At 46.0% G+C, this 72,089-nt stretch overlaps 1 protein-coding gene and 1 long non-coding RNA gene across 3 annotated transcripts in view; both read right to left on the minus strand.

Moving 5' to 3' along the window:
- Positions 1-407: 407 nt before the first annotated feature.
- PRRG1 (proline rich and Gla domain 1) lies at positions 408-54,567 on the minus strand. The gene is made up of 4 exons (XM_029083413.1): positions 54,506-54,567; positions 31,032-31,080; positions 19,832-19,992; positions 408-3,867 (listed from the first exon to the last, which is right to left on the minus strand). Exons 2-4 carry the CDS (start codon positions 31,039-31,041, stop codon positions 3,343-3,345), a joined length of 696 nt encoding a protein of 231 aa, XP_028939246.1. The 5' UTR covers positions 31,042-31,080; positions 54,506-54,567; the 3' UTR covers positions 408-3,342.
- A 14,238-nt stretch (positions 54,568-68,805) lies between these two features.
- Positions 68,806-72,089, minus strand: part of LOC114818264 — a 4,340-nt gene continuing 1,056 nt past the window's right edge. Inside the window, exons 2-3 of one of the 2 annotated variants that reach the window (XR_003766117.1) lie at positions 70,923-71,084; positions 68,806-69,138 (exon numbers count right to left, since the gene is read on the minus strand). This is a non-coding gene — a long non-coding RNA (uncharacterized LOC114818264). Of the gene's footprint in view, positions 69,139-70,922; positions 71,711-72,089 lie in introns of both variants that reach the window. The other variant, XR_003766116.1, reaches the window with a different exon arrangement.

Here is a 72,089-nt window from a genome sequence, read left to right on the forward strand (position 1 = left end):
GAAACTTTCTCGAGAAAAGACTGTAAGGAGGGGGTGGTGCTTCTCGGCTACTCGCAGAAGCAGCGTGGCTCAGGGGAAAGAGCACGGGCTTGGGAGCCAGAGATCACGTGTTCGAATCCCGGCTCTGTTAGCCGCGTGACTGTGGGCAAGTCACTTTGCTGCTCTGTGCCTCAGTTCCCTCATCTGTAAAATGGGGATGAAGACTGTGAGCCTCATGTGGGGCAACCTGATTACCCTATATCTACCCCAGCGCTTAGAACGGTGCTCTGCACATAGTAAGCGCTTAACAAGTACCGACATTATTACCCTAATAGAACTGAGCCAGTTCTGACGTGTGGTGGGAAATAGTTCTGGAGCTCGAAGATGGGTTTTGAATATCACAAAAAAATACAACACACACACAATAGTTGTATTTTATAAATATCAGCAAAATGTTTAAATATGATAATTTAATGTAAACCAAATCTTCAAACATCACTTAACGTTGTAACGCAATACAGGTCATTTCTGCAATGGACACGGCTACCCTCACAGGTATCGAGTTATTCATCACGCCTTAATAAAGGGCACTACCTCTATTCACACTGGTTATCAGCAAATTAATCATTTTATTGGTTTGCACAAGACACGATTCATTATTACATTCAAAGCAGGCAGCTTGGAAATCTGCCCATTCTGTAGTCCCCAAAAGTTATGGTAAACACGTTCAGAGGTAAGGCTGTTAATCCTACTTTCATATTTACCGCAAAACAATTCATTCAATTTAGATACAGTTGTTTTAAAAAAGGAAGTGAATATATCCTGCAAAAATAAATCTTTATAAAAACCACTAAAAGGCAAATGGAATATCAATTAGATTGCAAAGGCAGAAACATTAAACATATCGCAAGTTGAAGACACGCCTTAATTTCAGTAAACGTTAGGAAACTCCAGTCTACAAAACTGCACCTCCATTTCCAAATAGGACGGGTAATACCTTTTTGAAAAAGAAAATAATTGCATTCATTTTTACATCAAGCAGGGATTCTTTTATTTTCCTGTTGCCAATTTCCACTTTTCTTCTCTGAGTTCTCTGACTAATCATAGAATGAAAGGCTCTCTGACAACAGAATGGTCAGTGTAAACAGAGGGCAAACATTAATTGTGCCTGCAAACAAGTGAAAGGGAAAAAGTAGATTCCCACTCAGGAATCTAAAATGCTTAAAATGCATTAACAGATTTAATTGGACATGAATTTAGTGATCCAATATTGAATGTCTCATCACTCGTCTCTTGGACCTGCTTTGGTTCAAATAAGGTCCCGCCAGTCATTAAGTTCAAATCCAAAAGGCGCGTTGCCCTTCTACCCAAAGAGCGGTCATTAGATTGGACATTTTGATTGCTGCCCATTCCAAGAAGTCCAAATCGGAGGGAATAAACTGACTGGGCCAATCTCTCGTTCACTGACCACGCTCAGTCAGCAGGAAAATGCTCGATGACCATCCAAGTTAAGGTAACAAGCCTTAACCTTGTTCTTCTAGGCCTTGTGATAAAGCAGCATGGCCCTTCTAGAAAATGTCTTCCCAAACTCCAAAGCAGTCTGTTCCCCTTTTCAAACATTTTCTTTAAGAATCCCCAGCCATGTGGAGAAAAACCATTAGAATGGGTTCTCGTGAGTCCGGTTGGATCCAGGAATACACCGGACATTTCTCAGAGTGGAGCACATTAATAACAACTCTCTTTTCCTCAGAGCATGCAGATTCTCTCTGCTACCTTTGTACTGTGCTCTCCCAAGCGCTTACTACAGTACTCTGGACACAGTAAGCGCTCAATAAATATGACTGACTGAATGAATGAACCTACATTTCAGTTACTGGGACAATCTACCAATTTGGCAAGTTTTCATTAGAGACAGACATATCTTCAGTCCTGATAAATCATTCCTTGTGACACCAAGTCGGGGAGGTGGGATGGGAAGACAACTGGAATTCCTGACAGCAGGGTGTAAAAAGCTTCCAGTCAGCACATCGTGGAAACGCAATCCCATCCATCGGTAAAGAACCCAGCTGCCGGGGGTGGGGGTGGGACACGGGGGGAGTTGGCAATTGTTTTCCCTTTATCTGCTATCCTGGGGAGAGGTGGGGGAGAATGGATGGGAACAAACCCCCCCCCCCCCCGATAGACTATGAGCCCTTATTTTATATTTATCCTCCACCCTATGTAAAACATAACAAAACCCAGTAAAGCCCCGATCGTGAGCCACACGAGAGCTATTAGTGGGATTTTAGTTTACTCCTGGCATTCAGGATTTTGCAACCATTAGAAAAATTCTAGTGCTCTAATTCCTTAACATTTAGCTAAGCAGGTAACCGACAGGAATCTTGAGGGGGAAAACATCCTACCCAAACCTGTTTTAAAGGTAATTTTCTTCCAGAATTCCTGCTAGTTTTTTTTTTTTAAGGGTAGGAAGGAAAAAGAACGAGTGGCAAAGGGAAGAGGGGGGAAAAGATGGAAAATACGAGTCGAGCAGTGAATCAGCAATGTTTCTGTGTGACTCGTTTCTCTCTAAGTCCATTTCGGGACATTAGACCTCTGCAAAAGCCCAAAAATGAACATAAGTCATAAAAGAATACTCAACAACACTGTTTGGTTCTTAACCACAGAAGTCTGAAATGTGATCAATGACTGTTTTGCTTTCTAGGTCAAAAGGGTTAGCACTTTATCATGCATTGCTCTCTGTACAAAACCTTTCCAGATACCCACGTGCATTTTTCCTTAAAAAAGTTAGGACAGAGTAGAAGAGTGTGAGTAAGACAGCCACCTTGGGAAGTTCTGCTGCTTAACCGATTTGGTTACTCACTGCTTTTTATTTTGCCAACACCGTTAAGGCTACGTTCTGAACCTCCTGAACTCTAGGCTGAGTATACCACAGAAGATGATCACTTCTCAAGCCGGTCACAAGTTCTCTGTTAATCACTCAGTGGTATTTGAGTGCTTACTGTGTGCAGAGCACTGAGCTAAGCGCTTAGAAGAGAGTTGGAAGACATATTCCCTGCCCAGAGCGAGCTTCCAGTCTAGAGGACGAGCATCCGGTCCAGTATTCCGCTGGTACTTTTCTAGCCGCACTTAAGCTTTCCGTGTTGGCACCCCCTTAGACGTCGACCAGCAAAACATACGCCTAGGAGATGGTACTTAAAACGAAAACAAAAACCCAAGAAGACGACGAGGGCCCCCCAAAGGGGAAGTGGTGTGTCGATAAAGAGTCCAATAAAATATGGAAATGCACGAATAAGCAACGATAAAGTGCGGCAAAATTCGTTAGTGTTTGAAAAGTAGCTAGAGACGTGGAGATTCTTCCCGCCTTCATTTGGCACCGGGTCCCAGGGGCACCATGGGAATGGAGTTGGCCGAGCTGGAGTTCATGATGTCCTCGTACTGGGGCGGCGGGTCTAAATGGTGTTCCGTTTCGCTGCGCCGGAGACCCAACTCCCCGGTGGCTTCCTCGTACGAGGGCGGTGGGTCGCAGTTGGAGAGGCGGGTGGAGACGGAATCTGAGCGCCCAACTACGTATCCCAGAAATCCCGGCGACAACCCGCTGCCGTCGAACAGGTCTTCCTGCGGGGAGTGAACGATGCCGAGGTGCTGAGGGAGGGGTCCTCGGCTATCGGTCAGGGCCGCCTCCCCCACGGCTTCGAGGCCATCCCGACGCCTGTACACCGTCTGTCTGCGGGTTTTCTTTTTTAAGAGGTACCTCCAGGTTACGAATATGACAATGAGGATGACGAAGAGGCCGATGATTAATGGAAATGCCAGGTAAAATGGATACCAGTTACTTCCTCTGTTACTCTCTCCCTGATGTCCTTTTGTGTAGGCATTCCAGAACTCCTTCTACAAACAGCAAGACAGAATAAATCAGAAACTAAGAGGGTAACGGGGACAGATGAAGGAGACCTACCTTTCGTCTTCACCGGGAAGACAAAACCGAGGTCTTCCGGATTTAATCTCTCTGGGGAGGAATCAGAAACGTGTATCTACTCCGGCGCCTGGTGTACATACGGCTTGGCACGTACTGAGCGCTTAACAAATATATTATTATTCTTGTTGATCTCCTTGCATTTCCCTTACTGTTTGGGAAGGACCCATTAGTTAGGGAAATCTTTGCACTGCAAAACTGAACTGGGAGGATAAAAGGGACCTCCATCAAAAAGAGTGGTTTTAATACATTCGCTTCTATTTACCATAACCCCTACGCAAATCTCTGATCTGAACTGCTTCCTTTAAAATGCCCGAATAATCACCACAAACCACTGCTTAGCAAGCAGTTCTACTGTCTTTTCACTTAGTTGAGATTATTTTCTCAAATGGTAGATGCACGTTTGTGCCCTATTAGTGAGAATTATAGGATCCTATCCTATATACTTGCTCCCCAGCTGAGGAAAAAATGGCATCGATGATGGAAAAGTGAGGAAATGGAAAGTGGAAGGATGAAAGCCGCTTAAGAGTTATTTGGGATCCTGGTGCCTGACAGTAGGGCAAAACTGAATTAAGCCGTATGTACGTGTCTGGCAAACTTGGAAAGTGCACACTGAAAAGGCACACAAGCCCCTTTCATAGGTTTCAAAAAGAAAGGAACAAAAAGTAGCACAGGCATGCATCTGAAGTACAGCTTTCATTTTACAAATATTCATCCAAAATACCAACATCATGTGATAATATTGGCTGTTCAATTAATAAAAAGTCACCAATAGTGGATTTTTTTTATAATGAGGCTTCATTGTGCAAATACAAGTTTGGGAATACTATATATTAATGTACAAAATATCTAGGTAGGCACAATGTAAAAACAATTGAAGAAAACATAATAGGGGATTCTTATAAATTCTCTTTTTTTAAAGTAGTAAAAAATACGGTAAGCTTGGTATCATTTTACCAGTCTCTTTTAGTAAGTAAACACTAGATATCATTAGGTTTATCTTTCGTGCTAGTAATACACCTCAATTCTTGCAGGCAGGTTAGTTCACTGAACTAAATGTAATTTACAATGACTTCTGTCAGAAAAAGGCACAAGTTAGGATGACACCACAAGTTGTTGAAAATTAAGTATCTTAATGAGTCAGACCTGGGTAAAATTGTTAAATTTGTTGGACACGTCCAAGCACTATCACTCAATATGTTAAGGATCGCTTCTGTGGATTTTACTTTAAACCATCCGCAAGTGTGTACTTCTGCATTTTTTACTGATATGTGTTATCAGATAAGAGCTCCAGAAACATGGTATCTTTATCAATCAATCAAACAATGGTATTTATTGAGCGCCTCTTATGTGCAGAATTCTTTGCCAAGTGTTTGGGAGAATACAACACAACAGAGTTAGCAGACATGAAATATTATTTTGCATCGAACTGTCCTTTCAGAAAAGCCCCTTCCACTGATTCTGTATGCTCAATATTCTGCCCGGATCATTTTTCTAAAAAAAACCTTTCAGTCCACATCTCCCCATTCCTCAAGAACCTCCAGTGGTTGCTCTTCCACCTCTGCATCAAACAGAAACTCCTCACCATCAGTTTTAAAGAACTCAATCAGCTTACTCTCTCCTACCTTCCAGCGCTTAGTACAGTGCCTGGCACACAGTAAGCACTCAACAAATACCATTATTATTATTTTTATTACCTTACCTCACCGATTTCCTACTTTAACCCAGTCTGCACACTTCACTCCTCTAACGCTAACCTACTTTCGCTGAACCCTGAACTCGTCTCTCTCTCCCCCAACCCCTTGGCCACATCTTCCTCTGGCCTGGAACTCCCTCCCACTTCATATAATAATAATAATGATGGTATTTAAGCACTTACTCTGTGCCAAGCACTATTGTGACCGCTGGGGAAGATACAAGGTAAACGGCTTTTCCCACTTGGAGCTCAAAATCTTAATCCCCATTTTACAGATGTGATGACTGAGGCACAGAGAGGTTAAGTAACTTGCCCAAGGTCACACGGCAGACAAGTGGCGGAGCCAGGATTAGAACCCACATCCTCTGACTTCCAAGCCTGTGCTCTTGCCACTAAGCCAGGCTGCTTCTCTTCATATATGTCAGACCACCACTCTCCCCACTTTCATAGCCTTATTAAAATAATAAATCTTCCCAAGAGGCCCTCCCTGATTAAGCCCTCTATTCCTAATAATAATAATAATAATACTTATGGTATTTGTTAAGCATATAACAACGCTTAACATTTATTATAACATGGTATTATATTGTTATATTAAATGTTATATTGTTATAACATGGTATTTGTTACTCTGTGCCAGGCACTGTACTAAGTGCTGGGGTCGACAGAAGCAGATCGAGTTGGAGACCATCCTTGTCCCTTGTAGGGCTCACAGTCTCAATCCCCATTTTACAGATAAGGTAACTGAGGCACAGAGGAAGTGAAGTGACTTGCCCAAGGTCACAAAGCAGACAAGTGGCAGAGCTGGGATTAGGACCCAGGTCATTCTGACTCCCAGACCTCACTGTGTCAGGTTAATGCAAGAATATTTTGAATTGCAGGACCACAGTCATGTACAAGGGAAAGAAAAAATTCTCTGCTAATAGGTTGGGAGCTGGGAAGAAAGGGAAGAGTTTATGGCCAAATCAATTCCTTCCAAGCGAATTATCCCTTTGCTCTGGCACGAGTTCCTGTGATTCACAATAATTAATAATAATTATGGCACTTATTAAGCACTTACTATATGCCAAGCACTGTGCTAAGCACTGGGGTAGATCCAAGTTAATCAGGTTGGGCACAGTCTTTGCCCTACATGGGGCTCATACCCTTATCCCCATTTTACAGATGAGGTAACTGAGGCAAAGAGAAGTTAAGTGATTTACCCAAGGTCACATTTACCCACAGTGGAGCCAAGACTAGAACCCAAGTTCTTGTGATTCATTCATTCATTCATTCATTCAATCGTATTTATTGAGCGCTTACTGTGTGCAGAGCACTGTACTAAGTGCTTGGAAAGTACAATTCAGCAACAAATAGAGACAATTCCTAACCAGCAACGGGCTCACAGTCTAGAAGGGGGGAGATAGACATCATAACAAGTAAACAGGCATCAATAGCATCAATATAAATAAATGGAATTATAGATATATTCACAACATTAATAAAATATATAGAATAATGAATATATACATATATACACAAGTGCTTCTGGGCTGGGGGGTAGAGCAGAGGGAGGGGGTTGGGGTGATGGGGAGGGAAAGGGAGCAGAGGAAAGGGAGGGCTTAGTCTAGGAAGGCCTCCTGGAGGAGGTGAGCTCTCAGTGGGGCTTCGATGCGGGGGAAGTGTACTAGTTTGGTGGATGTGAGGGAGGGCATTTTGACTCCCAGGGCCGGGCTCTGTCCACTAAGCCACGCTGCTTCTATGAAGAACCTATTTCTTCTTTTGGGCTACATACTCCCCATGAACAAAACTGTCCCGGAGGGGTATCACATAGGGATCTGTTGGAGAAATTTTGTCTCCAAAAATGCATCACTTACTCCCAAAGCGGGCGATGTCATGTTTTGCACGTCGACATTTCGTTAGTCACAACCAACAACGCCCTCCTCCCCCACAACCAAAGCCCACTTTATTTTTATATCATTTCTCTTCCCAGAAGCCCACGGAGATTCACAAGCATCCTTTTAATTTTCCCCCAAAACGCCCTGAAGTGTGTGGCGGGGTAAGATGAAAAATTTGTCATGGACGCGGTCAGTAGCAAGAACACACAAATGGGCCTAAAAGCTTTTCCCTTTTGTTTCTTACGATGCTTCGGTTCATCTGAGGGAGAAGGACATAAATTCTGAATGTGGGCTTTCCATCTACAAAGGCTTCACTTGAGACTGAACTACGGCAATTCAAAATATCTTTGAACCAGTGCGACCCCGGCTTCACGTCACTGGGACAATGAATTTTTGAAGGGCTCTCGCTTTTTGCATAAGGCCAACGCAGTGGACCTCAGCCCTTTCAAAGAACAGGGCCGTGCTTTCAATCCAGGCCTGTAAAACTATCCTAGGCTTTCACAACTGAAGTGCAGCGTTGTCTAGTGGGAAGAACCAGGAGACCGGGAGTTGAGAGACCTGGGTTCTAGCCGGGCATGTCATATAAACTTCCCAGTGCCTCATTTTCCTCATCGGTCAAATGGGGGTAAAATACCCGCTTGCCCTCCTTCAGAGCGATGGGTCCAGTGTTACCCATTCATTCTTCATTCATATTGAGTGCTTACTGTGTGCAGAGCACTGTACTAGCACTTGGGAGAGTACAATGTAACAAAAAACGGACACATTCCTGGCCCAGAATGAGCTTACAGTCTAAAGGAAGAGACAGACATCAATAGAAATTACAGATATGTACCCCAGTCCTTTAGCACAGTGCTTGCTTGGCATCTAGGAAGGACTTAACAAAGACCATGATAATCGTTCATAATGATCATCATTATATGAGAAAAGGTCCTGAAGCCAGCGTCAGAAAATGCTACAGATCCACTGCGGAGCTTCCAACTCAACGGGCTCTAAACATTACTGAAAGTCCTTCGTAAATATTCTACTTCACAGTTAGAGCTATGTGACAAAAGCAGAAACTTTTTAAGCAATCCTGTCAGCTTTACCTTCATGACAATTCTAGAATCCACCCTTTCCTTCCCCTCCAAACTGCTGAATGTGTCTCTTTCTTGCTGTATTACACTCTCCCAACCACTCAGTACAGTGCTCTGCCTAGAGTAAGAGCTCAGTAAATACAACTGACTGACTGACTCCAAACTGCAACCAAGCTGATCTAAGCACTCGCCATCGCCTGCCTTAATTCTGGACTGTGAGCTCGTTGTGGGCAGGGCACGTGTCTACCAAAGCACCTGGTACGGTGCTATGCATCCAGTAAGTGCTCAAAAAATACCACTGATTATCTACTGCATCAGTCTCCTCACCATCCTACCTGCATCCCATCTCTCTCTTCTCCCGTAAGTACTTCCCTCTGTTGCCTGGACCATTCTGCTGAAAAACCATTCTCTCCACTTCTCAAAAACCTCCGATGGTAATCCAACCCGCACACTACACTTCTCTAATACCAACTGATTCTGTAACTTGACCTCATCTATCCCGCCATCCACCACTTGCCCTCAAGCCTGGAGCTCCTTACCCCTTCATATCTGACAGTCCACAACTCGCCCCCCCCCCCCCCTTCAATACCCTCTTAAAATCACATCTCCTCCAAGAGGTCCTCCCAGATTAAGCCCTTGATTTCCCCTAGCCACCCTTCCTTCCGTGCTGAGTATGAACTTGACTGCGTAATCCTTAAGCACTTGGATGCTCATCCCAGCCCCACTTACATAAATATTCTTCTACTCGACTATTTCCCCCTTCCTTATTTCACTGTACTGTCCGTCTCCCTCCGGCAGACTGTAAGCTTGTTATGGACAGGGATCGTGTGCCTACCAACTCTGTTGTACTGTACTTTCCCAAGCACTCGGTACAGAGCTCTGCACTCGGTAAATGGCTTATAAATTGCATTGATGGATTGATAATCATTATGAGAGAGTGCTCATTATATGCCAATGCCTGTACTAAAGTGCTACAATCACCTTGCTCCTTCCTACCTCACCTCACTGTTCTCCTGCTTCTACTGTTTAGTACAGTGCTTTGCACACAGTAAGTGCTCAATAAATATGATTAATAATAATGACCCAGCCTGCACATTTCACTCTTCTAATGCCAACCTTCTCACCGTACCGCGATCTCGTCCGTCTCGCCACCGACCTCTTGCCCACATCCTGCCACTGGCCTGAAACATCCTCCCTTTTCATATCCAACGGACCGTGACTCTCTCCACCTTCAAAGCCTTACTGAAGGCCCACCTCCTCCAAGAGGTCTTTCCTGATTAAGCCCCCCTTTCCTCTTCTCCCACTCCCTCCTGCATCGCCCTCGCATCCGGATTTGCTTCTTTTTTCCTCCCCTCCTTCAGCCCCAAAGCATTTATGCTCACAACCGTAATTTGCATATTTCTATTAATGTCTATATATAATATATATATATAATGTCTCCCCTCTATATTGTAAGCTCGTTGTGGACAGGGAACATGTACACCGACTCTATTATATTGTACTCTCCCAATAAGTTCGTACAGTACTCTACACACAACTTTTATTGCTATTGTTCTTGTCTGTCCGTCTCCCCCGATTAGACCGTAAGCCCGTCAAAGAGCAGGGACTGTCTCTATCTGTTACCGATCTGTCCATTCCAAGTGCTTAGTCCAGTGCTCTGCACATAGTAAGCGCTCAATAAATACTATTGAATGAATGAACGAACAAGAAGTGCTCAATAAACAAGACTGATTGGGTAGATATAAGATAATCATACGAGACCTCATTCTTGCCCCACACAAGGCTCACAATCTAAGAACAAGGGAACGACTGTTTATCCCTAGGATGGTCTAGCAGAAGTGTCTCTGGGTTGCTGTCTGGACTCTCTGGGCAAACACACAGGCAACTCTGCAGGTGAGACTTTGTTGAGTCACTATGAACTGACAGCCAACCAGCCTGGAAGCCGCATGTCCTAGTGGAAAGAGCAGGGGCCCGAGAGACAGGGGACCTGGGTTCTAATCCCAGCTCCGCCACTCGCCTGCTGTGTGACCAAGGACAAGCCACTTCACTTCTCTGTGCCTCAGTTTCATCAACTGTAAAATGGGGATTCAGTACCCATTCTCCCTCCTACTTAGATTCTGAGCCCCATGCGGGACAGGGACTATGTCTGATCTGATTAAGTTGTATCTATCCCAGTACATAGTAAGCGGTGAACAAATACCATTAAAAATAAAAATAGAAAAAAACAACAAGTCATGTGCCAATCTGGGAACCCAGAGCTTAATACTGTCAGCGATGTCTATTACATGCCCAGACAAAATACATGGAAAACCCAATCAACGAGACCACTATCTTTTTTTGAGGTTGTTAAAAACAACCGTGACCAGGCGCTTATAACCTTCATATCGAACTGACACCTAGACCCAGCACGGAAAGCCTAGAATTATTTACTCCTCCTTTCCGAGTACTATATATGATCTTGAATATTATTTTCACAATTACATTTGACAGTTTATAATCTGCATTCTATGAAGCTGGCAAGGCAGCAGAGATAAACAAAATTCACAGCTGTTCCTCTGCAGAGAGACAACATTTAAACCAGAACAATGAAACCTCACAAATCCAAAGAGGGGAAAATGAGATTTACAGATTCAGTGAAGAATAAATCGCTTAAGTACTCTTTATAATGCAGCCTCATGGCTGTAATATTTGTGTGAAAATGTTCTACAGGGCAGTGGGTGACAAGAAGTAGTCTGTTCCACTCCGAATCCCCCTACCTCTATATATATACTTGATGGGCTTGTGAGCTCATTGTGGGCAAGAAATGATCTGTTAATTGTTGCACTGCACTCTCCCAAGCACTCAGTACAGTACTCTGCACACAGTAAGCGCTCAATAAGTACTACTGAATGATTGAAGGAATAAATGAATTTTGTTGGAACCATGGTCTGATGAAAAGAACACGGGCCTGGGAGTCAGGCGGCCTGGGTTCTAATCCCAGCCTTCCTACTTGCCAGCGGGGTGACTTGCCCAAGGTCACTTCTCTGTGCCTGTTATCTCATCTGAAAAATGGGGACTACATACCAGTTCTGCCTCCTGCTGTGAGTTCAGCGTGGGAGAGGGGTTATGTCCAGTTACATTGTATTCACTACAGTGCTTCACACATTGTAAACACTTAAATACTACAGTTACTATTATTATTACATCATTTACTACAGTGAAGATCTTTGGATCATAATCAGCTTCTTTTTTGGCTGCAATAAAGAGGGATAAAAGAAGTAGGAGGAAAAACCATGACTGAAATACAATGAATTTCAGGTTAATGGAGCTCATTTAATTCTTCCATAACTGAAGCCTCCGCTTTCTCCTTAAACAAAGTCTTTGATCAGATCTACTCCTGAGCACCAAAACTGATGAGTGTTTTCCTTTGATTTCTTTTCCTTCACCAGCAGATATATGAGGAAAATGTTTTGAGCCACAGGATGGGGAAAACACCAAGTAAGAAGTGTGAAGAGACCATACTCTTGGCTCTTAATAAAAATAATAATGACTTTGGTACTTGTTAAGCACTTACTATGGCAGATACAAGTTGATCAGGTTGGACACAGGCCCAGGTCCTTCTGACTCCCAGGCCCGTGCGCTATCCACTAAACCATGCTACTTCGTTGCCCTTGGGGTGGGAAAAAGCTGGGTGATCTAGAGAAGATTAGGTTCTGTTTTCTTGTTTGTTTTTTCGAAGGGCATTTTTTTAAGCCAGGCTCTTTACTAAGCACTGGTGTAGATACAAACCAATCAAGTTGGCCACAGTCTACATCCTAGCTGGGGCTCACAGTCTTAATCCCCATTTCACAGATGAGGTAACTGAGGCATAGAGAAGCCAAGTGACTTCCCCACGGTCACATGGCAGACAAGCGGCAGAGCCAGGATTAGAACCCAGTTCCTTCTGACTCCCAGGCCCATGCTCTATCCACTAGACCACGCTGCTTCTCTCGTTCAGTCCTATTCCCAGCAATCAGTGATATGTTGGAACCAGATGCTAACCTTTCTGTCTCTTAGTTTCTCTAAGTGCTTACTTTATACGAACTCATAGGAATTCTGAGAGATTTTTGGATTAAAAAGTGAGAAGCACTTTGACTTTATCTAGAGGATTCTACGTTAATTGAAAGGGGTTACGATTTTAACAGTTTCTGAGATGGATGGAGGGGATTTGTGGTCTTCCTGTTGCCTAACAAACCCCAAAAGGTTGAGGAGTCTCTGACAAATGGCTCTGGACTCTTTTCTGAGTCAGCCTTCATATCACTTAATTATAATAACTGCTGATAACAATAATAATAATAGTAATTGTGGTACTGTGTAGTGGATAGAGCACAAGCCTGACAGTCAGAAGGTCACGGATTCTAATCCCAACTCTGCTACTTATCTATGAGATCTTGGGCAAGTCGCTTAACTTCTCTGGGCCTCAGTTACCTCATCTGTAAAATGGGGATTGAGGCTGTGAGCCCCACATGGGACAGGGACTATGTCCAACCCGATTTGCTTGCCTCCACCCCAGTGCTTAGCACAGTGCTTGGAAAATAGTAAGCACTCAACAAATACCACAATTATTATTATTACTATGTGCCAAACACTGAACTAAATTCTGGGGTAGATACAAGATAATCAGGTCCCCCATGGGGCTCACAGTCTAAATAGGAGGGAGAACAGATATTGCATCCCCATTCTGCAGATGAGGGAACTGAGGCACAGAGAAGTGAAGTGACTTTCCCAAGGTAACAGAGCAGGCACCACCTGGCAGAACTGGGATTAGAACCCAGATTCATACTCTTTCCACTAGGCCACTCTGTTTCCCAAAATGAAGCAAGCAAGTATACTCCTTGGGAGGTTACAATGTCTTTAATTGGGATAAATAAGGTCAGAGCTCAAGCAATTATGATATTTTTATTGGATAAAAAAGTGGTGACAGCCTCATTTTTCAAGAACCATGACTATTTTCTGTTTTAGAAAACCAATCAAATAGAGCACATCTAAAAGCAAAATATGTCCTGGCTTTTAATCAGTTAAGTAGGGTATACCCAAAATGTACCCAATTTCATGGTTTCCTCTTAGACATCAACGATTCTAGAGTCGGCCATGTCACAGCAGTGCTTCCAGAGCGTGAAAAGATCTACAACAATTATGCTAGAGTGTGACAAACATATAAATTCATAATTAAGCTTTTAGAGCAATTTAGACATTTTACAGAAGTCTTAAACACTTCATAAAATATGTAACAGAATGCAGCATCACTCTAAGAGCTCAGTAGTTTAAGATCCCATTAAAATTACCCCCCTCCCCAAAACGAATGTCTACTGAATGAATTTCAAGCTGGGAGAAAGTTGACAACCATTTCTTGGGGAAAAGACTATCTCTGCTAGAATTTCCCGAGGCAGGATTATAGCTAGGAAAATGAAATGCTCCGTAGAATACGAAAAACCGATTCGGAAGAATTTCTGATCTTCAGGTCTCTTTTGCTTTGATTCTTTACCTTAATCTGAAACCGAGGCCACAACATTTCTGAGACCCGAGGAACTCCATTTCTCTCAGAAAAAGGAATTGAGCACAGTATTAACCCTCACCCCAATCACTAGGGGAAAACAGTATCTCAAAACTGGCCAAATGAAGTTGGTTGAAAAAATGATTCGACCAGTGACCTCCTGGATTCTGTTAAGAGGCCAGTAGCTAAATCACTCCCTTCTGCATCGCCGTCTCACTCCCTTTGTTTTCCCCCAGTCCCAGCCCTACTGCACTTATGTACCCATCTGTAATTTATTTGTATTAATATGTCTCCCCCCTCTAGACTGTAAGCTCGTTGTGGGCAGGGAATGTGTCTGTTTATTGTTGCCTTGTACTTTCCCGAGGGCTCAGTACAGTTCTCTGCACACAGTAAGTGCTCAATAAATATGATTGAATGAATCTGAGAACTTCCTGTAGAGAGGACGGTGGATTAGACACTTCAGGAAGGGTTACAATCCAAGATGGATAAAGAGAAGTTAGGCTGGGACACACTCTGCTGACTCATTTAATGGAATTCTCCTCAACAATTAGCTACCAATGTCTCCTAAGCCGAAGGTCTCGATGGTCACGCTCAGACGGTTCCGGTCGCTCCCTCAGACATGTTAGGTATGCCATCTAATAATAACTGGGGTATTTTTTAAATGCTTGCTCTGTGCCAAGCACTCTATTAAGCGCTGGGGTGGATTCGATGCAATTAGATCGGGACACAATCCCTGTCCCACGGTGATCACGGTAAGCAGCAGGGAAGTCAGGTATTTCATCCTCATTTTTCAGATGAGGAAACCGAGGCCCAGGGAAGTTAATTGACTTGTCCAAGGTCACACAACAGGCAAGAGGAGGAGCTGGATTAGAACCCAGGACTCCGGCATCCGGGCCTGCGCTCTTTCCACTAGGCCACGCTGAATCCGTCTCGGGATGCCGGGAGGGGAACGTGTCTGTTAGACTGTTCTCTCCCAAGCGCTTAGAACGGTGCCCTGCACACAGTAAGCACCCAATAAATACGACTGACTGCTTGGAAGTATCAGTGACTGACAGTTTCCCGGGGTGAGCAACTTACAGTACACTCCATCCTCGGGCAGTGGCTTCATTTCCTGTGGTTTGAGAGGGTCTGAGAAGGACACGGGGCAAGTGGAGAGGCCGCCGTCACCTCTGACCTCTCTGACTCATCGAAACCTCAGGAAGCTGGGCTTTCCCGGCCAGCTCCGGGGAAGCTGGGCTTTCTCGGCCAGCTCGGGGACTAATTTGTCCCAGAGGCAGCTGGAGTCATAATGCGCACAATGGGAGTCTGGGGACCTGGAAGATTTAATCCATCAGAAACACGCGGCCTTAGCAGGACCTTGGCGGGGAATGTGTCTGTTCACTGCTAGACTGTACTCTCCCAAGTGTTTAGTACAGTGCTCTGCATAGAGTAAGCGCTCAATAAATACGATTGACTGATTGGTCAAGCCAGGAGGGGAGGCGGGGAAAAGGGGCCATTCGGGAGTGAGGCGTGAGTGGGAGAGGTACGAAAAAGAGAAACCAGAAACTAGAGATCTCTTAAGGAAAGCTGCCAGGAAAGGGAGAGTACTGTATTTTTTTCCTTGAGGCTCCAGATGGCTGAAAACTCCCATTTCTTCTGCAGGGACAGGAATTAAGCTCTTCACCATTGTTTTTTTAGTTGCCATTGTTTTTATTAGTTGCCATTGTTTTTACGAGATGTTCTTCCCCTTGACTCTATTTATTGCCATTGTTCTTGTCTGTCCGTCTCCCCCGATTAGACCGTAAGCCCGTCAAACGGCAGGGACCGTCTCTATCTGTTGCCGACTTGTTCATTCCAAGCGCTTAGTACAGTGCTCTGCACATAGTAAGCGCTCAATAAATACTATTGAATGAATGAACTTTTCTTAAATACGTGAAAAGGAAGTTGGCCGTGGCCATGGCTCGATCTCCGCTAATGCTCTCCAGACTGGTTTTACTCGTATTAATGTCTGTCTCCCCTCCTCTAGATTGTAAGCTTGTTGTGGGCAGGGGATGTGTCTGTTCTATTGTACTCTCCCAAGCGCTTAGTACAGTGCTCTGCACAGAGTAAGCGCTCAGTAAATAAGACTGACTGGCTGATTGACTGTAAGCTCATTACGGGCAGGGAACGGATCTGCTAATTCTGTTGCATTGTACTCTCCCAATCGCTTAATACAGTGCTCTGCATATCGTAAGCGCTCGATAAATATGATTGATTGATTTACTGATTATGTACGGCCTCCAACCTCACTCTGTTTCCCTGTGCCAACTTCCTGTTCCATCCAATAGCTCTTTGGACTTAATGGAGAGAGGAAGCAGGACACGCTCTATGAAGCAGTGTGGTTTAGTGGATAGAGTACAGGCCCAAGAGTCAGAAAGACCTGGGTTCTAATCCCAGTTCCCCCTCTTGTCTGCTATGTGACCTCGGGCAAGTCACTTCACTTCTCTGGGCCTCAACTGCCTCATCTGTAAAATGGGGATCGAGACTTGAGCCCCACATGGGACAGGGCCTGTGTCCAACCCGATTTGCTTGTATCCATCCCAGAGCTTACTACAATGAGTGGCACATAGTAAGCGCTTAACAAATACCATATTTATTATTATTATCATCATGTGAGGCAGGGACCAAATCCAACCTGATTAGCTTGCATCCACCCCGACTCTAATTACAGTGCCTGGTACGTAGTAAACACTTAAATACCACTGGAAATATGTGTATTTACACTGGACACTCCCTGTGTTGCCACAAAGATAGAAAACAAATCAGTGACTGTTGCTGTGATCAGCTCTTTTTGATACTGATTGATTACTGCAGTGAGTAGTACTTTTGGCAAATGATTTATTTTGGAACATGAGCATTAATGGCTTTCACATTCACAGTTGTGAAGTATAGTATTGGTTTTACTTTCCTTTAAAACAACCAAGCAGAAAAATAGTTCTCGGTTACTGGATTCTGTGGGTTCAAAAACTGCAGAATGAAATAACATGTATTTGGTAGATGACAACTCTATGAAACATTATTCACTGAATCGAAGCAGGTCTAAAATGGGCTAAATCAGTTGAGAGAAATTGGATCATTTCTCAAGGGCACCCTTGAGAAGACTAAAAATAATAATTGTGGTATTTGTTAAGCGCTTACTATGTGCCAGACACTGTAGTAAGTGCTGGGGTGGATACAAGCAAATCCTTTCTAGTTCTGCCACTGAGAAGCAGCATGGCCTAGCGGAAAGAGTAAGGGCCTGGGAGTCAGAGGACCTGGGTTCTAATCCCAGCTCCAGTACTCAGCTGCTGGGTCAACTTGGGCAAGGCACATGATTTCTCTGGGCCTCAGTTCCCTCATCTCTAAAATGGGGATAAGACTGTGAGCCCCATGTGGGACAGGGACTTTGTCCAACTTGATTTGCTTATATCTACCCCAGCACTTAGTACAGTGCCAGGCACATAATAAGCACTTAAATACCACAATTATCAGTTATTAATATTCTAAATAAGCTATGTTTTGGCAATCAATCATGGTAGTGCGTGAGGGGTTGCAATGAGAAAGAATCCCCAAGGTCTAAAAAATTCAGAAACAAAAATGATTTGGGGAAGAATTTCCATACATTTTTCAGTAACGAAAGGACAAAAACGGTTACACTGCTGTTATATTCCTGCAGACAGTTCCAAATATCCTTGTCTAGACAGCTAATCTGGGACTGCACAAGTCTCCTCTGAAATTCCCAAACACCCAGTGCTTTTTTAAGAAGTCATTACACACGAAGGCATTACAATAGAGGCACTGACATTCAATTTTGTCTCACTTTTACCCTCTCACTTTACCAAGCAACATTACTTACATACCACAAAGTAAACTGTCCTTTCGGCTCAATTATGGACAAACAGAAAGTTTATTTGGGGACACTCTGGACATGACTGAAAAGAGAACCAAAGTGATCATTTATACTCAAAAGCACATAAAATGAAGTTCAGCCACAGTTTGAAATTCATAGGCATTTTTAAATTGTGCCCCTTTTTTCCCCAGAAAGGGATGAGGGACAAAATCAATAGAATCTTTCGGTCTAGAACTCCCTACTGAAGCTTGGGTTGGTAGTTTAATTCAACTCATTACTGCTTCAGAGGAAAAGGCTGAACAAACCAAACTTTGGACCCCTCTCCCCTTTTAAATAATAGTCGCTAATCTACTCTAGGAAGAGTCTGCCTTTCTATCAAAGGCTTTGAAATGCATTTGGCAATCAGGCAACACCTCAGAGGAAACTCCCCAGAGTGATCTAATCTCTTTTCCACTAAGTGCATAAATCTTGAAAAAGAACCGCGAAAAGCTAAACTTCGCTCCACTACAGAGTTTTGGTGAACCCACCAGATGCAACCTTATTATAGGACCATATGATTTCCTAACCCCTTAACAGGCATCCTTATGCCTCCACAACTCTTAATAATAATAATGATGATGATGATATTTGTTAAGCGCTTACTATGTGCCAAGCACTGTTCTAAGCACTGGGGTGGATACAAGGTAATGAGGTTGTTCCACATGGGGGTCACAGTCTTCATCCCCATTTTCCAGATGGGGTAACTGAGATACAGAGAAGTCAAGTGACTAGCCCAAAGTCACACAGCTGATAAGTGGCAGAGCCAGGATTAGAACCCAAGACCTCAGACTCTCAAACCTGTGCTCTTTCCACTAAGCCCTGCTGCTTCGCTTATTAAAAGCTTCCATACATGCTGCTCTATGAAGGTGGAAGGGGCTGAAGAGACTAGGTTTTCTGACTGGCACAAATAGCTATGCTTTCAAATTCTTTTTTACAAAACTCACTCTTCCAAGTTTCTGGCCTTTCGAAGCTTCAGAGGTGATGGCGGGACAGAATAATCTCCCAAAGAGACTGAGCCACAGTCCAGCCTCAGCGATCTGAAAAGCAGTAGATTCAATTCACTTGTACTGAGCACCTACTGTGAGCAAAGCACTGTACTGAGTGCTTGGGAGAGTATAATGTAACAAGAAACAAATGCATTCCCTGCCCACAATAAGCTCACAGTCCAAAGGGAGAGGCAGATATTAATATACATAAATCAAGCAGAGCAAGACTAACTGTATAGCTGCCTATGCAGCGTGGCTCAGTGGAAAGAGCCCGGGCTTGGGAGTCCGAGGTCATGGGTTTGAATCCCGGATCTGCCACTTTTCAGCTGTGTGACTGTGGGCAAGTCACTTAACTTCTCTGTGCTTCAGTTACTGTAAAATGGGGATTAAGACTGTGAGCCTCACGTGGGACAATCTGATTACCCTGTATCTACCCCAGTGCTTAGAACAGGGCTCTGCACATAGAAGCGCTTAAATACCAACATTATTATTATTATTATTATTGGTGAGTAGGTTGGTTTCTTTCCACAGCTCTCCCTGCCTCCGCATTATAGCTTTAGACCCTGTAGGAACAAAGACTTCTTTTTCCCCCCTACTTTCCCGTTCTGAGGTAAGGAAGAGGAGCAAAAGATAAGCTAGAGCGAGTCAAACAAGAAAGTTCACTGCAGATTCGCCCCACTTACATAGAGTGGTGAGTGATGGCTTCTGCATCCCTCTTTTCCCTCACGTTTCAAAATGGAGGAAGTCCTTTAAAGGAGGATGTCACGATTATCACGGCAGAACACAGAATTTGAGGAATCACGGAATTGCCGCTGGGGAATCCCGAATTTGCTTTCCTACAACACTTACTGTCTTTGCATCGTTTTCAAAAGCTTCCCTGGCCTCTTCGTAGTTACAGACTTCTTCTCTGCATTCACGTTCAATGTTCCCCTGCCTTATTTCTTCTAAAAAAGTGTTAGCTCTCGGATATCGCTTCAATACATTGTTGGCTCTCTTTTCGCTGAGGAAAACTAAAAATATAAAGGAAGAGAGAGGGACATTAAAAACAAATGACATGGATTGATAGTTTTTTGTAATATTCAAAATATAAACTGGTGTTTGCTTTTAAAGATTTAATAATAATCGCGGCATCTGTTAAGTGCTTACTCTGTGCCAGGCACTGGACTAAGCGCTGGGGTGGATACAAGCACATTGGGTTGGACATCGTTCTTGTCCCACATGGGGCTCACAGTCTAAATCTCCATTTTACAGATAAGGTAACTGAGGTACAGAAGTGAAGTGACTCACCCAAGGTCACACAGCAGACAAGTGGCGGAGCCAGGATTAGAACTCATGACCTTCTGACAACCAGGCCCATGCTCTCTCCACTATGCCACGCTGATATTTATCGAAACATTACTGAGGGCAAAGCAGTCAAGTACTCAGTATCAGAAAAGCAACACAAACATTCTCTACCTCCTAGCAGCTCTTTACAAGAGCTAAAGACAGTACTATGGTATTCACTGTTACTAATATTTATTTAGCACCCACAATAGCTATAATAAGGTACTAGACTATCAATCAATGGCATTTATTAAGCACTTACTGTGTGCATAGCACTGTGCTAAGTGCTTGGGAGAGTACGTGTTCCCTGCCCACAGTGAGAGGGGGAATATAAAGCGAATTAAAGGCAGTCCTTGTTGTTAAGGAGTTCCCAATCTAGGATGGGGAGGAAAGGCTGGGAGAGATAAATGCAGAGAAAATGAGCAATTTTATATTTGAAAAGGGGCTATTTGGCAGGAATGTGATGATCTGTAGTTTCTCCTAGTCCCCAACATTCTTGCTGGAAACCAACTGCAGGCCTGGATATGTTTAGGAAAAAAAATATATATTTCTACAACACAAAAGCTTGAGGAAAGACCCTCTCGGTCTTTGAAGGTATTTTGTGTCTCGTCTCAATTATGAGTCTACCGGGCAGGGGCTGCGCCATAACTATGTTCGGTCCAGCTGGAAGTTTCAACACAGTAGTCAAAATGACTATAGCCATTAATATGTGCAGGTACACAAGCCCAGGAAATTATCTATCACATAGTCAGAAATCTTCAAAGCCCTTCTAAAATCACACCAAATCCTCTTCCTCAAGTTAATTTCTCACCTCCCCACTAGTGCCTCTTCAGCACTTTTGGTTTAAGACATTACTAGAATTGCACGAGATGAATCTCAGTATGAGAAGAACAGCACTTAAGAATGCATAAACAATGTATGGAAATTTTGTATTTTATTTTATTGAACGTTTACTGTGTGCACAGCACTGTACTAAATGTCCAGGAGAGTGCAATATAAGAGTAGGAAGATATGTTCCCTGGAGCTTATAGTCTAGATGGGGAGAAAGAGGTTACTATAAATAAATTTACAGATAAGTACTCATTCCAACGAATTTATCGAGCACTTATTTTGTGCAGAACCCTGTACTAAGCATTTGGGAGAATACAATACAACGGTAAACAGACACATTCCCTGTCCACAGCGAGCTTACAGTTTAGACCCTCATAAATGCTGTGGGACTGAGGGAATAAACGGAGCAAATCCTTTTGAAGAACATTAAACTGTTTCTGAGCTATGTATTTTATACCTACCCAGCATTTAGCATAGTATAGCTAATTGGAGGGCTTGTCTGCTTCTGCTTTTGTATCCTGAAACTCTTCTTCACAAAGAAAACAAGGTTTGCCTTCCCTCTCCATCCTTATCTCGCAGAGGTGTTACTAGGATATGTTACAAAAACTAAATGTGATTTTAAATTTGGGGGAGGGAAACCACTAAATACCAGCTGATAGCCGTGAAACGTACAATTAATAGCATAGATCAGGGGCTATTAACTCAACGGTCTGGAATCTTAAAAATCGACAGAACATTGTCAAATGATTATCTTTCACAATTTCTCTCTTTCAGCTGCCGATTTACCCATGTAGAGTACTGTATTAGCACTGGCCAGCTGTATTCTGATTGTTTTGTTTTTGATGTCTCGCTATGCTTTGACAGTGCTTTCCTTGTGAAATGCTGCTGTTGATCTTGGACTGGAACTTGCCTTAAACGGGTGGAGAAATAATGAAGCTAGCTAGGCCACCTGATCCATCCAGAACAAAGAGGAGAAAAAGCCATTTCCTCATCCTGTTATTTAACCAGCACGGTTGGGTTAAACATATTTCTAATAAATACATTCACTGGCTGGCGATAATGTGGGGAGAAAGAAGGTATTTTTCTAGCCTAGAAACTTGCATTTGGAAAGTAGGGCCAAAGAAAGGGATGGGAGAGAGGAAAATATTGAGAAAATTGTATCACGAATTAGGTCTCAAAGAGTCCAGTCCAGGGGCTTTACTGTTGTAATTGCACCAGGCTTTCTGGAATGATGCAAAATGAATCCTTTGTTTTCTATTTCAAGGGTTTTTTTTGTTTGTTTACTGCAAATTCCCAGGTTTTTCTTTCCTATTTTCACTTTAATTTTAAAGGAATCCAGTTCAGTACGTTTGCTGAAATCCTCAATTTACAGGACCACCTTCTGTTGCATGAATACTTCGGAGACCCAAGAAGAGTGGGCTTCTGGATCTTATTTCTGATCATTGGGAGTCAGAATTCCCTCCCCTTCACACTCCTCTCCCACTCACTTTCCGAAAAGGATATTTTTAGCCTATCACCTCGCCCAGAAAAAATTGATACGGTAGAGTAAAAATTGAAAACAATATCCTTAACCATAATGTATGGACTCACAACAAAATCTGAAGTGTCAACCTTAAAAAAATGTGTTCATGTACAAAAGATTAGCGTTGTGAAGATGAGGAGAAAAGTTTGGAGGGGGCTATGAAGCCTAGGGCCCATTATGTAAGACTTTCAAAATATCCCAGCTCTTAGCAGGAGAGAAATAGCCAAGCCAAATGATGTGTTAACAGCAAAAGGGTTTCTTGGAATAAGAGTGAGTAAAATGCTATTAAGTCACAGCCTAAAGGAAGCAGTGTATATCTGAAAGTCAATAGTCTTAAAAAATAAAATCCACAAGGCAACAGGTCTTTGGCCACTTCTCTGAGTTACTGAAAGCTAAACCCCTGACTTTTCAACAGCCCTTAAATTTTCAACAGAAGACTTTTTCTACACCTGGAGGAGTTTTTAAACCAAGTGGATCCATTTACTACCAGGCATCACAAGTGAGCTAATTTCACTACGGAAAAACTGGGGGGATAGCATTTAGTTCTGATACTGATGAAAATCTTTGGTTATGGTTTCTCAGGTGCACTCTCGTTCAATAGCTCCATTTTCTCTAGGTATGTTGCTCGTCCACAGTGCGTTGCCAGCACTAAAAATGACTCAAAATCATCTGCATGCCTTCTCCTTTTGGTGCCTCAATGATAATAATAATAACGATAATAATGATATTTGTTAAGCGCTTACTACGTGCAAGGCACTGTACAAAGCGCAGGGGTGAATACGAGCAAATCGGGTTGGATGCAGTCCCTTTCCCACAGGGAGCTCACAGTCTTAATCCCCATTTTCCAGAGGAGGTAACATGCCCAGAGAAATGAAGTGACTTCCCCAAGGTCACACAGCAGACAAGCAGCAGAGCCAGGATTAGAACCCCGGACCTTCTGACTCCCAGACCTGTACTTTATTCACTAAGCCATGCGGCTTTCTCTGTGCCCTTAAGACCAAAGGCTATCGACACTCTACAGTTCCTGGGTGACTACTCAAAGAGTTCTGATGATGCTCGTGGCTTTGTTGAATTAGAAATGTATCCGATGGATCTGAAGCATAGCCCTACTCCACCTTTCAGGTCCCTCATCAAACATGGCAACAGAGAATCTAACAGACAGCCCTAAGTTACACTCTAGGTGAGGAGGACCAGAAGCCTTTGACTGGATCAAACATGGTGCTGAGGAGTAGCTTTCCTCCATTAGCCTCTACGGCAGCCAAATTTGCTCAGCGGTTGACAGAATTCTGGTCTGCTGGTGATGTCAGAAGCTTTTGTATAAACAGTAGAGGTACCTTGTTGTACCTGACGCTTTTCTGATATCTGTTGACCCTTCAGAACCCACTTCCTCGCCCTCCCTCGAATTGTACATTCCAAGCGTTTAGTACAGTGCTCTGCCCATAATAAGCGCTCAATAATTATGACTGAATTGAATGAATTCATTCAATTGCATTTACTGAGCGCTTACTGTGGGCAGAGCACTGTAATGAGCACTTGGGAGAGTACAATACAACAATAAATAGGCACATTCCCTGACCACAATGAGATTACAGCCTAGAGGGAGCTTATCCAAAGATCACTCTCCCCACCTTCAAAGTCTTATCAAAGGAACATCTCCTCCAAGAGGGCTTCCCCGACTAAGCCCTCATTTCCTCTTCTCCCATTCTCTTCTGTGTTGCCTTCCTATTGGGATTTGCACCCTTTATTCACCCCTCCCTTAGACTCAATGCAACTATGTACACATCCACAATTTTTAAAATTTATATTAATGCCTGTGACCCCCTCTAGACTGTGAACTCATCGTGGGCAGGGAATGTACCTCTTTATCCTTGTATTGTACTCCCCAAGAGCTCAGTACAGTGCTCTGCACAGAGTAAGTGCTCTATAAATACAATTGACTGAATGAAAGCAAAACTAAAGATGGCTGCCATAGGGTAGGGTGAGGGGGTGAAGGGGCAACAGCCAGCAGGGATTCTTAGCTTGTTCAGTGGTCTATTTACCTCGCTTGCTCTCTGAAGCTGGCCCCGCTCCTATTTGAAATCGTCAAATATCAGCAACAATAACTGAGTCAATTTTGAAGATGTCAACACTCAAGACAAACACTCATCCCTGAAAGTGAGCACCATTAACCTCCTACCCTATGCCACTAACAATGCAGTTATTTTGAAGTCAAGTCAAGATGCTTGACAGAAAACGAAACAAAGAGGCAAAGGACATCAAAATTGATCTCTCTGGCACTGCTTCACAAGCAAACCAGAAATCATAAAACCAAACTGCCTATCCCCGGAATCTTTCAGCAAAGAAAACCTGACAACACCTTCAGGTGGTTTGAGAAAACATTCTAGGGGCATATTTCATCATTTTATCAAGTTCCAGAAGGGAGGAATAAAAATCAATAATATTTCTTGAGCATCTACTTTGTATGGACCACTGTACTAAGGGCTAGGGCGAGTACAATAGAATTAGCTAACTTGGTCTCTGCCTTACAATCTAGAAGTGGGGTCAGCCAAATAAATGGCAGAACACGGCTAACATTATCTGTAGATAATTTTTACAAAATTTTTACAAGACCCAATATATAACCTTTAAGATTGGTTTATCCCTTTCTTTGTTAATTAGAAAACACTGCTAACTTCATTTCTCGTAATTAAGACCTTTCCATAGTTCCCTTCTTAAGGTGATATTTTACTCTACAGAAGTTTTAAAAAGTAGATCAAAAACACACCAGTGCTTCTAAATTAGAAATGACAATAGAATATTGAAGGAAATTGAAAATAGGGAAAGCTACTTTTTCCTAATGTTAATGAATGTTTTTAAGGGAGAGGATTGTGAGAGGAGCTACTATGCAGAAAGAGTTAAAAGAGAAAGTGAAAATAATAGTAAAAGGCATGAAGTACCACATTTAAAAAATAAAGCCCACTGCCAAAAATCTCAGGGACTGGAAATCCAGAAAAAGGGCAGAAGAATCTACGCCAATACTGTATCACTTTATAATCTCCTAGAAGGCAGGTATTTGCCCAACATAGAGCCAAGAATACATAGGCTCTCATATGAAATCTGATGGTATGGCTAGTAGAAGTTAGACCACTAGAAGCAATATGGCCTAATGGATAGAGCACAGGACTGGGCCTGGGTTCTAATTCCAGCTATGCCACTTGTCTGCTTTGTGACTCTGGACATATCACTTCACTTCCCTGTACCTCAGTTACCTCATCAGAAAATGGTGATTAAGACTGTGAGTCCCATGTAGGACATGGACTGTGTCCAAACTGATGAGCTTTTATCTATCCCAGCACTTAGTACAGTGCCTGGAACATAATAAATGTTTAACAAATACCATAAATTAAAAAAAACCCTTATTTAAATGCCATCCATTTGGTTCCTGGGTATTCCCGGTGTCATGCAGACCCTAGGTCCTTTTGACCTCTCCCAAGTGCTTAGCATACAGTGTTTGGCACGTGGCAGGCACTCAATAAACAGCTCTATCTCACCTCACTACTCTCCTACTATAATCCAGCCCTCAAACTTTGCTTCTCCAATGCTAACCTTCTCATTGTACCTCCATTTCGTCTATCTTGCCCCCAACCTCTGGCCCACATCCTACCTCTGGCCTGGAATGCCCTTCCTCCTCACATTCGACAGACAATGACTCTCCCCGGCTTCAAAGCCTTAAGGAAGGCACATTTCCTCCAAGAGGCCTTCCCCGACTGAGTCGTCCTTTGCTTTCTTTCCTCTCCCCTCTGTGTAGCCCTGACTTTCTCCCTTCATTCATTCCCCCCTCCTAGGCCCACAGCCAAGACTCCTTCTGCTATAATAATAACAGAAAGAGACAACTTCGCCAATGGAATGGATCATTGTGTCCTTCAACCTTAACAAAACAAAGAAAATGCACTCTGTCATCAACTAAAAAGATCAAGGCCATTTTTCAGAGAACGCATTTTGTCTGATTAGTAACAAACGTAGCTCAGTGGTGACACAAGCATTTATTCATGTCCTCAGGGACCCAAGGAAGTGTGTGTTGTTATTTCCAGTCAGGCAAGGTTGAGGGGAGGAAGAGCAGACAATTCAGCACTGCCAAAGAGGCACTGTAATAATGTTTTGCCCTGCATACATCACAAGTATTAGTGGGGAGTTGCCTCTAATTCATTCATTCAATCGTATTTTTGAGCGCTTACCGTGTGCAGAGCACCGTACTAAGCTCTTGGTAGAGTACGCTACAAAAATAGACAAATTCTCTGCCCACAACAAACTTAGAGTCTGGAGGGGGAGAGACAGACATCAATACAAATAAATTACAGAGATATACATAAGTGTTGTAGGGATGGGAGAAGGGAAGGTCCAAGGGAGCAAGTCAGGACGATGCAGAAGGGAGTGGCAGAGGAGGAAAGGGGGGTTTAGTCTGGGAAGGCCTCTTGGAGGAGATGGGCCTGCAATAAAGCTCTGAAGAGGGGGAGAGTCTGTCTAATTTGAGGAGGGAGGGCGTCCCAGGCCAGAGGCAGGATGTGGGCGAGGGGTCGGCAGCGAGATAGGCGAGATGGAGGCAAGGTGAAAAGGTTAGCATTATAGGAGCAAAGTGTATGGGCTGGATTGTAGATGGACATTAGTGAGGTGAGGTAAGAGGGAGTGAGGTGGTGGAGGGCTTTAAAACCAATAGTGAAGAGTTTTTGTCTGATGCAGAGGTGGGTGGGCAAACACCTCGAAAACCAACCGAGGTGTGAGTGTGTGTGTGTTGGGGGAGAGCGGGGGAGGCTTCTTGGGGACACTGTATTGCGGTACATTGCGTCCCATCATGTGTTTTCCTGTAGACCATCTGCAGATCAAGAGAGTTAAGTAATAATAATAATTGTATTAAGTGCTTACTCTGTGCCAGGCACTGTACTAAGCGCCGGGGTGGATACAAGAGAATTAGATCAGACATAGTTCCTGTCCCACATGGGGCTCCCAGTCTTAATCCCCATTTTCCAGATGGGGTCACTGAGGCACAGAGAGACCAGGTGACTCGCCCAAGGTCTCACAGCAGATGTGTGGCGGAGCCGGGTTTAGATTCCAAGTCCTTCTGACTCTGTGGGCCGTACTTTATCCACTCGGCCACGTTGCTTCCCTGTAGAAAATGGAATATTTTCCCAACTGTGGGTCTGATTACTTTTAAATAATGTTGAATGTGTGTGGGGCTGGGTGTTTATTATATTCCCAGCTGTTGGCCTGACCATGAAATAAAGCCAACTCTGTGATGGTCTTTTCCAGATTGCTCATTGTGGGATGCAAGAAAACCCTCTCCCCACGTGGAAAAAAAGTCTGTGTAGGAGGATACAAGTGAAAAGTGGTTAACTCCTTCTAAAACTAACAAGAATCAGAAGCAGTGTCATCTAGTGGATAGACCACGGGTCTAGAGGTCAGAAGGACCTAGGTTCTCATCCCGGGTCTGCCACGTGCTTGCTGTGTGACCCTGGACAAGTCATTTCACTTCTCTGTGCCTCAGTTACCTCATCTGTATAATGAGGATTAAGCCCTAGAGCCCCATATGGGACAGGGGCAGTGTCCAACCTGAGAAGCAGCATGACCCGGTGGCAAGAGCATGGGTTTAGGAGTCAGAGGATGTGGGTTCTAATGCCGACTCCACCACTTGTCTGCTGTGTGACCTTGGGCAAGTCGCTTTAACTTCTCTGTGCCTCAGTTTCTCATCTGTAAAATGTAGATTAAGACTGTGAACCCCACGTGGGACAACCTGATTATCTTGTATCTAACCCAAGGCTTAACAAATACCATAATTATCATTATTTTTAGCTTCTATCTACCCCAGTGCTTAGTACGGTGCCTGGCCTGTAGTAAGCACTTCAATACCATTTTTTTAAAAAAAGTATTATGGTAAAATGTATATAAAAACTTGGAAAGTACATGAGAAAGTTTCCCTTGGGATCAAGTTCTTAAAGGAAATAGGTTCTATGGGGAACTTTAAAAGACAAAACAAAGAGCTCAAAATGCCCTAATTAACAGCCAAGGATTAACAAAGACCTCTACTCTTTGGACATCACCTTCACCAAGCAGAACAGTGGAAATTGAATCATTTGGCACCTAACCCTAGCTTCAGGTTTCTTTAAACATTTGAATCCTCTCTAATGTAAAGGCTTATAAAGACTGGTTATAAACATTTTGAGTGTTTAAGTGATTGATTTTACACAAACAATAAGACCGTACCTTACCTAAGGGCTAAATATTTTCTCATTTAAATCTTTTTAAAAATCTAATGAACACTTTAATATAATCTTCCCCCAGCACTGGTTAATGGCTCACAAACCCCTCCCCCCCCCCCAAGAAGAACAGAGATTTTGGCTGGCTATCACCCTTTCCCAACTTTTCAGCGGAATGGCTGAGAGAACTAGTTTGTGGAAACAAATAATACACTGTAGAACAAGTAATAATAATGATTGTATTTGTTAAGCGCTTACTATGTGCAGAGCACTGTTCTAAGCGCTGGGGTAGACACAAGGGAATCAGGTTGTCCCAGATGGGGCTCACAGTCTTCATCCCCACTTTACAGATGAGGTAACTGAGGCACAGAGAAGTTCAGTGACTTGCCCAAAGTCACGCAGCTGACAAGTGGCAGAGCAGGGATTCGAACCCATGATCTCTGACTTCAAAGCCCGCGCTCTTTCCACTGTGCCACGCTGCTTCTCTGTATCCAGAATCCAGATTTGCCTTAATGAATACTTCACCTATTTCTCTCATTCTAGGGTGAAAATGATTCCTCCTTGCTCACTTTGAGGTAATTTCCATAATCTCCTTTCTTACTTTACTTAATGGTTTTCAATTTAACAATCAACAGTACTTACTGAGTGTTCCGAGCACTACTGTACTGAGTGCTTGAGAGAGTACAATAGGGTTGGAAAATATAACCCCTGCCCTCAGTAGATCTGATGGTCAAAAATCTCTCTCCAAGTCACTTCCACCCACCGCCTTGGCCCTGCTCTCTTCTATAAGAGCAGTGAGAAGCGAGCCTGTCCGCCGTCGACCCCTGGCCCACGTCCTCCCGCTGTCCTGGAATGCCCTCCCTCCTCACCTCTGCCAAACTAACTCTCTTCCCCTCTTCAAAGCCCTACTGAGAGCTCACCTCCTCCAAAAGGCCTTCCCAGACTGAGCTTCCCCTTTTCCCTCTGCTCCCTCTCTGCCCCCCTTCACCTCCCCTCAGCTAAGCCCCCTTTTCCCCCACTTCCCCTCTGCTCCTCCCCCTCTCCCTTCCCCTCCCCTCAGCACTGTGCTCGTCTGCTCATTTGTATATATTTTTATTACCCTATTTATTTTGTTAATGATATGTCCATCCCCTTGATTCTATTTATTGCTATTGTTTTTGTCTATCTTCCCCAATTAGACTGTAAGCCCATCAATGGGCAGGGATTGTCTCTATCTGTTGCCAAATTGTCCAGTCCAAGCGCTTAGTACAGCGCTCTGCACATAGTAAGCTCTCAATAAATACTATTGAATGAATGAATGGTGCAGGGAATGTCTCTTGTCCGTTGTTGTATTGCAATCTCTCAAGTGCTTAATACAGTGCCTTGCACTCAGTAGGAGCTCAATAAATAGGATTGAATGAATGAATGAGGGCGGTTTTATTTGAACCTGCTCAACAGATTAGGAGGGAAGAGGTGAGAGAGCAAAGGGCAGGCTGGAGGTCAGTAATGATAACAGCAATAGACATTTGCTGTTCTTTGAGGTAAACTCTTTGCTGCCATTAACCTAGGTCAAGAGGGCAACCGCCACGTAGTTCCTCCGGTGCTCTCAATAGAGACACATAGGAAACTCGTAAGAAACACCACGGTGATCATGATTATTTTTACTATCTAGCACAGTATGCAGCTGGCTAAGAGAGGAAGGCGAGCGGGAAGTGGACACGGCCGGGGATTAGCAGGAACTGGCCATGGGGAATGGAAAGAAAGGCAGGAAGGGGAAGAAAGAAAGAGAAAGGAAGAAAGAGAGGATGAGAGAAAAAAGAAAGAAGCAAAGAAAGGATGAAACAAAGAAAGAAAGGGTGAAAGAAGGGGTGAAAGAAATGACGAAAGAACAAAATGATGAAAGAAATAAAGGAAGAGTGAAATAAAGGAAAAATGAAAGGAAGAAAGAGTAAGGGGGGGAGGGAGGAAGAATGGTTCGTTTGCCAGTGAGAGGGGTCTAGTTATGAGGGGTAGTTTAGCTTCCAAGTGATAACGATTTCCTAGGTGAGGACTCCTATTGTAACTCAGACCTCTGAGAACAAGGCTGTCTTGCACAAACATCCCCATGTCTTTGAATTCCTAAATAAGCTATCTTGTCAATTCCACACCAAAGCCAAGAGTCACTTACCTCTTCCCATGGTTTTCTTCCGTCACGGTTGGGGCTGTTTGGTAATTTCCTGTACAATAAACCACAGATATGAAATGATTATCGATCTGTGATGATATGTGTTGATTAGCGGAGTTAGTTCTACGGAACCTATTTTACCCTTTGTCTCCCCTGTTAAGAGTGTAAGCTGTGGAGAAGCAGCGTGGCTTAGTGGAAAGAGCCCGGGCTTGGGAGTCAGAGGTCATGGGTTCTAATCCTGGCTCCGCCACTTAGCTGTGTGACTTTGGACAAGCCACTTATCTTCTCTGGGCCTCAGTTACCTCATCTGGAAAATGGGGATTAAGACTGTGAGCCCCACGTGGGACAATCTGATTACTCTGTACCTATCACTGCGCTTAGAATAGTGCTTGGCACATAGTAAGTGCTTAACAAATACCATTATTATTATTACCTACCAAGCATCTAGTACAGGGCGCTGTCCCAAGTGGACCCTCAACAAATCCTACTATCGTCACCCCCATCACACTACAGCATGTTTGCCCTTCCTTGCAGACGGTGACGACTGGATGGAAGTTTGGGGGCGGGGGAGAGGGAGAAAGGGGAGGCAGCCTGGTCCAATTATCCTGTATCCATTCATTCAATCGTATTTATTGAGCGCTTACTCTGTGTGAAGCACTGTACCAAATGCTTGGGAGAACACGACACAACAATAAACAGACATATTCCCTGCCCAATACGAGCTTACAGTCTACCTGCCCCAGAATGGAGCATAGTGCTTGGCCCATATATATCCATTTATTGAATATAAACTTCTTAATGTAATAAACAAATACCGAATCCTTGGTTTTGGCATATTCTCCATGATCTGGGCTCATCACAGTAGGCAAACAAGTAAAGACTTGGCGAGCTGAACTGGGAAGTCTAGGATTACTTCCTAGTTCTGCCTCTGAGAAGCAGCGTGGCCTAGCAGAAAGAGCAAGGGCCCGGGAGTCAGATGAGCTGGGTTCTAATCCCGGCTCCACCACTTAGCTGCTTTGTGAACTTGGGCAAATCACTTCACTTCTCTGGGCCTCAGTTATCTCATCTGTAAAATGGGGATAAGACTGTGAACCCCTTGTGGGACAGGGATTGGGTCCAACCCGATTTGCTTGTATCCACCCCAGCATTTTGAACAGTGCCTGGCACATAGTAAGTGCTTAACAAATAGCAAAATTATTATTTTTATTATTCTCTGTGCCTCAGTGACCTCACCTGTAAAACGGCGATTAAGACTGTGAGCCCGATGTGGGCCGGGGACCGTGTCCAACCCGATTTGCACGTATTCCCATCCAGTGCTTAGTACAGTGCCTGACACATAATAAGCGCTTAACAAATACCACAATTACTGGTCTACTGGTCTGGAGAAGCAGCGTGGCTCAGTGGAAGGAGCCCGGGCTTTGGAGTCGGAGGTCGTGGGTTCAAATCCCAGCTCTGCCACTTGTCAGCTGTGGGACTGTGGGCAAGTCACTTCACTTCTCTGTGCCTCAGTTACCTCGTCTGTAAAATGGGGATTAAGACTGTGAGCCCTACGTGGGACAACCTGATTCCCCTGTGTCTACCCCAGCGCTTAGAACAGTGCTCTGCACATAGTAAGCGCTTAACAAATACCAACATTATTATTACGGCTGCATCGGCACTATGCTCTGGTCGCTTTGACTACAGATGGGTTTTGTTCAGGAAGTTTTTCCGGGTGCTTCACACTGCGTTGCACCCCTGCCCACCTATTTGCTCAGCCGGACTCTGTGCCCTTGTGGGAAGATGACCGACAGGGACGAGAGGATTCGAGGGGCACTGCACACAAAACCAGGGCTATAGCTGTGGGTGGGGAAAGCGTGTGTTATATAATTATATTGTACTCTTCCAAGCACTTAGCACACTGCTCCACACACAGTAAGTGTCCATCAACTTCGCCCCTTAAAAGCTTTCATCTCCGGAGCAGGCTTTTAACTGCACTTCATCATTTTGGATTTTACAAGCATCACACAGTCTTCCTTAATATGCTACCAAAATCAGATGCTTCCCCTTTTTATTTCCTCACGATCTATTCTCAAGCAATATGCATCTATTTATTTATATTAATGTCCATCTCCCCCTCTAGATTGTAAGCTCACTGTGGGCAGGGAATGCGTCTACCAACTCTGTCATATCGGACTCTCCCAAGCGCTCAGTACAGTGTTCTGCACACAGGAAGAGCTCAATAAAGATGACTGATTAAAGCACCATTAATCAACACTGCCCCAAACCTCCATATTTATTTTTACTCTTAGTTTTTCATTTATTCAAGCAATACCACATCCATCTAGGTTAGCATTTTGTTCAAATTTTTTAAAAGAAGTTTCTTTGGTTTCTTCTGCAGGACACGTCTTCCACTGGACCTGACCTGTCTTGAAAATGCCTTTATAGCCTTTCAATCAATCAGTCAAATCAATCTTTCAAGAAAAATCAGCCTTATCTGTTTCTTTGGACAAGTCTTTGAGTGACTTCCCATCATTTTCCCAACCGCAGATGTTGTCCTAAAACCTCCACCCCCATTCCATTTTCACTGCCACTCTCGAAAAGTTCCAATGGGCAAAACTGGAATCTCTTTGCCATTACTTCTTTCCAAAAGCCAGATACCCCAAAAAGATCATTATCCAACTTAATTTACGGAGCAAGTCTTGAAAAACCATGGAAAGATGAAGTCTACTATATAACGATATTCATGGTGTTTTCTTAAACGGTTACTATGTACCAAGCATTTGGGTCTGAGCATTGGAGAAGATACACAGCACATATGTATATATCTGTAATTTATTTATGTATATTAATGCCTGTCTCCCCCTCTAGACTGAGAGTTCATTGTGGGCAGGGAATGTGTCTGCTTGTTGTTGCATCATACTCTCCTAAGCGATTAGAACAGTGCTTTGCACAAAGTTAGTGCTCAATAAATACCACTGTATACAATTCTGGCACAATCAAAATGTTTAATATTCATTACAAAGAATCAGTCTTTTCTAGGCAATAGCTAAGCTACTGATGATTGCCTGCCACCCAACCAGAGATGCATAAATCTTTCTGTAAAGACATTAACTTTTTTTTTCAAGCAGGCAATATTCTCGATACGTTCATTCCAGAATAGCCGACAGAAGCAGATACTCAGTACAAGCTTTAATCATCAGGACCTAGAATTAATGAAGTCCTATGTACCAGTGGACTCTGCCGGCACTATTCTTTACCTGATGAAACAGGTAAACATGAAACATCTTGTATTTCAAACAAATATAAATTTAGACTTCATGTAAGACATCAGGGATTCACTTTTTTAAATGCACTACTGAATCTCACAGTAATTCTTCAAGTAGTCCATTGTATGAACTTCCCATTCAATTCCAGGAAGTTTCTAATTTTAAAAAGTGGGATTCGATCGTTTAGAAACAAACAAGTGGAAACACATTGGTAAAGTATTTTCGAGACGTGGTGAATCACTCTTTATGCTCCAAAGAAAAACTCAGAGAAAACGATGTTTTTATGAATTATTAAAAAGGAAGAAAAATTGATTTAAAGTTCCTCTCAGAGTTTTTGCAACCCAAGCTATTACTGTCAGATAGCAGCCAAGTTGATTTTTCTTTGTTACAATGTCTCTAAACAAAGAGATGGTCTTCAAATCACACCACAGAAGGCTTAAGAGTAGCTTGAGAAACAGCGTGGTCTACTGGTTAAAGCACAGGCCTAGGAGTCAGAAGGACCTGGGTTCTAATCTCGGATGTGCCACCTGTCTTCTGCGTGACCTTGGGCAAGTCACTTAACTTCTCTAGGCCTCAATTACCTCTTATGAAAGTCCTCTAGGACTTAGGTCCCTCTTCCATAAAATGGGGTGAAAAATACCGTGCCCTCCCCACCTGGGACCGTGAGCCTCGGAGGACAGAGATTATCTAATCGGAATTATATCTCTACCCCATAGAGACACATAGTAACATGCATGACAATTATCATTATCATTACCAGTATTATAATATATTATAGAATTATTATATATTATTATAATAATAATTGAAGGATTAAGGCACAGCATCAAAAGAAACAGCTTATGCCCATGCACGTGATTTAACAAAGGAAGTATCCACAAACAAGACTTCCTCAACTAACTGGATGAAATTCAACCTAATTATACTGTAAAACTAATAATTGTGGTATGTGTTAAGCACTTACTATGTGCCAACCACGGTACTAAGTGCTGGTACAGGCAATCAGATCCTATTTGGAGCTCACAGTCTAAGCAGAAAGAACACCACATATTGAATCCCCATTCTGCAGATGAGGCAACTGAGGCCAGTGAAGGCGGGTGACTTGCCCACGGTCACATAGCAAAGGCGGAGCCGCGATTAGAACCCCGTGTTTTTTCCACTAGACCATACTGTGTATCCACCCCAGAGCTCAGCACAGAGTAAGCGCTTAAAAACCACCATTAACATCACTAGTCACACTATAAATATTACTATCACAAGAACGCAGTATAGGGGAACTGGAAGTCTTAAAGGAAGTTAGAAAACCCAAATTACACACACTCCTAGCATTTGGACTCAACCTTCGATACCACAGTGAGGTCCGATGGGGTAATTCAGAAGGCAGAATGGAATCCAACACATTACCATCCTGACCGAGAGAATTTTAAAACTTCAGCCTGAGACATTAAAATGGTTTTTGGCTCCCTGTCTAATACACTGCATCACCGCTTTAAAATTAATGAGCTTCCTTCCAGTGTCCAGACTGTACGCAACCACAAGCTTCTGGGCCTGTGTTCAAGGCCGGGAAGGAACACACCCAGATAAAGCCAACGATGACTCTGGTGCAGTTAGAATCTGGGCTTTTCCATTTAATACATTTCCTTGGCCTAAAAGGCAAAAGAAGAGAGGCCTGATTTTCTGGACTTTAAAGGGGGATGAGTTTGGGACCGGGGGGAAAGAAAAAGACAGAAGGAGAGGAGTCCTCCCTCCCCTCCTATGCCCCCCACCTCCCACATTCTCTCTCTTTCTCGGTCCTTCGGTCTTTCTGTGCCTGTCCATCTCTGTCTCTCTGCCTGTCTCTCTCCTTCTCTGATTACCTCTCTGTCTCTTTCTGTCTGCCTCTCTTTGTTGTTATATTGTTCTTCTTGTCATAATGTGTTATACTGTACTCTCCCAAGTACTTGGTACAGTGCTCTGCACACCGTACGCACTCAATAAATATGACTGAATGAATGAATCTCTTTCTGACTGGCTCTCTGCCTCCCTCCCTGTCTCTCTCTCTCCCTCTTTCTCTCTAACAGAAGTTGTCACCCAGTTGAAACGGCCTCCTCGGAGCTGGAGCACAAAGAGCAGGAAGGAGGTGGGAAGGTGGGAAGAGAGGGAAAAACGCTCTGGGATTGACAGGCAGGTCCCCCCGACAACCCTTCCCACAGACGCTCGGAGACACGCCGACCCACAAGAAGGAAGAGACCAAGCCAGACCTGCTCCTTCTGTGCTGCTGCTCCAGTCACGAGTTGCTGCTACGGGATGCTCCCTAGGGGTTTCCAGCAGGTAGCCTGGGGCTGTATCAGACACCTCTGGAACAAACCCCCCCGACAAACCACCAAAGCTGCTGCTGCTTCTCTCTTCCCGCCTGTGGCCGGGAAGCTGTCCTGCTTTTTCGAGCGCCCTGCTGCCAATCCCCAGACTATCAACTCTCTTATAGTGTTGCACTGTGGTCTCCCAAGAGCTTAGTTCAGTGTTCTACACAGAGTAATCGCTAAATAAATACCACTGATGGATCCTCTAGACTGTCAGCTTGTTGTGGGAAGGGGCTGTGTCTACCGACTCTTTTATATTGTCGCACTGCACTCTCCCAAGTGCTTAGTTCAGTGCTCTGCACACGGTAAGCGCTGTGAGCCCCATGTGGGACAGGGACTGTGTCCAACCTATCTAAACTGTATCCGCCCCAGATCTTAGAACAGAAGCAGTGTGGCTTAGCGGATAGACCACGGGCCCCGGGGAGTCGGAAGGACCTGGGTTCTAATCCCGCTTCCGCCACATGTCTGCATTGTGACCTCGGGCAAATCACTTTACTTCTCTGGGCCTGTCACCTCATCTGGAAAATGGGGATTAAGACTGAGAGCCCCTTGTGGGACCGGCACCGTGTCCAACCTGATTAACTTCTATCTACCCCAGTGCTTACAACAGCGCTTGGCACATAGTAAGCACTTAGCAAGTACCATAACTGTTACTGTTATTATTATTAATATCAGTATCTTCCAAGCACTAAATACACTGCTCTGCCCACAGCAGGCAATAAATACTATCAAATATTTGAGTGGGAAGAGCAGGGTAAGAGCTCTTCCCTCTAGACTGTGAGCTCATTGTGGGCAGGAATGCATCTACAAACTCTCTCATATTGCTGTTGTCCTCTCCCAAGAGCTTAGCACAGTGCTTGGCACCCAGTAAGCCCTCAATAAATACGACTGATTCAGAGGCAGAGCATAGTCTAGTGGAAAGAGCAGAATGCTAATCCCGGCTCTGCCCCTTATCTGCTGCGTGACCTTGGGCAAGTCACTTGGCTTCTCTGTGCCTCAGTTTCCTCCTGTGCAAATCCCTGTTCTCCCTCCTACTTGGACTGCGAGCCCCATGTGGGAACTGATTAACTTGTGTTTACCCCAGCGCTTAGCACCGGGCTTGGAGTATAGCTCCAACTTAACAAATACCACAAACACTAACTGCTGGCTCTGTATTTGGAGAGAGCATGAATGTGAAAACAGGTGTCAGGGAGGGAATTTTCATTGTGTGAGCCTTGCGTGACCTATTTGGTCCATTCCCTAACAGCATTCTACCCAAAACTCACAGTGAGGAGATGCAATGTAGAAGGATTGGACAAATCTTACTTAGTAGGCGGCTAGGACTATATGTGCTAAAAAATAATCGACCTTTAATTCAGAATCATCGTGAAACCTGCACTATTCAATCTTTCCTACCTTATTCTGCTATGAAAGCGCTTCATGAATTTTCACAGATATGTAGAGAAAATAAATACATTACCAGCAATAGCACGGCGTGAAATAAAATACAGATAAAGAACCAAAGATTCAATATGGCTAATGCTATCAGATAGAAACCCATCGTCTCACTAATAACTCCCAGCCATAAGTATTAATTTTATATGACTGTGGAGATATTTCAAGTGTTCACTAAAATATTAAGGATAATGGTGAAACTCTCCAAATAAATTACGCTCAAGGCAGAGAAGAATCTTTCATTCAATGAACTATGTTAGTTGCCATTAACTACTACTGCCAGAATCATTTTAGAATCCTTATCAATTACTCTCTGAATAAGAGAATCCAATTTAAAAAGCAAATTCGGGTGGATTCTAAAGGACACGTAGGGAAAGTCTCTATGATTCCATGGAAAGTTCCTGCTTAGACTGTGAGCTCCACATGGAATAGGGACTGTGTCTGACCTGATTAATTTGTATCTAGCCTAGCACTCAGAACAGTGCTTGGCAGAGAATGAGCACTTAAATATTGAGAAGCAGCGTGGCTCAGTGGAAAGAGCATGGGCTTTGGAGTCAGGGCTCATGAGTTCGAATCCCAGCTCTGCCACTTGTCGGCTGTGTGACTGTGGGCAAGTCACTTCACTTCTCTGTGCCTCAGTTCCCTCATCTGTAAAATGGGGATTAAGACTGTGAGCCCCACGTGGGACAACCTGATTCCCCTATGTCTACCCCCGCGCTTAGAACAGTGCTCGGCACATAGTAAGCGCTTAACAAATACCAACATTATTATTATTATTATTGTTTAAAAAGGTATAGTCGAGGATAGGGTCAAGGCCGGGTCGAAAGATTTCAATTGTGCCTGGCTCCTTCTTCAGAAGAGAAAACCAGAAACCAAAGAAAGATTTCTGAGGAAGGGGGATAACGACAATAATTCAAAATAGCTGTGGTGCTCTGTTAAGCGCTTGCTATGCACCAGGCTAGAGGGTTGATACAAACTGATCGGGTTGGACACAGTTCCTGTCCCACTTGGGGCTCGCAGTCTTAATCCCCATTTTACAGATGAGGAAACTGAGGCACAGAGCAGTTAATTGACTTGCTCAAGGTGACACTCCAGTATCCCCAATACATCTCCACCAGAGGACTTTACAGAATCACATAACTGTAAGATTCTAAGGGGTGTTAAAGGGTCAGATTCTGTTTCCTCCCAGATGAAGAATAAAACCATCATGTCTCCTTCCCTCCACAGTGCACCTGTTTGCCTTTATCCTGGAAAACCCACACCACGTCTTGCCGTTTTTCTGAGTTTCACAAATACACTACGGCATGAGCTGTTTATTTTTAGTCACTGTGTTAAACTTTAATAAGCTTGTACAAAAAGGCTACACCATTACTCAACAGGAGCTGAAACTGGACAAGATCAATGCAAAATGGGCAGCAAGAGTGGGGCGAAAGAAAGAAAAAGGTTAGGCCCTGAAGACTTGCTTGGGTTTTTTGTTCTTTTTCATGGTATTTGATAAGTGCTTACTGTGTGTCAAACACTTTTCTAAAAGCTGGGGTGGATACAACTTAAGATAGGTTGGACGCAGTCCCTATCCCTCATGGGGCTCACACTTAAGCAGAAGGGCGAACAGGGGAACTGAGGCATGGAGAAGTGAAGTGACTTGCCCAAGGTCCCACGGCAAACATTTGACAGAACTGTCAGTAAAACCCAGGTCCTCTAACTCTCAGGCCTGTGCTCTACCCACTAGGTCATGCTGCTTCTCAGTTGTTTCTAAAATGTATTTATTTATTCATGTTTATTAGTGTCTTCCTCTTCCTCTAGATCCTGAGCTCGCTGTGGGCAGGGAATGTGTCGATTTGTTGTTGTACTCTCCCAAGTGCTTAGTACAGTGCTCTGCATACAGTAAGCGCCCAATAAATACAATCGAGTGAATGAATAAAGAGTCTCTCATTATAAGAGCCTCTTGAAAATTCACAGTGCTTTCATTTCCCAAAGCTCTTTCCCAAGCCCGCTGTGAGGACGGAGAGGCGACGATTGCTATCTCCATTCTCCCGATGAGGAAACTGAGCCTCGGACAGTTGAAAAGATCCAGGCCCAGCTGCAAAAGAGCAGCAAGCAGGATTACCATTTCTCTTTTTTGGGGGTTGTGCTCCCGGCCGGATCCAGGAAAGGGGGGCTTCTGTGATAGTCCCTTGTGTCTGACTGGCCCTGGTGAAGAATGCGGGATTTTTCTCTTTTAACTTGTTCTTCTCTGCGATTGAGTAGAATGCTATTTTCTGACCACGGCGCTCGGTCACAATGACAACCCGTCAGTGTGCAAATAGGACCGTGTGACCCGTAGCCCTCGGGCCAGCTGGCTGGGAGCTAGGCTTCCGCAGCGGGTGCGGACTGGCTACCGGAGACGGGTGCTGGCGGCCTCCTGGTTTTGGAGCTGTCTCTCTTCATAATAATGATGATAATAATTGTGTCATTTGGTGAGCGCTTATTAGACAGGCACTGTACTAAGCGCTGGGGTGGATACAAGCAAATCAGGTTGGATACAGTCCACGTCCCAATAATAATTGTGCCATTTGTTAAGTGTTTACTATGGGCCAGGCACTGTACTAAGGACTGGGGTGGATACAAGCAAATTGGCTTGAACATAGTCCCTGTCCCACATAATAATAATAATAATGGTATGTGTTGAATGCTTGCTATGTGCCAAGCACTGTACAAAGCACTAGGGTAGAATCAAGCTAATTGGGTTGGACACAATCCCTGTCCAACCTAGGTCTCACAGTCTTAACCCCCATTTTACAGCTGAGGTACCTGAGTCACAGAGAAGAAAATGACTAGCCCAAAGTCACACAGCAGACATGGGCCTCAGTCTCAATCCTCATTTGACAGATGAGGGAACTGAGGTCCAGAGAAGTGAAGTGACTCGCCCGAGGTGGCCCAGCAGACAAGTGGCGGAGCTGGGATTAGAACCCAGATCCTTCTCTGACTCCCAGGCTCCGTCCACTAGGGCTGATGGCGAGTTGTTTCCCGGTCAGACATGGGCTGAGAACAGAGCCTTCCAAATCTGCTCAAAGTTAAAACTGGTGCAAGGGCGACGCAGACGGGAGTGTGAGTAGGGAAGTGTGGACTCAGTTGGAGACGGCCTCTTGGAGAAGCAGCGTGGATTAGGGGAAAGAGCCCGGGCTTGGGAGTCAGAGGTCGTGGGTTCCAATCCCGCCTCTGCCACTTGTCAGCTGCGTCGCTGTGGGCAAGTCATTTAACTTCTCTGGGCCTCAGTTACCTCATCTATAAAACGGAGACGAAGCCTGTGAGCGCCATATGGGACAACCTGATTGCCTTGTATCTACCCCAGCGCTTAGAACAGTGCTTGGCACACAGTAAGCGCTTAACAAATGCCATCATTAATTAATTAATATCCCAAGCGCTTAGTACAGTGCTCTGCACATAGTAAGCGCTCAATAAATACTATTGAATGAATGAATGGATAGAGCACGGATCCAGGAGACAGAGGGACCTGGGTTCTAACCCCAGTTCTGCCACTTGTCTGCGGGGTGACTTTGGTCAAGTCACTTCACTGGGCCTCATCTGTAAAATGGGAATTAAGACCGTGAACTCCTTGTGGGACATAACAATAATAATAATAGAGGTATTTGTTAAAACGGCCAGGATTCATCCTGGGGTCCCTGACTGTATTCCGCGATGGCTTGCAGATGGTTAGACGGAGCTAAATTCCCGGGCCCGCCTGCCGACTGCCATCGAGGGGGAGGAGGAAGGGCAGAAGGGACCGGGGGATCCCGCGGGAGCCCGGAGCCCGGTAACCCGGCCTGGCGGCGGGGCTTTTGGGGGTCGAGAGCGGGAGCGGCGCTAGGCAGCCATCGGCAGAGTGGAAGCCCGCCTCGAGCCGAATCTTCCGGAAGGTCCGGATTCCAAGAAGCAGGTTTTAAAAGATCGTCGGCTCTGCGGAAGAAGAACGCCTCGATGACAAACGTCTGTTTGTAAGCGTATTCGGTGTGGGATGGATTTCCACCCACGCGATGGTCAGCTCTCCATACCTACATACCGACCTACTCACTACCCACCCCTCTGACGTACACATCTCTAATTTATTTATTTGTACTGAAGTCTGTCTCCCTCACTCTAGATTGTGAGTTCACTGCAGTCAGGGAATGTGTTTACTGTTGGATTTGACTCTCCCTAGCGCTTGGTACACAGCGCTCTGCACACAGTAAGCGCTCAACAGATACGACTGAATGAATGATACTCAACTCTCTTCTCTGTCGCCATTGAACCCTCCCCTCTTTACCTCCTTCCTGCCTGGAACTCCCTCCCACTTCACATCCGTCATACCCACCACTCTCCTAAAACCGCATCTCCTCCAGGAAGCCTTCCCTGACCGAATCTGTCATCTCCCCACCCTATTCTCCCTCCCTTCTTTGTCCCTCCAGCGCTTGAAAAAACAGCGTGGCCTAAGGGCAAGAGCCCGGGCTTAGGAGCCAGAGGACGTGGGTTCTAATCCCGGCTCCGCCACACGTCTGCTGGGTGACCTTGGCAAGTCACTTCACTTCTCTGTGCCTCAGTTCCCTCATCTGGAAAATGGGAATTAAGACTGTGGGACAGCGGCTGTATCCAATTATTATCCTTATTATCATTATTATTATAAGCGCCCGGTCAATACCATTCCCGAGATGTGAAATGACTTGCCCAGGGCCATACAGCTGACGCGCACCGGAGCCAGAATTAGAACTCGGGTCTTCTGACTCCCAGGCCCGTGCTCTTTCCACCAGGCCACAATGCTGCTCATTGTGGGCAGGGAATATGCCGGCCGACTCTATCGACTCTCCCAAGCACTGGCTCCGAGTTCCCGGCTCCTAGTAAGCGCTTAACAGATACCACTCCCAAGCGCTCAATAGCTATGATTGACTGATATGAGTCTCTCCTCCTCCTCTGACCTCGGGGACTTGGCCATCCAGGCAGATGCCCCGATGTCACCCCGCCCACCCACAAATTCCTCACCTCTGCACGCTTCTTCCTCACTCCAACTCGCCCACACACCAATCTACACAGACCTTGGATTTCAACATCACTAACCTTTGCTCCGTTTCGAACCTCGCCACCTCTGAAATCCCACTCTCCGATCACCATCCTCTAATCTACCGTCTGATAACAACGATCATTATTATGGGATTTGTTAAGCGCTTACCGTGTGCCAGGCACCGTACTAAGCGCTGGGGGTGGATACAAGCAAATGGGGTTGGATACAGTCCCAGTCCCACGTGGGGCTCACAGTGTCAACCCCCATTTTAAAGGATGAGGTAACTGAGGCCCAGAGAAGTGAAGTGACTTGTCCAAGGTCATACAGCAGACAAGTGGAGGAGCCAGGACTAGAACCCCCGACCTTCTGACTCCCAGGCCCGGGCTCTATCCACTACGCCATGCTGCTTCTTACCCACATCAACCCTTCCTGTAAAACTGTTCTCTCCCCACAGAGACGTCTGATTTTTAGATCCTCCCCCAACTCTTAGGCCAAGCCATCATAACCCACTTTGCCCTCTTATTTCTCCTCCCCTTCATTGATTGGTTTTACAGACGAGGGAACTGAGGCACAGAGAAGTTCTGTACTAGGCGCTGGGCTAGACACAAGCCAATCGGGTTGGACACGGCCCATTGAATCAACGGTGGCTAAAATGTGATTTTCTCAACCTATGACGTTCCTGAGGCACAGAGAAGTTCATTCGTTGTGGGAGGGGGAATGTGCCTGTTTATTGTTGCATTGTACTCTCCCAAGCGCTTATCACAGTGCTCTGCACACAGGAAGCGCTCAGTAAATCCAACTGAATGAATTCTAGAGTTAATCAAGAAGACTTAAAGCTGTGCCTGTTTCCATGTTCTCAGCCTAATGTTTTTCAGCCTCCCTGTGCTAAACTGTGACAAAGGCACTAAAAGGAAACTCTCCCAAACATTTCCCGGGGAACCACTGGGGTAGAGAAGCAGCGTGGCTCAGTGGAAAGAGCCCGGGCTTGGGAGTCAGAGGTCATGGGTTCGAATCCCGGCTCTGCCACTCGTCAGCTCTGTGACTGTGGGCAAGTCACTTCACTTCTCTGGGCCTCAGTTATCGCATCTGTAAAATGGGGATTAAAACTGTGAGCCCCAAGTGGGACAACCGATGACCCTGTATCTACCCCAGCGCTTAGAACAGTGCTCTGCACATAGTAAGCGCTTAACAAATGCCAACATTATTATTATTATTAGATAAGAGGTCTGTGGTAGAGGTTTTGGGCTAAGGTGAGATAACGGTTTTGAGCAGCCCATCCTAGTGGGAGTCAGAAGGACTTGAGATCTAATTCTGGCTCTGCCTTTTGCCCGCTGTGCGACCTCGGGCAAGTCACTTCACTTCTCTGTTCTTCAGTTACCTCATCTGTAAAATGGGAATTAAGCCTGTGAGCCCCTTGTATCTCCGCCAGCGCGTAGTACGGTATCTGGCACACAGTAAGGGCTCACCAAAATACCATATTAAGAAACAAAAATAAAGAGCCCAGACGTGGGAGCGAGAGGACCTGAGATCTAATTCCGGCTCTGCCACTTGCCTTCTGGGCCGATCAGGGGCAAGTCGCTTAACTTCTCTGCGCCACAGTTTACTCATCTGTAAAATGGGGATTCAACTCCTGTTCTCCCTCCTAGACAGGGACTGTGTATGACCTGATTATCTCGTATCTACCCAAACACTTAGTATGAAGCTTGGCACATAGGCGCTTAATGAGATTAGCCCAATTATTATAGTCATCATCCGTTTCACTTGGTGCTTCCTATTTCAAGATCTAGTCTTTTCATTTTCCTAGAAGTACTCTAATTGGGGACATTAATCATGATTACTCATCTTACTTTCCACTCCTAAGACAGAAGACATGGGAAAAAATGTTAAAAAGTTGTTTAGAAACCATTATGGTCCACTATCTTTGTAAATTCATCATTTCTACCCTAAGTCTGTGAATGGGATGCTTGCTTTTTCTCCTCTCTTTTTGCCACATTCATTAGAGACAAAGTCTGGTTTTAGGAATGCTGTTTGGATACAATTTAAGCACTGTTTTAGTCAAACAGATTCAGCCCACACATGTGTCTGCTGAAGTGAAAAGAGAAACAGAACAGCAAACGTCATAGAGAGAAATGGGAACTCTTCTTAAATATTAAATAACCGTGGCATTTGTTAAGCCTTTATCATGCCCCGCGCACTACGCTAAGCGGTGGGGTAGATACAACAGATCGGATGCAATCCCTACTCCAGATGGGATTTACGATCTAGAGGGAAGGCAGGGCGGTCTAGCGGATAGAGCACAGGAGGCGACACAGGGTCATCTCTGGGAGATGGAGACGTCGCAAGGAGGCCCCTGGAGAAAGAGCCAGGATCGGTAGTGCTGATTGTAGAGATACAAGAGGAAAGCTAAGATGTCATCAGGCGTCCTCTAAACTGTGAGCTCGCTGTGGGCAGGGAATGTGTCTGTTATATTGATGCGCTGTACTCTCCCAAGCGTTTAGTACAGTGTTCTGCACACAGCCAGAGCACAATAAGTATCACCGGTTGATGGATTGATCGGGTTCAACCCGATCCCACAGGAGCAAGTCCCAGGATCATCTGGCCTGGGTAAAAAAGACAAATGCTCAGGCCCAGGCACCGGTGCTATCTGGTGGATCGAGCAAGACAAAGGGCCAGTTGCTCTGTGTGTAAGAGGGACAGGCAGAGAGGGAGAACACACAGGGAGATGCAGAGAGAGATGTCCAGGAAGATGTACAGAGACTCAGAGGGAGACATCAGAGGGAGATGCCCAGAAAGATGCAGCAAGAGACACACAGAGAGGCTCAGAGAGAGACGGAGATTAAGTCGTCTGTCCCGCCAGTCTGTGAAGTCTTCAGCTCTGAGAGTTGGCGGGGGCAGGGAGACTCTCTCCTGGAGCCCTTTGGCCCCCTCAAGTCTCAGGCTGGGGGAGGTGGGGTCGGGGAGAGAAGGCCCAGGGATTGAGGGGCTGGGGAGACGCAGCCCGAGCAGCAGGACAAGTGGGAGACGTGGATCAGGGTGCGAGGGGCTGGGGAAGGGAAGGAGGATGAGGGCGGGGACAAAAAGGAAGCTTGGGAGCCAAGGGGAAGATGCATTTTTATGGGACGCAGTTTTTTCATCTGTAAAATACCTGTCTCCCTCTCTCAGAATTGAGCCCCACGTAGGTGCCTCGACTGATTTTACTGTATCGACCCCAACACTTAGCCCAGTGTTTGGCACCTAGTAAGCACCCAACAAACACCACGATCATTCAAGATACTCGCTGAATGGTGAATAACCCTAATGGAGCCCCATCGATGACAAATGTCTGCTCAAAGGGAACATGGAGGATTCACTGCAGTGACCTTCGAGACCTCGTTTACTTAAATCAACGCCTGTCTCCCTCTCCAGATGGGAAGCTCCTTGTGAGCTGGGGACGTGTCTACCAACTCTCTTATCCTGAATTCCTCCGGGCGCCTAGTACAGTGCTCTGCACACAGTTAAGTGGTCAATAAATACCACTGATCAATTAAAGGCACTGGCCGTTCTAAATCAGGGGTCTTACCCAAGTCGGAAGATAGAAGTAGTTTCTGTTCCTCGCTAAAGGTCCGACGCCTTTATTATGCCAAACCTCCTAGGATGCTTTCGAGTCCTCCTATCCCAACCCATTTTCATTGTTAAACAGACTTTACTGCAAATTTTTTAATGGTAGTCGTTAAGCGCTTACAACGTGCCAGGCACCGTTCTAAGCACCGAAGTTTATACAAAGTAATCAAGTTGGACACCGTCCATGGCCCACATGGGGCTCCCAGTCTTAATCCCCATTTGACAGATGAGGGAACTGAGGCCTAGAGATGTGACGTGACTTACCCACGGTCGCACAGCAGGCAAATGGCAGAGCCGGGTTTAGGACCCAGGTCCTTCTGAATCCCAGGCCCGTGCTCTCTCCACTGGGCCACGCTGCTTCGGGAACTGAAATGCCTTTGACTAGATGTACTCCATTTGGCATTTATACAGGATCCACTGGACCACAGTATTATTTCGTTAGTAATTCATTGTTGCTTACTATAGGGCCGCAATGTACTAGGCGCTGGTGTAGATACCAAGATAGTGAGGTGGGACCCAGTTCCTGTCCCACATGGGGCTCACAATCTCCATTCATTCATTCTTTCAATCGAATTTATTGAGCGCTTTACTGTGTGCAAAGGCTACATGGTGGGAGAAGAGATATCCCCATTTACCGATAGGGAACTGAGGCTCAGAGAAGCCGGGTGACTCGCCCAAGGTCACGCAGAAGGCAAGTGACGGCATCAGAATTAGAACCCAGGTCCCCTGACTCCGAGACCCGTGTTCTTTCCAGCAGGCCACGCTGCCTCTCCCGACGGCCTTGCTCCTCGCAACATTTACGAGGTAGAGGGTCTCTTTCGCAGAAGCTGAATTCAAGACATAGAGGATGAAATGATTCAGCTCCATAAGAGTCGACAATAGAACACGTCCATTTCCGTCTTCACGCACGTGGCCTTAGCCCATTTGACGCAGCTGCCTTCCTGATGCAAACCCAGGAGCAAAATAATGTAGTGAATGATCTACCTGCCTGGAAAAACCTTAGCCCATGTCCTACCTAAAATCCTAACAGGAAACTCTGCCCACCTTTCTCATTACTAAACAAAGACAAACACACACAAACACGTTGTCCATTTTCACGTCCTCAATCAGGCACCTTAAAAATCTCTGTCGACGCGTTTAAGCAAAACAAGCCTTGCAGCCCACAAGGCAAGGAGCCAGAAAGCGCTCTTCTCCCATCATGTGACCATTACTTCACTAAGTACTACAGAGTCATTAAAGTAGAACAGAAGCAGTTAGTTCCCGTTTTAAAAGATCAGAACACCGGTTGCTCTTCCCCCTTCAAAAATTTTCTGGATTTCTTTTCCCTCCCGCCCTGTAAAGTCACCCTCGCACTGAAGGTTTTGCGGGAAGGAGAAAAATCTAGCAATGAAGAGTGTTGCTATTTATACACAATACACAGAACCACAAGAAAGAGAAACAACAGACGTAAATTGTGAGTCCCATGTGGTACAGGGACTGTGTCCAACTTGATTGCCTCATATCTATCTCAGTGCTCAGTACACAGTAAGTGCCGAACGACTATGGTATTTTAAAAAAACATCTGGGCTAAAGCACAACTCCATGACAGGCTCCAAAACTAAATGACCATGTGGGTCGTGAACATCACTAAACTTGAAAAATCCCTCCAAAGTAGGATTGACAGTGCAATACTACTATTAGGATCACTAATATAAAAGATTTGTTGGACTGTAAACTCATCGAGGCAGGGATTCTGCCTACTGAGTCTACCGTACTTCTCTTTGGAAAAGTTCATTCAGCAACATGTGAAAATAAGGATTGGAATGACCAAGTCGTTCCAGTCGGAAACAAACAGCAACACGGCCGAGAAGCAGAACGGCCTAGCGGTTAGAGCCCGGGCCCGGGAGTCAGAAGGACCTGGGTTCTAATCGCGGCTCCGCCCTACTTGTTTGCTGGGTCACCTTGGGCAAGTCACTTCTCTGTATCTCAGCTACCTCATCTGTAAAATGGGGATTAATACCAAGAATAACTGTGCGATTTGTTAAACGTTTACTATGTGCCTGGCACTGTACTAAGCAATACTATTGTTACGCTATTGTTATACTACTATGGGAACCATTGTGGTCCACTGTCTTTGTAAATGCATCATTTCTACCCTAAGTCTGTGAAGGGGATGCTTGCTTTTTTTCCTCTCTTTTTGCCACATTCATTAGAAACAAAGTCTGGTTTTAGGAATGCTGTTTGGATACAATTTAAGCACTGGGGGGCTGGGGTGGATACAAGCAAATCGGGGTTGGACGCAGTCCCCGGCCCACGTGGGGCTCACAGCCTTGATCCCCATTTTACAGTTGAGGGAACTGAGGCACAGAGAAGTGAAATCCTGGATTGTGCTTACCCTGGTTAGTTTGTATCTATCCCAGCGCTGACTACAGTGCCTAGCAAACAGTAAGCACGGAACAAATACCATAAAAAAAGCCATCAACAATAAATCCATGGTTTTTATTAAAAGCCAAACTAAGCAGGTGGCAGAGAACAATCTTTTAAGATAGTGAGCCTCCCCTACCCGGGGCCAACATTACATTCTCACCTGTATTCTTTCCCAGAAGTTAGTACTGCGCTCTGCACCCAATAAGTGGTCAATAAATACCGTCGACTGATTGAAAGATAACGATTTACAAAACACAAACAGAAATGATCTCTCTTCGGCTCTTTTTGCAAAGGTCAACTTGTTCCAAAGAATGACACAATCGCTTCTCTAAAAAAATTCAGCTGGATCATTTAAATTGGATTTGGAATAACGGAGCTAAAGAAACTTTGCCGTTGGTACTAATCACCTCCACATTTTAGATGAAATCACCTTGAGGCAAAAATAAGTCTTTTTAATCAAATCCACGATACGGCCACGTAGAGCTCATCTGAAACTGGAAAACTGATTTCCTAATACCAGTACCAGGATAAGCCAAAGACACTTTTACTCAGAGGATTTCACAGCGTAAATATAATTACAACCCCTCACACTTTTAACACCCACTCTGGGTGATTTGATACCTCCACAAGTGGCCGGGGGGGAAAAAACTGGCTCTGAATTTGCATCACTAACTAGTTCCATGCAGGGACAGGCTCTACATTCAGTAAGCGTTCTATAAATACCATTAACTGATTGACATTATCATCCAGCAGCAGAGTCACCCCTCCCCACCTACGCGAGACCTACGGCTGTGATTTCTACGTATCAAACGATCCGTCGCGCGCTTACTGTGTGCGGATCACTGTCATAAGCGCTTGGGAGGGAACAATATTCCTTCATTGATTCAATCGTATTTATCGAGCGCTAACCGTGTGCAGAGCACCGTACGAAGCGCTTGGAAAGTACAATTCAGCAACAAAGAGAGACGATTCCTGCCCACAGTGGCAATAAACAGAAACGTTCCCTGTCTACAATGAGTTGACAGTCTAGGGGGGAGGCGGACATTAATAGAAATAAATTTAAAAAGTTACGGATATGTAAGGGCTGTAGAACTGAGGGAGGGGGGCACAAAGGGAGCTAATCCGAGGCAAGGGCGACGCAGGCGGGAGAAGAGGAAATGAGGGCCTAGTCAGGGAAGACTCTTGGAGCTGGGCCTTCTTTTAGGAATACTTTAGCCGGGCAAATGTGAAAATATAGTTTGGAATGATGACGTCATTCCGGTCGGAAATGAACGACAATCAGCGGCGTTTACTGAACGCACACTTCGTGCATGGCACTGTAGTAATAATAATGATGGTATCTTTTAAGCGCTTACTATGTGCCAAGCACTGTTCCAAGTGCTGGGCATTGTTCTAGCGCTTAGGGAGCGTACAATTTCTTTAAAGAGCCCCCTCCCCGGGGGACAGGGACCAAGTCTTAATTCCCACCCGCATTCTTTCCCAACACTTAACACACTTCTCTGCATAATAAGCGCTTAATAAATACTATCTCGACTACAACACCTACGACAGATTTGGGAGACACCATCCACAAGGAGCTTAAAGTCTAGAGGAGACGCTCTTAGCTGCACCCAAGTCGTCCAGCTGTCTGCTCATGTGTACTCAACTGAACATTTCGTTTTAGTTATTCTGACTGTATTGTGCACTAACAATTTTCTCTTCGCCACACGGGAGTGTAAACTCCTCGTGGAAAGGGAACGTGCTTTTTTTTAATGATATTTTTATGGTATCTGTTAAGCGCTAAGTATCAGACGCTGTTCTAAGAGCTGGGGGAGGTAGATCTGGGCTTCTATTTAAAGCCCTCCATCACCTTGCCCGCTACTCTCCTACTACAGTCCAGCCCGCACACTTGGCGCCACTAATGCCAACCTACTCACTGGACGTCGAGCTCGTCTATCTCGCCGCCGACCTCTCGCCCAAGTCCTGCCTCTGGCCTGGAACGTCCTCCGTCTTCATATCCGACAGACGATCGCCCACTCCACCTTCACAGCCTTACTGAAGGTCTGTCTCCTCCAAGAGGCCTTCCCCGTCTAAGCCCTCATTTCCTCTTTTCCCACTCCCTTCTGCGTCTCCGATTTGCCTCCTTTATTCACCCCTCCCTCAAACCCACAGCACTTATGTACAGATCTGTAATTTTTTCAGTTCTATTAATATCTTTCCCTCTCTAGACTGTGAGCTCACTGTGTGCAGAGAATGTGTCCGCTGACTCTGTTATACTGTACTCTCCCAAGTGCTTAGTACAGTGTTCCTCACACAGTAAGTGCTCAATAAATACAATTAATTGATTTTATGGAACTTCTCCAGCATTTAGGCCAGCGCAATGCTTTCAGCAGGTGCTCAATAAATAAATGGCTCAATAAATACCATTACTATTACCATCAACAACTCGCTTTGGGCTTTGACTAAGAAACTTTGATCTCTCTAAACATCAGATTTTATTAAATAAAATCCAGGTTCTGATAAATTACCTGCTTTTGGGGGGGGGGGGGAGCAGGGTCAAAGTAAGTGCTCTAAAGCCCTGGCACTGACAATCAAAAGTGCTTTACAACTTAGCATGCATAAGAGAGAAGAACAGCTTTCTGAAGTTGAAAACTTGTCAGTTACAAAATACTGATTCCTTTAAATGAAAACAGTGTTTGTTCTAGAAAGCAAAAACCCAAACAACCCCTTTTGTTCCTGCGGCAGGGGAGAAAACGACTCTATATAAACACCTCAGATCTAAGGACGATTGTTTTTGGAGCAGTGCTTCACAATAAAGGGAAAGGGGTGGAGGAGGAAATTGTTCAGCATGTTCTTATATTAAACCGAAACAAAGAGGAAAACCCACAGACATTATAGTTTGGGGACTGGTGTCAAACCTAAGTAAGGGACAGCAGGAATTTCCAAGAATTCTCAGTCAACACAGGAATTTGGGGGGATTTTGTCTTGCATTTCCTCACTTTTTGTGGACTGGGTATATTCCCGGAGTCTTTTTTTTTTTTTAAAGGGAACTCGTTAAGTACTTTGAACCTGGTACTGTACTAAGCGCCGGAATAGATACGAGACACCGAAGCTGGTCAGGGTCCCTGTCCCAAATGGAGCTCACAATAATAATGTTGGTATTTGTTCAGCGCTTACTATGTGCAGAGCACTGTTCTTAGCGCTGGGGGAGACACAGGGGAATCAGGTTGTCCCACGTGGGGCTCACAGTCTTAATCCCCATTTTCCAGATGAGGTCACTGAGGCACAGAGAAGTTAAGCGACTTGCCCACAGTCAGACAGCTGACAAGTGGCAGAGCCGGCATTCGAACCCATGACCTCTGACTCCCAAGCCCGGGCTCTTTCCACTGAGCCACGCTGCTTCTCAATCTTAATCCCCATCTACAGATGAGGCAACGGAGGCCCAGAGAAGCGAAGTGACTCGCTCAAAGCCACACAGCAGACAAGTGGCGGAGCTGGGAAGGGAATCCGGGTCCTCTGGCTCCCAGGTCTGGGCCCTTTCCACCGCTGCTTCATTTTCGCCGAGGGCCTTCCGCACTCTTTTTCCTCCGGTGGTTGTGTCGCTCATACCATCCTCACAACGGAGACACAATCTTCCCATCAGCAGCGAAGTCGGAACGGGTCAATTTTTCCATCCCCTAGAGCCTCTCTCCCTCCCTGATCCGGCCCGCTTCCACCATCATTTTTAAGTGCCCTGCAAATTTGGATTTTGTTTCCGGCCCGCCTCTTCAACGCTCTCCCCGACAGTTTGAGACTTTGCTCCAATCTCCTCCGAGTGCCAGTGGCATGACCCGTTGTTGGGTGGAGATTGTCTCCACGCTGAATTGCACCTTCCAAGCACTTAGTACAGTGCTCCGCACACAGTAAGCGCCCAATAGATACGACTGAGCGAGTGAATCTTCATCAATCCTTCAATCAGTGGTACTTACCGCGTGCAGATCACTGCACTAAGCGCCTGGGCGTGTACAACATAATAATCAGATTTACCGAACACTTACTGGGTGCAGAGCACTGTATTAAGTGCCTGAGAGTACAATATAACAATCAATCAGATTTACTGAGCACTTACTGGGTGCAGAGCCCTGTGCTAAGCACTTGGGAGAGCACAATATAACAATCAATCAGATTTATTGAGCACTTTTTGGGTGCAGAGCCTTGTGCTGAGAGAGCACAACAGAACAATCAATCAATCAATAATAATAATGGTGGTATCTGCTAGGCGCTTACTATGTGCCAAGAACCGTTCTAAGCGCTGGGGTGGATATGGGGCTCACAGTCTTCATCCCCATTTGACAGATGAGGGAACTGAGGCCCAGAGAAGCGAAGTGACTCGCCCACAGTCACACGGCTGGCAAGCGGCAGAGCGGGGATTCGAACCCATGACCTCTTGACTCCCAAGCCCGGGGTCTTTCCATTCACTGAACACTTACCGGGTGCAGAGCACCGTACTAAGTGCTTGAGAGAGAGGACGATCCAACGATCGATCGGATTTATCGAGCTTACCGGCTGCGGGGTCCCGTGCTAAGCGCTTGGCAGAGTACAACCTGAAAATCAGATTTCCTGGGCACTTTCTGTTGGCAGAGCACTGTACTAAACGCTTAGGAGAGTGCAACAGAACCACCAATCGGCTCTACTGCGCCCTTACCGTGCGCACAGCACTATAAAAACTATTTGGGAGGGCACGATCAACTGACAGCATCGAGTGAGCACTTGTAGTGTGCAGAACACCGCCTTTGGGAGACAATAATAACAACGACGGTATCTGTCAAGCGCTCACTATAGGCCAAGCACCGTGCTAAGCTCCGGGGTGGATACAAGGTAATGAGATTGTCCCACTTGGGGCTCCCGGACTTCATCCCCGTGTTCCAGAAGAGGGGAGCGAGGCCCCGAGGAGTGAAGGGGCCGGCCCGGGGTCACACGGCAAGGCGGAGGGAGGGGGGGGGGGAGGAGCGGGATTAGAACCCCCGACCTCCGACTCCCAAGCCCGGTGCGGAGCCCCGTCCCGAAGGCTTAGGCAGGCACGGTGGCACGACGGAGCCATGGGCTCCGCCCGGCGGCCCGGGGCCCGGCCGGGGCAGGGGGAGCCGGGCCTCGGCGAGGGGGGCCCGGCCGGAGAAGCGGCGCGGGCGGGTGGCAGGGCGGAGGCCGGGAGGCCGGGGGGACCGGGGGGACCGGGGGGACCGGGGGGGACCGCGGGGCCGGAGAGGCCGAGGTCTCGCCTCCTCCGCCCGGCGCTTAGAGCAGGGCGCGGCGCCTAGGGAGCGCTCAGCGGGGGGGCGGGAGGGGATGAAATGAAATGCTGCCCCCGGCCCGGCCCGTTTCCCCGGGTGCCGCGGCTCGGGGGGCGAAGGGGGGACGAAGGGGGGACGAAGGGGGGACGAAGGGGGGGGTTCTGTCCCCGCAACCCGGCCGGACCCCGCTTACCTGGGCCTGCGCCAGCCCCGCTGCTCCCCGCTCCGGCGGCCGCCGCCACCGCCACCACCGCCGCCTCCTCCCCCGTCTCGGCCCCGCGCCTGCGCACTGCGCCCCGCCGACACCCCCCCCCCCCCCCCGGCCTCCACGGCCCCAGCCTCTACCACCGCCGCAGCTTCCCAGCCTCCCCGTCCTCCACCGCCCCCGCAGCCTCCACCGCCCCCTCCCAGCCCCCACCACCCCCACAGCCTCCCAGCCTCCCCGTCCTCCCCCGCCGACACCGCCCCCTCCCAGCCCCCACCGCCCCCCACAGCCTCCCAGCCTCCCCGGACTCCACCGCCTCCACCGCCCCCTCCCAGCCCCCACCGCCCCCCGCAGCCTCCCAGCCTCCCCGGCCTCCCCCGCCCCCGCAGCCCCCACCGCCCCCCAGCCTCCCCCGTCCCCACCACCCCCTCACAGCCTCCATCTCCCCCCACTGCCTCCACCGTCCCCCGCAGCCTCCACCGCTCTCCCAGCCTCCACCCCCCCCACTGCCTCCACCGCCCTCGCGGCCTCCACCGCCCCCCCCACAGCCTCCACCGCCCTCCCAGCCTCCACAGCCTCCACCGCCCTCCCAGCCTCCATCATCCCCACCGCCCCCACAGCCTCCCAGCCTCCGCGGCCCCCATTGCCTTCACCCCTTAGAGAAGCAGCGTGGCTCAGTGGAAAGAGCCCGGGCTTGGGAGTCAGAGGTCATGAGTTCGAATCCCGGCTCTGCCGCTTGTCAGCTGGGTGACCGTGGGCAAGTCACTTCACTTCTCTGGGCCTCAGTGACCGCGTCTGTAAAATGGGGGTGAAGACTGTGAGCCCCACGTGGGACAACCTGATGCCCCTGGATCTCCCCCAGCGCTTAGAACAGTGCTCTGCACAGAGGAAGCGCTTAACAAATAACATTATTATTGAATATTGTATTCAATATTATTGAATATTGAATGTTCTTGTCTGTCCGTCTCCCCCGATGAGACCGTAAGCCCGTCAAAGGGCAGGGACTGTCTCTATCTGTTGCCGATTTGTTCATCCCAAGCGCTTAGTACAGTGCTCTGCACCTAGTAAGCGCTCAATAAATACTATTGAATGAATGCATGAATGCATATTGAAGCAGCGTGGCTCAGTGGAAAGAGCCTGGGCTTGGGAGTCAGAGGTCATGGGTTCGAATCCCGGCTCCGCCACTCGTCAGCTGGGTGACTGTGGGCCAGTCACTTCACTTCTCTGGGCCTCAGTTCCCTCATCTGGAAAATGGGGATGAAAACTGTGAGCCTCACGTGGGACAACCTGATCACCCTGGATCCCCCCCCAGGGCTTAGAACGGTGCTCTGCACATAGTAAGCGCTTAACAAATACCAACATTATTATTCACCGCTCCCCAGCCTCCACCTCCCCGCCCCTCCGCAGACTCCGCGGACTCCCCCGTTCCCGTAGCCTCCACCCTCCTCCCAGCCTCCGCGGACTCCACCGTTCCCACGGCCTTCACCGTCTTCCCAGCCTCCCCGCCTCCCCCCCCCCCCACAGCCTCCACGGTCTTCTCAACCTCTACGACCCCCGCGGCCTCCACAGTCTTCACAGACGTCTCAGTCCCCCGGCCCCTGCGGTCTTCACAGCTTCCACGTTCCCCACGGCCTCCACAGCATTCCCAGCCTCCAAGCCGCCCACAGCCTCCACCGCCTTCCCAACCTCCACAGTCCCCACCGCCTCCACTGTCTTCCCAGGCTCCGCAATATTCTCAGCCTCTACGACCCCCACAGTCTTCACAGACTTCACAGTCGCATGGCCTCTGCGGCCTTCACAGCCTTCACATTCCCCACGGCCTCCACTGTCTTCCCAGCCTCTAAACCCCCCACAGCCTCTACAGTCTTCACAGACTTCACAGTCCCATGGCCTCTACGGTCTTCACGGCCTCCACTGTCTTCCCAGCCTCCAAGCCCCCCACAGCCTCTACAGTCTTCACAGACTTCACAGTCCCACGGCCTCTGCGGTCTTCACGGCCTCCAAATCTCCAGAGTCTTCACAGCCTCCACATTCTCCACGGCCTCCACTGTCTTCCCAGCCTCTAATCCCCCACAGCCTCTACAGTCTTCACAGACTTCACAGTCCCACGGCCTCTACGGTCTTCACAGCCTCCAAATCTCCACAGTCTTCTCGGCCTCCATATTCCCCATGGCCTCCACAGTAGCAGCGCGGCTCAGTGGAAAGCGCACGGGCCTGGGAGTCAGAGGTCATGAGTTCGAATCCCGGCTCTGCCGCTTGTCAGCTGTGTGACTGTGGGCAAGTCACTTCACTTCTCTGGGCCTCAGTTACCTCATCTGACAAATGGGGATTACCTGTGAGCCTCATGTGGGACAACCCGATTCCCCTGTATCTACCCCAGCGCTTAGAACAGTGCTCGGCACATAGTAAGCGCTTTACAAATACCAATATTATTATTATTATTATTCCCAGCTCCAAGCCCCCACAGCCTTCACAGCCTCCATATCCCCACAGCCTCCACAGTCCCCACAGCCTCCACTGTCTTCACAGACTGCATAGTCCCCATGGCCTCCATGGCCTTCACAGCCCCCATGGCCTCCACGGTCTTCACAGCCTCCACCGCCTCCACAGGTCGGGCCCCAGCCAAGAGCCGCGAGGCCAAGGGACGATGGAATTTTTTAAGGGCTTACTCCGTGTCAAGCGCTGTTCTAAGCACTGGGGTGAATACAAGAAATGCTCTATCCTTTCCCAGGGCCCAGTACAGTCAGGCAGCCAGTCAGTCGTATTTAATGAGTGCTTGCCATGTGCAGAGCACTGAACTAAGCGCTCGGAAGAGAACAATATAGCAGTAAGCACATTCCCTGCTCACAGCGAGCTCACAGTCTAGAGGGGGAGACAGACATTAATATATTTACGAGAAAAAAAATCTGAGCCAACACGATGCTGGCCAAAAGGTGTGCTTTAATAAGAAAAATAAAGCTCGTCATGTCAATACCCTGGGGTCGGCTTCTTCTTCTCTGGTAGAGAAATAGCCGCTTAAAAGCCCAACCATGTAATAAAACAGTTCAAGTGCTAAGAAGTTCTGGGATTTATACTAAGATTGCTCTGCGCGGATGAACTATAGGTGGAGGAGGATGGCCTGATGGCTAGATTTCCACCAGCAGCGGCCTGTGGCTCATGCACGGGAGCGAAGGAAGCAAAGTCGGAGGCCGTCCAGAGCTGTGGGTTAGTGGTCCAAGATCGGCGAAGGGATAGGGGAATGAGAGGTTTGAGTTCCCTAAAGAGGATGGAGTTGAGAGCGTCAATTTGCTCATCAAGGGAAGGGAGTTTGGGTATGGAGGCTAAATAAAAATAAATAATGGTATTTGTTAAAAAAAAGAAAATGTTGGTATTTGTTAAGCGCTTACTATGTGCAGAACACCATTCTAAGCGCTGGGGTAAATACAGGGTAATCAGGTTGTCCCACTTGGGGCTTCTCATGCTGTTAAGCACTTACTATGGGCCAAGCACTGGGGTTGATAGAAGGTTATGAGGTTGTCCCACGTGGGATTCCCATTCTTAATCCCCATTTTACAGGTGAGGGAAAAGAGGCACAGAGAAGTGAAGTGACTTGGCCAAAGTCACCCAGCTGACGAGTGGTGGAAAGGCGATTAGAACCCACAACCTCTGACTCCCAAGCCCTTGCTCTTGCCACTATGCCATGCTGTTTCATGATAACTTGAGAAAATTGGATGGGGTTAAAAGATCAGAGCTCTCTGGTGCAACAGGACAGATTTGCTATTAGGTTTATCGGCTTGCACCCTGTACTCCATTTATTCGTTCGTTTTTCCTCCCTCTCACTATTCCTAATTATTGCTGTGGGCAGGCAATGTGTCTACAAACTCTGTTCTATTGCACTCTCCCAAGCGCTTAAGCGCTGCACATAGTAAGCTCTCAGTAAATACCATGGACCGATCGATCCATTTATTTTTCCTCTTTCTCTTGCTGGGTATAGGGAATGAATGTCTGCCTCTCTTCCCCATTAGATTGTAAACTCTTCAGGAGCAGAGATTGGGTCTCTTTTATTTTTATTGTACTCTCCCAAACTCCTTGTAGAGCTCTTGCCATCTTTCCAATCACACCCTCACATCAGTCACTCGGAGCATTTTCCTAACTGGGTTTATTTAATTGCCTCCTTTGAAAAATGGTTTCTCTCTATGCTTTTACTCTACGGGAGGCCTTTCCTGACTAATCTCTCCCCACAGAGCCATCTTGGATGCGCTTGAATCCCCACCCTCTACGCACTTAGATACTCACCCAACCCCTCTCCCTAAAGCGCTTCGGTACGTGACCTTAAACTCTGTTGCTTTCTCCTTCTGCTTCCAAGGTCGTCGAGACGTTTCCAACCCTTAATGACTCCACGGACACCCCTCCTTCGGAACGTCCCACCTTCCGTCGTGAGGTCGTTCCGGTACGTGTAGCTGGAGAGTTTCCTTGGGAGAGGTACAGAAGTGGTTTATCATTGCCTTCTTGAGTCTCCGCCATTATCTTTGATCAACGTTTTGATCACTTGATCATCCGTCTTTGGCTCTTTTCCATGCCACTGCAGCCCAGCTCAGAATGGACTTTGCCGTTTCGGCTTAGCCTTTGCCATCGTGGGTAGCCCTAGCTCTAAACTTCATCAGGGTACGCAAATTCTCCCGCCGCGATAAGGCGTCAATTCATAGGAGATGCTTTGCCCTATCTGTAACTTATTTCGATATCTGTCTCCCCGGCCTGAGTGTAAGCTCTTTGAGGGGAGGAATCGTATACTCTCGTACTTTCCTAAGTGGTCAGTACAGTGACCTCCCACAGAAAGGGCTTAATTAAATACGCTGACTGATAGACCGACTGGAAGAATTGTGTAGTCTGACAGGCTTGAAAATTGATTTTAGGCCTTTTCAACGCATTACCGCCAGGACCACTCTGTGCTACAGGATCTGCCCGGGGGATTTGGACCCCAAAAAGCTTCCTTCCATTTGCCAATCGCCTGGAAGATCAACCCCCCCACCCCCCCACCCCGACCCCTTCAATCCGACCCCCATTTGGCAAATGAAGGAACTGGGGAACTCAGAGCTTTAAGAAAGGTACTGGGGTCTTCAGTTCCAAAGACTTTGCCTGGAGCAACTGTCGTGTGATGTGCTTTCCCAAGCACTTAATGTCTTGCTCTGCACATGATAAGCACTCAGAACCATTGATTGACTGATTCATTGATTGATTGGGCAGGAAAGAATATCAAGGCTGCTTCTCCAACGACTGCTTTTTCATGGGGTCATGGGTTTGAATCCTATCTGCCACTTGTCAGCAGCAATGTGACTGTGGACAAGTCACTTAATTTCTCTGTGCCTCAGTTCCCTCATCTGTAAAATGGAGATTAAGACTGTGAGCCTTACGTGAGACAATCTGATTACCCTGTGTCTACCCCAGCGCTTAGAACAGTGCTCTGCACCCAGTAAGCGCTTACCAAATACCAACATTATTATTAATAGTTGCCTGTCTATTCCCCTTGCAATTGATTCTTGGTTTTTAAATGCTCCTACCCTCAGTACTGCAGCTCTCCTTTTAAAGTGTCCAGTCCCTGATTCCTAAATTATGAGCCCCTTGTGGGATGGAAACTATGCCTGAATGTGCTTAGTTGGCATTCACCTCAGTGTTTTGTGCAGTGCTCAGCACGGAGCAAGTGCTCAATAGATGGTTGGCCTTCTGCTGAAACTTGGAAACCGAGTGCGATCTGCAATTTACAACCGCCGCTTGATTCCAACTTCCCCTGGAATCTGTAACTCCCAAGTCAAACCTGTAAACATAGTAAAACGAAACAGATACAGGCGAGAGGCCCCGGAGGATATTTTTGCTGTGAAAAGGGCTACATAAAATCATGTTTATTCAAATTCTAGTGGTATGAGGAAAGTTCTCTGTCCCTCAGAACTGATGAATGGCTTCTAGGTTAAGAGTTGGGGAATTCTATTCTAGGACAAGAGCTGCTTTTATCCACAGGAAGGAGTGGGCAGTTCGGGCTGAGCAAGCCCACTGTCGACGGTGGGGGTCCTGGGAGATGCCCATTGTGAAATCTCGTGCCGCCCCTTCCAGTGTTCCACAATGTTAGTGATGTTGTTCCTTTCCACACTGGCAACCAGGCAGTTGGCATATCTTTACTTCCTCAATGCCTCTGTACTGGAGTTTCATAGCCCGAGGGCTTCATCTGCGAAGCAGCGTGGCTCAGTGGAAAGAGCACGGGCTCAGGAGTCAGACGTCATGGGTTCAAATCCCGGCTCCGCCACCTGTCAGCTGTGTGACTTTGGGCAAGTCACTTAACTTCTCCGTGCCTCAGTGACCTCATCTGTAAAAGCAGCAAGAAGCAGCGTGGCTCAGTGGAAAGAGCACGGGCTTTGGAGTCAGGGCTCATGAGTTCGAATCCCAGCTCTGCCACTTGTCGGCTGTGTGACTGTGGGCAAGTCACTTAACTTCTTGGTGCCTCAGTTCCCTCATCTGTAAAATGGGGATTAAGACTGTGAGCCCCACGTGGGACAACCTGATTCCCCTATGTCTACCCCAGCGCTTAGAACAGTGCTCGGCACATAGTAAGCGCTTAACAAATACCAACATTATTATTATTATTAAAATGGGGGTTAAGACTGTGAGCCCCACTTGGAACGGTCTGATTACCCTGTATCTACTCCAGCGCTTAGAACAGTGTTCAGCACATAGTAAGTGCTTAACAAATACCAACATTATTATTATTATTATTCATCTCCAGGCTGTCCCTGGGTTATTACCCTTCCGGAACTGTATTCACGCTCCGGCCCTAGACTTTCTTTCCCGATCCGTCTCACTCCTTACGGAAGATCCGTTTTCAGAGTCTGGCTGTGTTGTTTCCAGAGGTAAAGTTACATTAGAAAGTTATCTGCCAAATGGAATCCCAAAAGTACGGCCCGAAAAGTCTGAAAAAAACAAAACAGACCATTTAGAGGCCTTCCGCAACTAAGGCCTCCTTTCCTCTTCTCCCACTCCTTTCTGCGTCTCCCTTGTTCCCTTCATTGATCCCTCCTTCAGCCCCACAGCGCTAATGCTCATATCTGTAACTGATTTATTTACCCTAACGTCTGTCACTCCCTCTAGATTGTAAGCTCTCTGTGGTCAGAAAAAGCGTTTGCCAAATTTGTCTTCTTGTACTTTCCCAAGTGCTTAATATAGAGCTCTGCACATAGTGAGTGCATGACGGTAAGGTCATCCTCTAGACTGTAAACTTGTTGCGGGCAGGGAATGTGTCCGTTTATTGTTATATTGTACTCTCCCAAGTGCTCAGTACAGTGCTCTGCTTACAGTCAGCGCTCGATAGATACGATTGAATGAATAAATACAATCGATTGATCGATGTCAGTGACACAAAACCATTTATGGTCAAGTTTCCTCTTATTCGACAGACGAAATCTGTAATAGTTCTGTTAACGTCCCTGTATTTATTTACCCTAGTGATTAGCCTTAACAGAACCATCGGGGAGGAATTATTCTCTCACGTTACAAATATTACATTTATCGTCAGGGAGGAAGCAGTTAGATTTAACTGTGAAAGCTGTTGGGAGGCTAGTCTTATTTTAAAGGTAAACTGCCAAGCCTCACAAAATGGAGTTAACCATGCATGTTTTCGGGTAAATGTGTTTTCCTCAAGGCCACTGCCAGAGCCTATTCAACACAGCAATACGGTTTAATTGATCTGAAATAAAATGCGTTCACCTCTGCAGTTTCTGGCAATTCTTAATTTCCCAAGAGTGACATCGGAGCTTCTTAATTTTCCAGCATTTCCCACGAGTTGCATTTCTGAAAAGGGTAAGTTCAAGTCTCCTTCAGGGCTGAATATCTCCATCATTAGTTAACCTAGCCCGGGTATACCCATCTGTCCTTTTTTTAATGGTATTTGTTAAGCGCTTACTATATATCAAGCACCGTTATAAAAGCTGGGGTAGATACAAGTTTATCAGGTTGGACACAGTCCCTGCCCAACGTGGGGCTCGTGGTCTAAGTAGGAAGGAGAACGTGTGCTGAATCCTCATTTTTCCGGTGAGGAAACTGAGGCACAGAGAAGTGAAGAGACTTGCCCAAGGTCACACAACGGACGAATGGCGGAGCCGGGATTAGAACCCAAGTCCTTCAGGCTCCCAAGGCGGGCTCCATTCCCCGGGCCACACTGCATCTAGTGTGCTGGAAGGAATAAATTCCAAATAAACCCTCACGATCTGACTTTCGTTTACCACAAAGCATCGAAACTCACTCAAGGTGCTGGGATTGGGCTCTAGTTACGATAGACGAACTGAGCTGGTAAGGGCAGAGCTCACGGTTTGGAACTGCTGTTTCTGAAATGATTTCCTGTTTTCCACACCATTTTTATAACTTGTTTTAGAAAAAAACAGCTTAAAAGCACATGCATCCACACCATCTTCTAAGGAAAACGTTTGGATTTTTTGGAAAACTCCCTCTGGAGTGGGTATCCCCGTACAAATTTAGAATAATTTGAAAATCGACCAACTTGAAAATCACACATTTGGCTTGGGGGGATTTTGAGGGGAAGAAAAAGCTCTATTCTCTGTTTAACCCAGTCTGATCAGTCTTAAGTTTCCTGTTGGATTATTAAATGTTGCTCCAGGTGGGACAGGAGCTCTGTCCAATCCTATTTGCTTACCTCCATCCCAGTGCCTAATACAGAGCTTGGCACTTAGTAAGCAATTGCTTAACAAATACCACTATTATTATTATTATTATGTTTCAAGCTATACCACCTTTTTCGTGACAATAGTCGAGTTTAAAGAATAGAATTTCTTAGACCAATATATGAAAAAAATCCAATTTTAGTGAAGAAGGATTGAGAATTAATCGTCAAATTTGTCTTTTGTTCTATGCATAAACATTTTGTCCTGGGCTAGAATGATCCTTGACCCTACCCTCACCAAAAGGTCTTGTGTGGGCAGGGGACTTGTCTGCTAATTCTGTTCTATTGTACTCTCCCAAGCGTTTAACAATAATGTGGGTATTTGTTAAGCGCTTACTATGTGCCGAGCACTGTTCTAAGCGCTGGGGTAGATACAGGGTCATCAGGCTGTCCCACGTGAGGCTCACAGTTAATCCCCGTTTTACAGGTGAGATAACTGAGGCACAGAGAAGCGAAGTGACTTGCCTACAGTCACACAGCTGACAAGTGGCAGAGCCGGGATTCGAACTCATGACCTCTGACTCCCAAGCCCGTGCTCTTTCCACTGAACCATGCTGTTTAATACAATGCTCTACACATATTAAGTGTTCAGTAAACACCACCGATTGACTGTTTGATTGGTGACCTGAAAGAGCCTATCAAGAAATGATTTATGCACTGAAAGAATCTGGTTGCATTTCTTAAATCGGTCCAGACTTCACTGAACCTAAATGTAACAGTTTTCCTTGCCAACCTGATTTCTTTTTTCCAGGGCAATAATTGACCTTGTAGAACTAATAAGCTCGTGGTGGGCAGGGAATGTGTCTGCTTACTGTTGCATTGTACTCTCCCAAACGCTTAGTCCAGAGCTCTGCCCACAGTAAGCGCTCCATAAATGCAATTAAATTTATTAAGTACCTCTTGGGTCCAGAGCACTTTACTAAATGGCTCTATATAAAGACTCCTAAATTTTAATTTGGGACAATTAAGACAGTGAGAGTTTTAAAAGGTCAAAAATAAGCCATAGGTTATAATCCCGGCTCCGCCACTTGGTTGCCGTGTGACCTAGGGCAAGCCACTTAACTTCTCTAAGCCTCAGTTTCCTCAGCTGCAAAATGGTGATTCAGTACCTGTTCTCCGCCCGTGACTGTGAGCCCCATGTGGGACGGGGACTGTATCAGGCCTGATTAACTGCTATCTACCCCTGCGTTTAGAACGGTGCTTAACACATAATAAGTGCTTAACAAATATCATTAAAAAAAAAGAATTAGCAATATTAAAATATTAGAGCACTGAAGAAGATGGTATCGCTATTCAGAGTTTTCATGTTTTGAAGACAATGGAAGGTTTTCGGAGATCTCTTTCTTTAGGTATCTAAAATGTCCGAATTTGTTAAGGAACAAGATCAAAAAGAATGTTAGCCATGCAAACATGTTTAGGCATAATACAAAAGGCAAATTAAATACATGATTAATGGCTACTTATGTCAATTAGATTTTTTTTCTTCGTGTATATAGATCACTGGTACCCAAAAGTAAAAGCTGCCGTGGTTTACTCTATTACCTCGAGGAGCGATTAAGACTATAATGATGCATGTCAACTATTAGAGGAATTATTCTCAGGGATGTCAAAGCATCTGTGAAAATATGAGTCACAAATTCCCTTGAGCCAGGGTCTGGTCAGAAACAATAAATTACTCCCATTAAAGCTAACAGGATCTTTAAGATAAGGTGCCCTTTTAGAGCTCTGTAATCTAAATATCATATTTAGAATCAAATCCTCTGCTCCTCGTGCAGTTAAATCCAACTGAAGTGAAAGAAAATTAGGTTTTCGAGTACTCTTTCTTGTTCCTTAGGATGATTACCATGAAAAAAAGGTGATTTTTTTTAAGCAAACGAGGGCCCCAAATCGAGCAGTAAGGGGAACATAAAGCAGAGTGAGCAGCCTTAGTTCAATCAATTAATCGTATTTCTTGAGCGCTTGACTATGTGCAGAGCACTGTACTAAGCGCTTGGGAGAGTACAATATAACAGTATAACAGAGTTGGTAGACACCGGCTAGGTGGTGGTCTGGAAAGGTAGTATTTATACTATCCATGGTATTTATTGATATATATATTTATTGATATAAACTTGGTATTTATTAAGCGCTTACTATGTGCAGAGCACTGTTCTAAGCGCTGGGGTAGATACAGGGTAATCAGGTTGTCCCTCGTGAGGCTCACAGTTAATCCCCATTTTACCGATGAGGTGACTGAGGCACAGAGAAGTTAAGTGACTTGCCCACAGTCACACAGCTGACAAGTTATCATTACTATTAATAATTAATAGTATTCATATTCATAATTAGCATTACCATTAAAAATAGCAATAACGTTACTACTGGTGTCATTATTAATCCTAATAACCTACCTCAGCATTTAGTTCAGTGCCTGGCACATAGTAAGCGCTTAACAAATGCCATTAAAAAAAAGGATGTGGTGAAGGAGGGAGGGGATCAGGTCTGTCTTTCCCCCATTTTCCTTTCCTCCATCCCACAAGAGAAGAAGGCGGGCATTTAACTAATTAAAATTCAACTCGCAGAAGTCAATAACAGAAGGATATCAAATATTTCTTTAATGTGGAACTATACCATTAAGCTGATTCACTCAGGAGTCAATCTCATTGTTTAAATTATGGGGATTTGTCTTATTCCGAGGATACCTTAAGCATTTTGCCAGTTAGTCCCTGGGGACAGAACCCCTTCAGTGCATTACAACTATTTATTATCGTGGCATTTAGAAAAGGCTTACTGCGTGCCAGAGTATTGTACTAAGCAGTAGATACAAGACACAGCCATGCTAGATTTGCCCCAGTCAGCTGATTCGGCAGAATGGCATAGTTCATATTTTCTGAGGCTCTATATCTATCGAAACCCGTTTCCGACTTTGCAACAAAAGTTATTTAAAAACGCATTTCACATTTGACTCCTGCCTATAAAGTTTACGTCAAAGCCGAGAGATTAGTACGCCATCGCAACGTGAAACGCTTCTCGGATCCCGCCTCGCAGAAAGTAGATTTTCCAAATTGGACTTTTGCGTGAGGAAGTCAAATGTCTACCCCCGACAGCTGTGCAATTTCCATTCAGACAGTTAATGCCGAGGAAGGTCAAGCAAATGAAAACTAACGGTAATTGCTTCTCCGACAAGCTTTCAAGATTTTGTCTCACAGAGGAGTTTCTCTCAAGGAAAAATCTAGCTTTTGATTCAGATCAGAAAAGATTTCACTCTGATCATCTTTCCTGAAGCAGGCTTGAGATAAAATGGAAGTCAATGGTCGAGGGGGTTGTTCTTTCAGAGAGAGGATTTTGAATCTAATGAACATTGTGGGTATTCGATTGGTTTTCTCTTTTCCCCAACCGTCATAGCAGTAATAAGAATAAACTGTTTCTCAATTCTCCACTTTGCTTTCAGGAGGGCTTTCTACGGGTAAAAGTAGTCTCGCCATCGTGGACAAAAAAAGAAATGTAATCGGGGCCTGATGTGACAGCTGGTATTCATTCATTCATTCAATAGTATTTATTGAGCGCTTACTATGTGCAGAGCACTGTACTAAGCGCTTGGAATGAACAAGTGGGCAACAGATAGAGACAGTCCCTGCCGTTTGACGGGCTTACAGTCTGATCGGGGGGAGACAACAGTCTAATCGGGGGAGAGAAGGTATGCAGGTAGGGAACCAAGCTCAACCAGGCCATACACCCGCCCCCCGCCAGAGCACCCCGATTCCCGCTAGCACGATCACCTCCACCAGACCGGAGACCCTGAGTTTGGCCGGATTGTCTGGAATTTTAGGATCTAGAGTCTTTAGGCTGTAGACACTTTGGGACATATTTATGTCTTAAAAAAAATCTCAAGGGAACTAGAGATGGTGCCAAGTCTGCATATAAAATACCTCCAGGTCTTTGTCCCGCAGGTTGGGTCTGGGTGGGCTCCAAGAATTTGCTCCTTGTGGCCCCCCGTTGAATCCTTCAGGATTCTCCACATCTAGTCAGTCAGTCGTATTTACTGAGCGCTTATGTGTGCAGAGCACCGTACTAAGCGCTTGGGAGAGTGCGATATAAGAATATAACAGGCACGTTCCCTGCCCACGGTGAGCTGACAGTCTAGAGCGGGAGACAGACGTTAATATAAATGAGTAAATTACCGATCTGTACGTAAGTGCTGTGGGGGTGGGAGGGGGGATGAATAAAGGGAGCAAGTTGGGGTGATGCAGAAGGGAGCGGGAGAAGAGGAAAGGAGGGCCTCTTGGAGAAGTTGGGCCTTCAATAAGGTTTGAAGCGGGGGGGAGTCATTGTCGACCGTTCCAGGCCAGAGGTAGGCAGTGGGCGAGGGGTCGGTGGCGAGATAGACGAGATGGAGGTACAGTGAGAAGGTTAGCCCTCTACCTCTCCTCCTGGAGATCCACTGTCTTGGCCCTTCCCTCAGGCCCGGGTTTTGAGGGGTGGGGTGCTGTTCCCCACAGCAGAGATGATTGAATCGCCCGCTCCCTGATGACCCTCACCTCTTAGAGTCGGTTCAGAGCGGTCTGTGAGTTTCCCCAGAGGTAAGCAGATGGTTTTCTGGGTGTCTGTGTCTCCTTTCGGAGTCTTCACAAGGGCACGACTGTCCGCCGTCTTCTCGTGTGGGAACTGCATAGGCCTGGGAGTTGGGAGACCGGATCTGGGTCTTAATGGGCTCCAAGAATTTGCTCCTTGTTGCCCCTTAGTTGAATCCTTCGAGTGTCTCCACATCGAGTCAGGTAACTTACCTGTTGTGTGGCCTCGGGCAGATCAGTCATTTCATTTCTCTGTACCTCGCCTTCCTCATTTGTAAAGTAGGGATTCAAATCTTGTTCTTCTTCTTGCTCTCGTTCCTGTTCCTCTAGGCTGGAAGCTTCTTGTGGGCGGAGAACGTTTTAACCGACTCTGTCACACGCTCCCGAGCGCTTTGTAGGGTGCTCTGTACAGAGTTAAGCGCTCAATAAATACAATTGATTGATTGTTTTCCCTCTCCTTTAAACTATGAACTCCTTGGGGGATGGGGATCTTCTCTATCTACCCCAGCACTTAGCACAGTGCTTGGCTTATAGTAAGCACTTAACACCTATCCAAATTTTCCTTATTACTGTTATGAGGATGAGCACCGAATAACCTCATCCACCCAACCATTCAAGCAGTCATCTTCCCTAGGGACCGCGTGAAGTTTCTAACCTGAGTCGTGGAAAGGGGGATGCCAACGGTGGGGGAGGGAACCCAGGTCCCCCAAGAGGCACGTAAGCTCAAACCACTTAAAGATCTAAATCCCCTTACCCCTGGGACAGAGCGGAAGATTCGAATGTCCCAAGCCCTCTTGGCCGATCGGCTCCACACCCCTGGAACCTTAGAGACGGAGCGGCAGAGCCTGGTGTATAGAACATGGGCCTGGGCGTCAGAAGGAGCTGGCTTCTAATTCTGCCTCCTCCGCTTGTCTGCTGGGTGACCTTGGGTGAGTCACTTCACTTCTCTGGGCCTCAGATACCTCCTTTGTAAAATGGACTGTGAGCCCCATGTGGGACGGGGACTGTGGCCAACCCGATTACCTGGTATCTACCCCAGCGCTTAGAACGGTGCTTGACGCAGAGTAAACGCTTAACGAATACCATCATCGTCATCGTCATCATGGAGACGTGCCCCCCGAGAGACAAGAACCCCCAGCGTTGATTGGAGACCTCCTTTCGTCACCCCTAACTCTCTGGATACACCACCAAAACGATTGCAGGTGGAGGTGGGGCATTCTAGGGGAGATGCGTCCACGGAGTCGCTACGGGGCGGAGACGACTCGACGGCAGAAGACAAGATGTGGCTGTGTCGGAGGCCTCTCAGCCGTTCGAATGGCTTCTTTTTCTTTTTTTCTTTCAGTGCTGGCTAACTCGAACATATGCAATTCCTCCTGTGTAGAAAGCATAAACAAATAAACAACCAGAGGCAAGCCCTGAGTTGAAGAAATTTATATATAGCACCTATAAAAATGGACTCATTTTCTTTTAGGATCCCAGTTCTCGGTGTTACGATATTAGTCTGAACCAATATGCTTTAGAAACTAATTGGCTGGAAGCCACCTAATACGTTTTCACCTCAGAGAAACTCGATTTAATTTCTTGGTTCAGTTTTCTTCAGACACCATTTTCAGGTAGAGCGGGGAAGGCGCTGGCCATTTGCATGATATCACGGTAACCAAATCCAGGCAAACACGGTAAGTGAAATAGCAAATTAAACAACTCTTTTATTCCCGAAACAAAGACTCTGAACTTCAAGGTGAGAAAGGACAATGCCATTTCTCTCTCTTTTTTGGTGAGTACATGGGTGATTTGTGTCCAAAAACTCTGAATGGGTCACGGGATACTTGGTCAATTCCCCTGACTGATCCACTGTTACTAAAGTGAGGAGAGTGAGGGAGAGATAGAGATGGAGAGAACGAATATACGTATGTTTGTATGTCGTTTCTACCCGGCCTCTCTGCGTGTCTCTTTATTTCTTTTGGTTCTCTATTTCTGGGCTTCTCTCTTTATGGTGTATCTTTCTCTCGGTCCCTCCAACTGCCTGTCTCTGCCTCTATTCTGCCTGTCCTTCCTGTCTTTTTCTCCCCCACCCCTCTCTTCATTCAGTCGTATTTATTGAGCGCTTACTGTGTGCAGAGCACTGGACTGAGCGCTTGGAATGTACAACTGGACAACGGGTAGAGACAATCCCTACTCTCCTCTTGGAGCAGCATGGCCTAGGGGAAATAATAATGTTGGTATTTGTTAAGCACTTACTACGTGCCGAGCACTGTTCTAAGCGCTGGGGTAGATACGGGGTAACCAGGTCGTCCCACGTGAGGCTCACAGTTAATCCCCATTTTGCAGATGAGGGAACTGAGGCACAGAGAATATCACAGGCCTGAAAGGGAAAGGAACTGCGTTCTATTCCCACCTCCGTCACTAGCCTTGCGTGTGACCTCGGACAAGTCGCTTCACTTCTCGGTGCCTCAGTTGTTTTTTCTCATCTGTAAAATGGAGGTTAAATATTCGTTCTTTCTCTTATTGAGACTTTCAGCCCTATGCGGGACAGGGACTGAGTCTGATCTGATTATCCTGTATCTACCCCAGCACTTAGCTCAATGCTTGGCACATAGTAAGCGCTTAGCAAATACCTCTGTCATTACTATCCTCGTTACCGTCTCAAATCCCTGTGGGAGCTCTGTTGCCGGGAAAGACTCCATGTTCTTCTCCTGATGTGAACCAGAGGTTTTTGCAATCATTCAACATTCGTGCTAATATATTAAGAAAATATATATTGGTATTTCTGCACAATAGACACTGGAAATAATAGCCCAAAGGGGATGACTAGGCAATTACTGTAAGATTAACCTCTGAAAAACATTTGGTAAAGTCCTCTTGCCTTCTGGGAAACGAGGCAGTGTACTTTTCTGAATTTGTTGAGTGCTTACTATGTGTTAAGCACTGGGGTAGATACAAGTTAATCAGGCACAGTCCCTGTCCCTGAGGAAACTGAGGCACAGAGAAGTTGTGACTTGACCAAGATCACGCAGCAGGCAAGCAGTCAAGCCGGGATTAGAACCGAGGTCCTCTGGCTCCCAGGGCCGTGTCTTATCCACTAGGCCACTCTGCTTCCCTGCTTGGCCTTAAAATTCTCTTAGCTCTTAAAAACCGTCTAAAACAAATCTAAAATGACCTTTCTTTCCAGGGCTTTCTGGCCAGCCGTGGTGTACGCCAGCACCTCTAGCACACCTTCAACCATCTCCAGAAGCTCCACCAGCCGTTGGGTCTTTGCAGTCAGGCCGACGGCTCCGGCAATAACAGGACCGTGTATTTTCTTGGATTATTAAACCAATCGCTGCGGGTTTTATGAAATAACAAATAGGCTGTTCCATTATAGGATTAAGCAGATACAATAAAACCTTTGTTCTATGGCGTGCTCGGGGGAGTGGGAGGTGCTCTTTAAATATCCTGGATAACCGCAACAAGAGACGTTGAATAAGTGCCCAGGGAGAAAAATCCCCGGAAGCTCTAGGATGGATAGATAAAACAGAGAACTGGTGACTCATCAGATTAAGAAATAAACCCATACCTAACATGTATTAATTGCTAGTAAGTTGACGCTCTTTGCCGTTTAGTTTTCACAAGTACGCAGTCGTCCTTCCACGTTAGAAGAAGACACCGTTGGTGGTGGGAACTCAGGAGTGAAATTCACCCACAGAAAAAAGGCCCAGTGTGAGGTTTTCGGTCCGGTCCTAATTGGGCACACAATAAAGGCTGGCCCTTGCTGTAGGGTCACGTTTGATGACTCCAGTTCCCGGAGCTGTTTTTGCTTCGCTCTCCTCGTCTCCCGTTCCCGAAGAGTTTTTGCTCAAAAGGAGCCGGTTCCTTTCTTGATGGCAGTGTGTCGTGCTGGTCTCCCTTGGGCCATCATTTTCCAGTTTTCATCTGGGACACAGCACTGTCTGAACCTGTGCAAATAGCCTACACAAAAACTGCTTATCCTTTGTAATCGAGGAGGTGATTCACCCAAATTTATCTTTAAAATTCTGATTCGTGGTTCCGAATCCAGTGACTTTTCATACTGCCAGAAAAACTGGCATTCGCAAAGAAAGTAGAGGGCTTCCCTCTGAGTGTAACGTCTCTCTGTCATTGTCATGGACCACCATCAGTGGGTATCACACTGACTTATATTTGTACATAACTGCCCTTGTCTTGAAATAAATAGTGGCTTTTCAAAATACCGTGATGCTAGTGCCCTTTCGAGCTGCCAATTTCAACCTGTCAAACATTTTTCGGGTAGTATTCTTCCCTACAAAACTGTAAAGAGCTTAATTTTCATTTTTTGTCCAGTTATGGAATG

Source organism: Ornithorhynchus anatinus, chromosome 18 (assembly GCF_004115215.2).
Source record: "Ornithorhynchus anatinus isolate Pmale09 chromosome 18, mOrnAna1.pri.v4, whole genome shotgun sequence".
Lineage (NCBI taxonomy): Eukaryota > Metazoa > Chordata > Mammalia > Monotremata > Ornithorhynchidae > Ornithorhynchus > Ornithorhynchus anatinus.

What these genes read in the sequence shown, in the direction of transcription:
- PRRG1 (XM_029083413.1), bottom strand. An exon ending in TTGAAAACGATGCAAAGACA is followed by an intron (nt 3,868 to 19,831) that starts GTAAGTGTTGTA and finishes TGCTGTTTGTAG; the next exon opens with AAGGAGTTCTGGAATGCCTA.